The 72,089-nt window shown below is 39.1% G+C and overlaps 1 long non-coding RNA gene and 1 other non-coding gene across 3 annotated transcripts; one reads left to right on the forward strand and one right to left on the reverse strand.

The window, feature by feature from the left end:
* Positions 1 to 15,287: 15,287 nt before the first annotated feature.
* Positions 15,288 to 43,498, reverse strand: LOC148702266 (uncharacterized). Of its 2 annotated transcripts, none has more exons than XR_016396631.1 (2): positions 40,539 to 43,498; positions 15,288 to 17,720 (listed from the first exon to the last, which is right to left on the reverse strand). It is a non-coding gene; the product is annotated as an uncharacterized LOC148702266 (long non-coding RNA). The 2 variants fall into 2 exon arrangements; XR_016396630.1 differs by lacking the exon at positions 15,288 to 17,720 and adding an exon at positions 24,795 to 26,543.
* A 21,578-nt stretch (positions 43,499 to 65,076) lies between these two features.
* LOC120105210 (small nucleolar RNA R71) lies at positions 65,077 to 65,182 on the forward strand. The gene has a single exon (XR_005507575.2). It is a non-coding gene; the product is annotated as a small nucleolar RNA R71 (small nucleolar RNA).
* Positions 65,183 to 72,089: the final 6,907 nt, after the last annotated feature.

Consider the following 72,089-nt stretch of genomic DNA (forward strand, 5'->3'; position numbering starts at 1 on the left):
TCCATGCGCAAGCAATTGCAAAACTTGAGGTTAGTCTGAGCCAAATAGCTAACTGTTGCCCAGTAGATACAACCCAAGAGGGGGGGTGAATTGGGTCTTTTAAAACTTTTATGCTACTTCTAAAACTTTTTGATTTACTATGCTAAGTTGTATAGATGCACAGTGAAAGTTAAACTTAGCAAGGGTTTGATGTATAGACTTCGACTTGATTAAATATGCTTGCAACTAAAGGATGTGCGGATAAGAATTAAGCAAGCAATTTATCTAAGTAAGTAAGTGTGTTAGTTAGACAATAACTAGAGGCATTACAAACACAAAGGATATATAGTGGTTCGGTGCACCCCAGCACCTACATCCACTCCCCAAGACCTCTTGGGAATTTCACTATAATCCTACCGATTACAGCCGGTTGTTTTACAAGCTCACAACCCAACTTGTTGTTTTACGAGCGCACAACGAACTCGGTCGGTTTTCCCAGGCTCACCGACTAGAACCAACCCCGATTGTTTTCCCGGGCTCACAATCAAACCCTTACACGCGTTGGTTTTTAACTTGGCTCACCAACCAACCTTAACACCGTTGGTTTTTCTTTGGCTCACCAACAAACCTTAACACCGTTGGTTTTTCTTTGGCTCACCAACAAACCTTAACCCCTTGATTCAATCCCTTGATTGAATCAAGTTACAAGATATTAAAACAAAGTATAAAACAAAACAAAGCTTCTTAAACAAGCAAATATGACAATATAAACAAATAGAGTAAAGAGAAGCCCTCAAACGAGTTTTGAAGATGGAGGAGCTCGGCTTCTTCTTTACTTGATCCTCCTCTGATTTGGCATGAAGTAGAGGATCCCCGAGGCAGCACACGGATGGAGAGGAAGCTTTCGGATTCACTTGGATGCTCTTCTTCTCTCTATTTCGTTTTGGATGGCCCTTTTGTGCTTATGGGAGATTTCCTTTGTAATCTCTTTGAGATCTCTTTCCTAGATGATCTCTCCCACTTCCATGAGTTCTCCCCTAGCTCTCTTCTTGTTTTTATAGCTTTAGATGGCGTGGAAACAAGAATATAGCCGTTAGAGACAAGAAAAAGAGCCGTTGGACACAGTCTGCATTTCCTGACAATGTTACCGTTGGGATCGAAGTCGACTCGCGCGATCAGGAGTCGGCTCGCCTGTTGCAGGAGTCGGCTCGTGTTTTACCGGAGACGACTCGACCACTGTTCCAAATTTGAATTAATGTGCTTGCCTCGACTGGGAGTCGACTCGTCTTAACCTGGAGTCGACTCGCCAACTTCTGGAGCTGACTTGGCAATTTCGGAGTCGGCTCATCCACTGAAGTCCGTGGATCCAATTTTGAATTTTGTCCTCTCGAGTCGACTCGACTGTCCTGGGAGTCGACTCGAATCTCAGAGCCCGAACTCCCGATCCTTTGTCTTTTGGCTCGTCCAGTCTTGGAGTCGACTCGAACTTCCTTGGAGTCGACTCGGCTCTCAGTTTGCGAAACACAGCCTTCTGCCATCTTGGTGTAGCGCTGCCTTGGAGTCGACTCGAGCTGTCTGGGAGTCGACTCGAATCTCAGAGGCAGTAACTTGGTTTTCTGTCTGTTGATGGTCGCGGAGTCTCGGAGTCGACTCGTGCAATGCGGGAGTCGACTCGAATCTCAGACCCGAAAACTGCTCTCTGACTTTTCTGCCTGTGACTCCTAGGAGTCGACTCATACTTCTCCGGAGTCGACTCGAATTCCACTGGAGTCGACTCGAAGACTGTTCTTTTGAATTTTTCTTTTGATTTTACTCCTCCAATTTGAATCCTTTGAACTTTAAACTTGGGCCAATAAATTGTAGCTTTCTTCCAACTTGAGAGCTTTGGAGGCCTTCTTGTGTTCTTCCAACTTGCTATGTTCCTTGCAAAATAAATATCTTTCTCCTTGCAACATAAACATTAGTATCTATACTTCAAGGTTTTGTGATCATCAAAATCAATCTATGAATCAATCTTTGGGTCATCAATCTCCCCCTTTTTGATGATGACAAAACTTGGAGTATATGCAATATAAAAGATATTGTATTTCTAGAAGTAATACATAGCTAAGTTGCATGAAGTGGAAAAACATATATATTTAAAAACATACTTCATGATAATGCTTTAGATTTAATCAGCTTAACACAATCAACATATTTAAATTTTAAGCTGATTTGTATTCAATTCTTCAAAGTAATAAAGCATTCTGAGTATATAGCATATACTTAGATATTTCTCCCCCTTTTTGACAACAGCAAAAAGATAGTGAAACATTAAGTACAAAGATCAGATCAGAACACATCGAGTGTGAATTCAAGAGATTTTCTAATTTGATACCACAGATAGTTTTCTAATCAAGTGTAGGTGGAATCTTCCTTAGGTTAATTCAAGAAGTACCACAAATGATATTCAAGGAAAAACATGAGTGGAAATCTAACCTCTCTTTAATAATAAGTATGAAAGCTTGTTCATTGAAGAACTTTTGCCCAATCTATTAAGTATTTTATCAACATGAGAGCAATTTAATTAATTTTCAGAGTAAAAGATCAAAACTTATATACTTGAAAAACATATCATCATGTTGGATCATGACTTCAAAGTTCTTTTTATGATAATAAGAGCATTGGGGCACAAATACCAAAATATGAATTCATGCAATTTATGATATATCTTAGAGCTCTTTTAAGGACTTTCTTTTATTCCTTTAGAAAATAAGCACGATTTGATACATATATAAAAATATGAATTGGCACAATATTGAAGTTCTAAAGAGCAAGCCAATTAGGACTCATTAGTGAATTCCAAAATAGATTTTCTACGAGATACTCAAGAAAATTTAACACGTTATTCTCCCCTTTTTTCATTAAATTAGAGGCTCTTAAGATCAACTATTTGAATTGCAATTTGGTTCATGATTTGTGCAGAAGATATATTAACCAAATAACATGCCTCAAGGTGTATCATAAAGATTTTCAGATTTAAATTTCAGATGATACATATTGGAGAGTATTAGGATCACTTTTCATTTAGTATTCTTTCCCTCTCCTATAGATTTATGTAATTAAGTTCCGTGAGACCTCTCCTTCTGAAATTTTCTTTCTCCCCCTCTATTGATCATTCCATTTAAGAGTTTAGAATTTGAAGATAATGTTCAATTAAAATTGTCAATCTCAAAAATATATTTTCTATAAGTTTCAGCTCATTTTCATAAGACTCAAGGTTTGAGATAAGACAGCCTTTATAGAACTCATCTCAAGGTAATTAAAGCATGTCTTGCAATACAAGGAGGTTCATCAAAATCAATCCATAAAATTCAAGGTATGCATCAAATTAAAGTTTCTTTAGGATAAGATACTGAATATCTAAAGCTCCCCCTCAAAAGATGCATTCTTCTTTAATCATTCTTTTCTTTGGTTGAATTTCAGAATTTAATAATAAATGTGAATAAAACTGAAATTCTATGTTATCGAGAATGTAGAGTGATCTAGAATTATTCAAAATTTATAGTATTCACTCTATATATATATATTCTGATGATAGTTTCTAAGAATGTAGGAGAGAAAAACATATAGATGATCATTGAGGTATGTGTATTTATAGAACTCAATTTCTTAATCACAGTTCTTCAGCAATGTATACATGAAGCTCAATAATTTTTTAAATATTAAAATAAAGTCATATATTTTAAAAATATTTACTTGCAATCAAGATCATCGTAAGACACATCATTTGAATCAAAATTAGTATACTTTGAAGGTAAGAAATGATATGTTTCGGATGCGTATCGGAGCAATCAAAATAAATTCTGTTTTTCTTACATTAACATTTTATTTAGTAATCATATGGAGTTTAAACTTTTATACAAAATCGGATTCTGAATTACATAGGATTTTCAATAGACGCTTTCTAAGTCATAATATGAGATATGTATCTTTCACAATGTAGCTCATCTTAAATTGTTACGATTGAAAAATACATATTTCAATAACATATAAGAGGATATTCAGAATATTTGTATTTATGTTTAGCACATTATATACCAAGGTTTGAAGGATAGAACAAACTCAATTCATTTTGCCTAAATAGAAATATCCTTCTCTTCTCCTTTTTACAAATTTATTCACCTTTCAGATTTTAACGATGATTGTGAATGACAAATCTGAAATTTCTTTTTAACAATACAAAAAAAATTTATATAGTATTCCAAATATTCAATCAAATTATCCAAGCATGAAGCATTGTAAAACATTGAGAACCCATAAATCAAGACATCATACCATATGCACACTATATTAAGTGTTAAGTCATACATTAAAATAATAAGAACAAGCATGTCAAGGATCAAAATCAATTCTTTTCAAATAAACTCCTCCTATTTAAATATTATCTTGCATTGATTTCATCCTTAAATTATGTTTTTAAGTGATAAAAAAAAAACTTGATTCTTCTTATATACTTTCATTTACTTTGTCTTTCATTTTTACTTTCTTATGCTCTATACTCTATTTGCTCCCTATCCGGTGGAGTTGGGAAGGGGCACGAGGTACTACCACTAGCCTCCCTCTTGTGCCGTCCCTAATATGCCCTACACCGAATAGTTGGGTCAAATAGTGCCGGGTACTACCACTAGCCTCCCCATTGGCACCATCCCTATGATGAGCAATATAGAAAGGTTAAAATGTTTACTTCAAACTCTCCCTGTTTGAGTGTAATTAATTATAGATTTTATCCCTTCCAAATGTGCCGAATATATTATGCTTGTTTTGCTTTTCCTTAAGATTGAAGTACTTGCCTTTGCTCAGATTTTTCATCTCTTGAACAATGTCCATTTTCGTTTCTTTATCTCTCTCTCTTTTTGTTATTCTCAAGTAATCTACATGAAAGAGCAGAATAAAGAAATAATGAAATGTATCGTATAGAGGTATATCATGCAAACACTATTTTCATTATGCCCAAGAATTCGTAGCTTCTCACAAGTCATTCTAAATCAGAGTTTTAATCATATACTTGTGTATTTCATGGTTATGATACAGCCATAGAAATTGAGCAAACCATGAAACAATTTCTAAAAGTATAAGTCAGTCAATACACATATAGACATGATATCAAAAATTAATAATTAAAGAATTTAATCATGCCATAATAGGATTTAAGTTATTGACTTTGCTCAATTAATTTGTGAGAAAGGTATCTAAAATTACCTATTCATTATATGTTCTTCAAGCCAAACTAGATTTCTTATGTGTGAACTTTTGACTGAAGAAGATCCTCTCTCTTGTTTGCATGTGAATGTTTAGTGTATCTTACATGAAGGTCATTAGTTTCTTTAAGATACAAAGCATTCATCCAACATATATATATTTTTTAATTAGATGACTCAATATGAGATATGACAATAGTTGCATGTTGAGTCACTTTATTCAAGAGATTGCCTAAATATAAGCAAGCACATATCACTTGAACTAAAGAGATAGATTCATTAACCAAGATAGTTCAAGGACAAGCATGTGAGGCAATAGACAGATTTATCAAGGTCAAATCAATTTAGTTTGGATTCTATTTGCTTAAGATAATTATCAATAAGATGTGTTAACTAAGTTTTAATCAACTTATCTTAAACGTTTGTTTCTATCAAAATTCAGATTATGACGTATTTGTTATCAATAAAATATGATTAATTAAAGTTAGATTGAAGTCTTGCACAAGGTCACATAATGAGCATACAATCTGGTCTACTAGCTGTATGATAAAATAATTATTCTATCATGCTTCAATACAGCTTTAAACAATAGATCTACTTTGCTCATCCTTTACAATTTCTACAAGATGGGGTCATAGATATACCTTCTTCACGCTAATCTTCTATAAGAGTTTTCTTGTGGACTAACGTTGGTCAATGAAGATCCCCTTTCCTGTTTGTCTTAATTTGGAGTTTGAGAGAAGATGTTAATTCATTCATCATATTTCAAACTCACTTTGCAATATAACTCTTCATTAGTAGAACCAAAAATGATGTCATCAATGTGTGCTATGAGCAAGCAAGATATCATAGATTCTTCTTTTTGATGCATAGATTTATCATTATCTGTCGAAAAGGTTGCTTAAGCTTTTATAACACGCTTTTGATGCTTGTTTCAAATCATATATTGCTTTATCATATTTGTAATGAGTGTTTTCAAATATGGTGGTTATTTAACATATATCTTCTTTAATAAAGTAAGCACATAGGAGTCCATTCTACACACTCATTTGATAGAATATAAAGCTCATAAAGCAAGCAAATGATAATGGTGATCTTTACTTCTAATCATGCAAGAATTTCATCAAGATCTATTTCATCTTTTCTTGATTTAGTCTTTTAGTAGTCATCAATTTTTCTTCATTAAGTGCATTTCTGAAAAGCTCAATTTGGTTCTAATTATTAACATGTTTTCAGATTGTTATATGTAAAAGATTAACCATATACATATATAATTTGATTTTAGTATCTTGACAGTAAATCATTAGTCTCATAGAGAATAAGACGACTTGATATTTTTGCAACTAAAATCTTTTCATTGAATATTCTATATGCATTGCTTGATGAATGATATCCAAGGATAGACATATCTCTATCAGATTTGGCATTATTTTTCATAAGAACATATCAAGCATAACATGTACGACTGAAAAATATGAAAGATATGCAATGGTTCATTTTCCATTTTTCAGAAGATCAAAAGGAGTTTTCATCTAAAATAGATCTAATAGAAATCATATGTATGACAAGCAGTGATGGTATAAGTAGATGACTATCATACACAATTGTCTTTTTCATTTCTTCAAGAATTCTATTACCCCTATTTTACTTAAGATGTCCTTGGTGCTGAAATAGTTAATTTCTGCATAAACTTTATCAGGATTTTGGTTTTCAACACTGTGCCATGATACTCTTTATCTTCACAGTTAGGAAACCTTTATCATTTGAAACACTTTTACAAGATTCAGCAAATACAGAAAATATTTTCAAGTTTATTTTCCAAGAACAAATCCAATGTAAGCTTTTGAAAACTTAGAGATGGAAACAACATCTTTAGATTTAGAAATGATTTTTGGTTGTTTCCTTAGTTAGCATGCATAGCAAAACTTTGACCTTTAAGAAGATAATTTAAGTAAGCCAATGGCAAGGTCTTTTGAGATTAAGTATATACTAGCATGAGTTGATTTTGTATGCTAAAGATGGTTTCTTTAATCTTGGTATTCATAGTGCATATATTTAAAAACATACCAAGTACACATTATCATATCTATGATCAATAAACAATAATGCCATGGATAAAAACTCTCAATCAAGCATATAGAGAATTCATAGAATTATTCTTAATAAATTAATCATTTTGCAACTTATCCAATAGTGAGTAAAGTATACTATGAAGTGATTTGATCATATTTCCAAAAGTATTTTCTATATCACAAAATTGATCACTACTAGCAATTCATATCAAATACTAAGCAAAAATAATGATGAGATGCAAGGATTACTGATTTTTGTTAATAACTTTTCATAAGTATATTTTAAGTTTCTTTTGTTCCATGGGTATCTTGGTACACCTATGTGTACATCCTCATTTTCTCATTTTGGGTACCCAAGCTTGCTTGAGTCCTTGAGAGTTAGGACATATGGTTCCTTTTGGAACCCATATCTGTTTAATAGTAATAACTTTACCATTTGATTTAATTATACTAGAACGATAGGTAAAGTTGTTATTCCCATCCTTTTCATTTTTGAAATAACTTATCTTATTTAATGGTTTGCTTGATGAATTGATAACCTTTTTCTCTAGAGATTTATTGTTAAGTAAAGGAATCAAGCCAAGTTTTGATTTATCACAAGCAACATATTGGCTTTCAAACATCATTTTTAATCGTTCTGAACTTACGGTGAATTTGTTAATAAAAGATTTTAATTGATTAATTTCTTTACTTAAGTTTTGATTTTCTTTAATTAAGCTATGATTTTTCTGAATCAATTCTTCTGAAAATGACCTTAAACTTTTATTTTCAGAATTTAGTTTGTCTTGTATTTCAGTAATAGAATTTCTTTCTTTTGAAATTTCCAAATTTAGCTTTTTAAGATTTTTATTTTTTACAGTTAATTTTCTACATTCACTATACAAATCATGAAAAGCATTTAATAATTCATCATAAGAGAATTCTTCTTGAAAATCATTTGAGGTAAGAGTAGATTCAGATTTTACCTTGTCTTCTTGTGCCATAAAGCACAAGTTGGTTACCTCTTGTAGTTCCTTGGAGCTAATATCATCATTGTTGCTCCTAACTTCTATTTTCTTGCTAGACTCTTTCTTGGTCAAGGCTCTCTTCCTTTTTACCTCTTTCTTCCTTTCTTCTTGCTTCCTCTTCTTCTTTGTCTTTAGGAAGCTGATTTGCCTCGGAGTCGACTCGGACCTTATTGGAGTCGACTCGGTGAACTTGAGAGTCGACTCTGAGATACTTGGAGTCGACTCGACTGAGGGAGATTCAACACCCTTTTCTGCAGTCTCATTGTTAGTATATAATTGAAGCACATGTGAGCTAGTCTGAGATTTATCATAAACATTTTCTAAAGTATCCCAGATCTCCTTAGCAGATAAGCATGCAGAAATTTCATTAAAATTTGTTTCTTTAATAGCACAGTATAATATGTTCATAGCATTAGCATTCAACTGTGCTAAGTCCTTTTCATTAAAAGTTTGAGAGAGTGTGTGAAGGTCATTTATTATGATTTTCCATAAGTAATAGTTTTGTGATTGAATAAAAACGCGCATGCGTATTTTCCAATGTGTATAGTTTAAGCCATTAAATAGTGGAGGTGTATCAATTGATTGTCCTTCTCCTAGAAAACTATCTATTTGAGTTGTCATGATCTTTGGCTCTAGTCGGTTAAGACTACAAATAATATTTGAGCACCTGCTCTGATACCACTTGTTGCCCAGTAGATACAACCCAAGAGGGGGGGTGAATTGGGTCTTTTAAAACTTTTATGCTACTTCTAAAACTTTTTGATTTACTATGCTAAGTTGTATAGATGCACAGTGAAAGTTAAACTTAGCAAGGGTTTGATGTATAGACTTCGACTTGATTAAATATGCTTGCAACTAAAGGATGTGCGGATAAGAATTAAGCAAGCAATTTATCTAAGTAAGTAAGTGTGTTAGTTAGACAATAACTAGAGGCATTACAAACACAAAGGACATATAGTGGTTCGGTGCACCCCAGCACCTACATCCACTCCCCAAGACCTCTTGGGAATTTCACTATAATCCTACCGATTACAGCCGGTTGTTTTACAAGCTCACAACCCAACTTGTTGTTTTACGAGCGCACAACGAACTCGGTCGGTTTTCCCAGGCTCACCGACTAGAACCAACCCCGATTGTTTTCCCGGGCTCACAATCAAACCCTTACACGCGTTGGTTTTTAACTTGGCTCACCAACCAACCTTAACACCGTTGGTTTTTCTTTGGCTCACCAACAAACCTTAACACCGTTGGTTTTTCTTTGGCTCACCAACAAACCTTAACCCCTTGATTCAATCCCTTGATTGAATCAAGTTACAAGATATTAAAACAAAGTATAAAACAAAACAAAGCTTCTTAAACAAGCAAATATGACAATATAAACAAATAGAGTAAAGAGAAGCCCTCAAACGAGTTTTAAAGATGGAGGAGCTCGGCTTCTTCTTTACTTGATCCTCCTCTGATTTGGCATGAAGTAGAGGATCCCCGAGGCAGCACACGGATGGAGAGGAAGCTTTCGGATTCACTTGGATGCTCTTCTTCTCTCTATTTCGTTTTGGATGGCCCTTTTGTGCTTATGGGAGATTTCCTTTGTAATCTCTTTGAGATCTCTTTCCTAGATGATCTCTCCCACTTCCATGAGTTCTCCCCTAGCTCTCTTCTTGTTTTTATAGCTTTAGATGGCGTGGAAACAAGAATATAGCCGTTAGAGACAAGAAAAAGAGCCGTTGGACACAGTCTGCATTTCCTGACAATGTTACCGTTGGGATCGGAGTCGACTCGCGCGATCAGGAGTCGGCTCGCCTGTTGCAGGAGTCGGCTCGTGTTTTACCGGAGACGACTCGGCCACTGTTCCAAATTTGAATTAATGTGCTTGCCTCGACTGGGAGTCGACTCGTCTTAACCTGGAGTCGACTCGCCAACTTCTGGAGCTGACTTGGCAATTTCGGAGTCGGCTCATCCACTGAAGTCCGTGGATCCAATTTTGAATTTTGTCCTCTCGAGTCGACTCGACTGTCCTGGAAGTCGACTCGAATCTCAGAGCCCGAACTCCCGATCCTTTGTCTTTTGGCTCGTCCAGTCTTGGAGTCGACTCGAACTTCCTTGGAGTCGACTCGGCTCTCAGTTTGCGAAACACAGCCTTCTGCCATCTTGGTGTAGCGCTGCCTTGGAGTCGACTCGAGCTGTCTGGGAGTCGACTCGAATCTCAGAGGCAGTAACTTGGTTTTCTGTCTGTTGATGGTCGCGGAGTCTCGGAGTCGACTCGTGCAATGCGGGAGTCGACTCGAATCTCAGACCCGAAAACTGCTCTCTGACTTTTCTGCCTGTGACTCCTAGGAGTCGACTCATACTTCTCCGGAGTCGACTCATACTTCTCCGGAGTCGACTCGAATTCCACTGGAGTCGACTCGAAGACTGTTCTTTTGAATTTTTCTTTTGATTTTACTCCTCCAATTTGAATCCTTTGAACTTTAAACTTGGGCCAATAAATTGTAGCTTTCTTCCAACTTGAGAGCTTTGGAGGCCTTCTTGTGTTCTTCCAACTTGCTATGTTCCTTGCAAAATAAATATCTTTCTCCTTGCAACATAAACATTAGTATCTATACTTCAAGGTTTTGTGATCATCAAAATCAATCTATGAATCAATCTTTGGGTCTTCACTAACTCTCTAGGGGATAGGAAGAAAGATGAACTACCTAGTCAACTAGTGCCTAACCCTAGTAGACAACAAAATCAAGGTCAGATAGGTCAGTATCAAATCAATTCTAATGAAAATTCGACCTATGAAGTTCAGGCAATTACCACTTTAAGGTCTGGCAAGCAAGTGGATAATAAAGTCCAACTTCCTGAACATGAAAAAGAAAATAAAAATGAATCCGATAAAAATCCTATTCAGAAGAGGGGTCAAGAACAGGATAAATCAGACAAAAGGAAAGAACCCATAGAAACATACAAACCTAAGGTTCCCTTTCCCAGTAGACTTCAGGACTCCAAGAAACAATCTAACTTTGATGAAATCATGAAAGTCTTTAAAAATGTCCAAATAAATTTACCCTTCCTAGATGCCATCAGACAAATCCCCTCCTATACAAAATTCTTAAAAGACCTCACCACGGTCAAAAGAAAAACCAGTATTCCCAGGCAAGCTGTTATGGCTGCACAAGCCTCATCTCTCATTCAACAACAGATTGCCCCGAAATTCAAAGACCCTGGTTGCCCCACCATTGAAATAAAAATAGGAGAGACGATCATTCAGAGAGCCCTATTAGATTTAGGAGCCAGTGTAAACCTACTTCCCTACTATGTGTACCAAAAGTTAGGTTTGGAAAAATTAAAGCCCACAAATATTACCCTTTCCTTAGCAGATAGGACAGTGAAGTACCCCAAGGGGATTGTAGAGGATGTAATAGTGAAAGTAAACGAGTTTTACTATCCTGTGGACTTCGTTATCCTTGAGACTGAACCTGCAATACATCCAGACAGTCACACACCTATAATTTTAGGTAGACCTTTCTTAGCCACAGCAAATGCTGTGATCAACTGTCGAAATGGGATGCTGAAGTTATCTTTTGGCAACATGAAAGTCGAGCTTAATGTCTTCAACATAAGTAAACAACCACCAGACGACAAAGAAATCAATGAAGTTGACATGATTGAAAGTCTGGTTCAGGAGACTTTCTTACAAACTTATAATAAGGACCCTTTAGAAGCTTACCTTGCCCATTCCGAGGAAGGGGTCGAGCATGCGCTCCCTAATTCTGTTCCCCTCATGAGCATAGATCGTCATCAGCCAACTATTCTTCCTCGGACTCTTCCAAAACCATTCCTAGATAATGGTTGAAAAAAAAATTGAATCCACATTTTGTCTGGCTGAAGACATAAAACTTAGCGCTCTTGGGAGGCAACCCAACATGTAAATATTTTTGATTCTTTGTGCTCAAAAAAAAAAAAAAATGCAGGTTTGTCCCTATTGTCACTTTACCCACCCATATCAGGTAACTTCTCCTCTATCCTATTACTGCTTTAAATTTTCTTTAACATTGAGGACAATGTTAGATTTAGGTATGGGGGTGAGAATATTTTTGATTCTTTGTGCCAAAAAAAAAAAAAAAAATAATAATTTTAAAAAAAAGAGAGTTCAAATTTTTAACTCAAACTCTAATCTTTTTGGCTGTACAAACTAGGAATTGCTTTGACAATAGCTTTGAGTTAAGGAATATGATAGCAGTTCTAGCTTGAGTTTTCATCCCACCTATCTTCTGCTAACATGTTACAAGATGATTTAGCACCAACACGTAAGCACATGAATAGTGGGGTATGTATACTTGCAACTAATATGAATACTCTTAATCTTCGGGATAATTTAAAGTTATATGTGTGATGAACATCCTAAAAAAAAAAAAAAAAGAACAAAGATAAAATAAAAATAATGAGTTTATTTTAAGTCTTCTCACTGAGTAACCGGGCCTCTTGCCTGGCAAGCAGCGAGTGTTCGCGTAAAAAGGTGAGGATGATTGAGATTAAACTCTGAGTGACTAATTTGGCCTTGAAGCCTAGTTAACTTGAGCTATTAAGCCTGTTAGGGTGTCTCTACACCTAGTGCCCTGAGCCATCTGGATCGGGAGTCACTGGTCTAACACTCGCTACATGGGTCAGCTAGAAAGCTTAATAAGGCTAGATATTGCACAAGTCATTCTTCTTAGCATTTAGTCTGAAAAAAAAAATAAATGAATAAATAAATCTGGGGTGTTCATTACCATTTAACTCTAGAAAGTCTTGAAAATTGGAGTGATCATATTGGAAGTAAGTAAAAGCCACTCATTTATATGATACTATCTTGCACCTCACTACATTCTTGACTTGTTAGCAGATAGATGGGGTGTAATGAAACTTGAGTTAAAGTCTGTTTAAATATGATAACAACAAATCTCTATTGTCCTTGCAATTCTAGTTTCATACAGTAATACTTGTTCAAATTTCGAGTTAAAAATTGGAAATCCCTGACTAATGAAGTTTGTGGGTAACTTCACTGCAAACCCTCACGAGACAACACTCGTCCACTAGGGTAACCTAGGGGTTTAAAGGCTTGTTGCACGTGCTAAGTGCAATCGTGACTCCCTACGAAAATGGGTACATATCTTAGTTTGTGTATTTAGCTTCAATTTAAAAAAAAAAAAAAGAAAAAAAGAGAGAGTCATAAGTTAGACTAAATCTTTTTGTGCCCTCGTTTTATCGTTTGCTTGTTAATTGCTAGAGACTAGTAATAAGCTAGTTGGGGGGTGTGATGAGAGCACAAAAGTGCGACCTACATGTCACCAAAATTAGTGTTTTTGCTAACCGATAATAATAAATTCACTTAAATAATATTATATTTGGGTTTGACACAGGTTAGTATAAATTAAAGTTTAAATGCGCATTTGGTAGGGTTTAGAGGGATGCATCATAGCCCCAAACCGCGCGGGCCCAATCCTGTCATGATCTTAACAATCACATTTGCACCCAAACATCCGAACCCGCGTGCGATCTCCCAGTGATCCTCGCGTTCCCTCCTTTCCGGATTAGCATCCGCACTCTTCCGAAATAGAGATTCCCACTCTCACTTCATCACAAAGAAAAAGAACTTTTTAATCTCCAATCCCATGAAGAATAGCTAAAAATAATATTCATTCCTGAAATTACTATTCATGCTGAAATCACTGTTCATATGAACAGTGTTCCGAGATGTACTGTTCATATGAACAGTGTTACGTGAAAACACTGTTCATATGAACAGTGCTACGGGATTTTTTTTACTTCACTGTTCTTCTTCCTCCCAGCAGCGTCTACAGCTCATTCCATTCCCGCATCCAAGTATCCGGCAGCGCTCTTCAGCCTCCCACGTCCATCCCGTGATGCATCCCACGCTTCCGTGGTCCAAAGAAGGAATTCCGAGTCAGCTCCCAGCATCCCGTGATGCTTTCCAGTGATCCCGCAGCTTCCTCCTTTCCGGATCAATGTTTCCAGCTCCTCCCAGCATCGCGCCCAACAGCCCGCGTTCTTCACGCGGTGAACATTCCAGCCGGATTAGCTTTCCCGAGTCCCTGCTTCGTCCGCATCACAACGCCCGCGTCTCTAGCATCCCGCGATCAGCGTCAAGCTCCGTCGATCACGCTCCCGTCTCCTCCGCGTTTCAGATCATCCACCGCGTCCGTGATCCACCTCTTCCGCTCCTCCCAATGGTTCACAGCACCACACCTCCTCCGCGGCGCCCTCCAAGTCACCCCAGCTCATTCCGCGGCCAGCCCCTCTCCACCGTGTCCGTGATCAACGCTCACAGCAGCCTCCTCCGCCTCAGCCCGCGGTAGCCTTCATTATCAGCCATCACTGCATCCAATCTTCCATTCCCAGCACTCAGCAGCCTGTGATGCATCCCAAGATCCATGCCTTCCTCCAAGCGATCCCGCAGCTAACCAATTGCGAGCATCCGGCGCCTCCTCTTCCAGCAACGGTTCCGGGATCCAAGCATCAGCCATTCTCTCAGCAATCCCGTGGCCAGCCGTGAATCACCCTGCGCCCGAGCTCCATGAATCGTGCCTTCAAGTCCTCCCTTCCGGAATCCCAAGCATCCTCAGCCTATAAATAGGGTGGCCATCGGAAGAAGAAAGGGAGTTCCGAGGAGGAGGCGGGGAGCTCTCGGCGAGTGGCCGGTGGGTCCAAATCGGGTGGCTGGCGAGCCCAAAGAAAGGAGAAAGAAGAAACAGAGCATTGCTCTGTTTCTCTTGGGAAGAAGAAAGAAATAAAAAAGGGAGAAGCTTATTTGTTTTATATTTTTTTTTTATGTTATTTGTAAAAGGGAAGAAACATTAGGTTTCTAATCTCCACTTTTATTTGTAATGAATTTTCTTTTTATCAAATCTATCATTTCTTTTTCATGCAATCCTTGTTCTAGTTTTAAGTTAATTTCTATTTTTTTAATGCAATCTTTTAATTCTTCTTTGATGCAATATATTAAATTTTCTTTTATGCAATTTATGTTCTAGGGTTTTGATCTTCTTAGCACTTGCTTTCATCCATTTTAATTTATGCCAAAATTTTCCTTTGAATAGTTAAACATTTCATGAATTTATAAATGCTCTTTGATTTCTAAGTACTTGTCTTTTTATTATTTTCAAATAAAAAAAATTCTCTGGTAAATTAGAGAATTTATCATCATCCCCGACATCATGTTTTTATTTAGTTATTCAAAAATCGATTTTGAATCCGAGTGAACGTTCTAATTTTTAAGCAACTCCAATCGCCTCCCTGTGGATCGACCTCTTACAACCACTATTCTTCGAGTAGGAAAGGTAAGAGTAGAATTTAAATTTAAATTTTGTTCGTCGGTTCTAACAACGATCTGTCTAGCATATTTTTAGGTAGACAGAAATCGGACGAACACGAACATCATACTTAAAATCACAGAAATTAAATATGATTCAAAAGAAGATATCCATTAAAAATAATAAATTCATACAACTTCAAGAACATAAAATAAAATATAAAACCCATGTCCCTTTGTTAGGGCTGCATCCAACCCTAGAGAGGAGATCAGCCTTTCATCGAGTGGTGGACGGCAGCAGTAGCACAGCAACGGGCTTCCATCACGATCGGCATCCTTTTTCCTCCTTCCTTCTTCCTCTCTCAACACTTTATTGTTATTTTTTTATATGTGGGAAGTTATTCCCAAAATAACCAAACTACTCTCTCCCTCGTGCACTGGGATTTCAGCCTCCGAGAAGCGATACCGCCAAGGAAGAAAGCTCTCCTCCTTTTATAGCTTCACCAGCACCCCCCCCCTCCTTGCTTCCTTCAACTGGATAGGATCTTCCGAATGGGAAGATAAGATCAAGGAACGGCTTCCTATTCCGTGGATGAAGGTGAAACGGGGACATGACTGATCCGGACGTGAAAGTCGGTGATTCGTTGAAGAAGTCGGTTGCTCCCTTGGATGCAGAGGATGGCGAACACGTGGAAGCTAGAGAGCTGATCCGTTGTCGATGGAGGAGGCTTTGGAGAGGATCTCGGACGGTTGCTGGCTTCCAGATGCTGTGAAGATGAGTTGGGATCCTGTTCCAAAACAGGGGAGGATGGAGTTCCTTACCGTGAAGCTCGGAATGGTTGTTGTAGAGCTGGGAAGAAGTTGAATACGGTTCGGAAGAGAGATACGGAGAACAGAGGATCTTTGGATGCAGAAGAATGTGTGATCCGGAGGGAGTTTGAACTGATGTGGAAGCCGATCTCGGACGGGAGGAATCCGGAAGAGATCAAATCTGGAAGATGGTTTGATGCCACTCGGAAGAAGTTGGAACTCTTAGATTTGCTGGGAGTTTTGCTCTTCACGGCCGAAAACAGGGAAATCGTTTTGGATGAGGATGAACGCGGAAGAAACGTGTGAATGAGAGGATGATGCTGGACGTTTGGAGGAAAATCTGGGAGTTCGGTTGGGAGGAACTGGGATCAAGCCGTGGAAGGAAACGAATCCATGAGCTGGGAGATAAGATCGGATCCTGAGTTTGGTAGATATGAAGTTGGCTTTGAATGACTTGGGAGATAAAATGCGAGCGTGGACTGAGAGGATCTGGATGCACACGGGAGGTTGGTTTCAGTTCGTGGGATACGGGAGCTATCATGGCTGGCAGCGGGATATGGATGAAACGAATCCGGAACAGGGGATACGGAAGAAACTGAGGGAGACTACGGACGGCTGGGAGTTTGGTGATGGAGCTAATCCGCGAGGGAAATCTGGGAAGATGATCCACGGGATTCGGCAGCTCGGGCGTTGGATAAAAATCAGGGAGTGAAGTTCGGATGGTTATGATGATGAACTCCTTGATTTATTTTGCTGAGGGAAGATCTCGGAAGCCCGTGGATTATGCGGAGGATTTGGTTCTGTTTCTTAACAGAGCCCTGTTTGCTGGAACTAGGTGCTTGGGACTCATCCGGAAGGGAAGAAGCTGGGAATCCGGTTGGAGGTTGGGATGCACGGGCTTCGGATGAGAGAAATCCGGAAGAATGAAGCTTGGGTCGAAATCGAAACAGGGAAAGAGGATGAGAGGATAAGCTTGATGGTTTGGTTTAGTTACGGAATACGGAAGCTGGGGAGATGGTTGGAGCATGGGACTTTAACTGAGGAGTGAATGGAGCTTTAGGATTTGTGCAAATATATTGGTATGCTTTGAGATCGGAGAAACAAATAATTTGAAGGGATTTTATTAAAATAGGAGAGTTGGATTATGTGGAAAAAGTTGGAACGAGTGGGAAGAAATTTAGGTAAACGTGTGAAGAGTTAGAAATTAATGGGAAGCACTGGGTTTTGGAGAAGAGTTCTTGGGGTCGACTCTGGAGGATGTAAAATTGTGAAATAATGCAGTGTAGTTTAGGCTTTACCTAACTATGCGTGACTTGACCTGCATACATTAAGCTCAATCAGTAAATAAGTAAAACTCGAATTACCTTTAATAATTTATTAAAATGCAATGATGAAGGTGACACATTTTTTAGTTGAATTTACAAAATATATGAATCAAAATAATGATAAGTGGTATGAATAAGATATTAATTTATGCATTATTTAGTACTTATCAAAGCTCACAACCTAACTTGTTGTTTTCACGAGATCACAACGAACTCGATTGGTTTTCACAGGCTCACCGACTAGAACCACTCGATTGTTTTTCCGGGTTCACAATCAAACTCAGTTGGTTTTCCCCGGTTCACCAACCACAACCTTACACCGTTGGTTTTTCCTTTGGCTTACCAACAAACCTTAACCCCTTGATTCAATCCCTTGATTGAATCAAGTTACAAGATATTAGAACAAGAGTTTAAAACAAATACAAGCTTCTTAAACAAACAGATATGATAATGTAAATAAATAGAGTAAAGAGAAGAAGCCCTCAACCAAGTTTTGCAAATGAAGGAACTCGGCTTCTTCTTTACTTGACCCTCTTCTGATTTTGCACGAGGTAGAGGATCACTGAGGCAGCACACAGTTGGAGAGGAAGCCTTAGGATTCACTAAGATGCTCTTCTTCTCTCTCTTTTGCTTTGAATGGCCCTTTTGTGCTTTTGGAAGGTTTCTCTTGAAATCTCTTTGAAAAATCTTTCCTATGTGTTCTCTCCCACTTTCTTAACTTCTTCCCTAGCTCTTCCCTTAATTTTATAGCTTTGGATGGCGTGGGAACAAAGATCTAGCCATTAGAGACAAAAATAGAGCCGTTGGAGTTGAGAAAAAACTAATCGTTATGCCTTCCAGCGTGCTCGAGTTGACTCGGCTGAAGCAGGAGTCGACTCGTGAATAGGAGTCTGCTGGCACTGTAGCTGGGAGTCGACTTGGGCATTGTAGTGCGGAAGTAGGAGTCGACTCGAGCACTGTAGTGCTGAAAATCAACTCTCTGTCTTTTTGTCTATTCTCAGTCGGAGTCGACTCGCAGAGTCTCGGAGTCGACTCGAGCACTGTTCCTTGAAACTCCAGAGTGCCAGAGTCGACTCTGAACTTCCAGGAGTCGACTCGAGGATTATTCTTTTGAATCTTCGAGGACTATTCTTTTGAATCTTTCTTTGAATTTGCTCCTCCAACTTGAATCCTTTGAACTTGAAACTTGGACCAATGAAGTATAACTTTCTTTCAACTTTTTGAGAGCTTTTGAGGCCTTCTGTATTTTTCCTACTTGCTATGTTCCTTGCAAAACAAATTATCTTTCTTCTTACAACACAAACATTAGTAATTACACTTCAAGGTTTTGTGATCATCAAAATCAATCTTTAAATCAATCTTTGGGTTATCATCTTGGCGTGGTCTACTTCATCCCCTTCCTTGGTTCCAACGTGAAGGAAAAAGAAAAGGCTGCGGTTTTTTGTTCTCCTTCCAGTGAACCATCCTTCTTCTTCCTCCTCCCTTAGGCATTCAAGAGTTGATTGATAGGGAGGATATCAGCCATCAATAGCCATCTCTGCAAGGGAGCTAGCACCCTAGGGAGATCTAAAAGCTTCGATCGGTGCTTTGCCTTGTGTGGATATCCGTAGAGGCCGGACGCGTGTGCGACTTCCATCGAACCTTCAACAAATCCACGTAAATCAGATTTGCGGAGACCATCTACCCGCACAAGGTGAAGATTTGATCTTCTTATTGATTTTTAAATGGTTTAAAAGAATTTAATCCTAATCTATCTACAAATGATTTTAAAATACGTTCATGCGATGAACAGGATCTGCGCATGCCCTTCCGCTGCAGATCTGAAAAATTTTAAAATTTTTCTGCGGCATGCATGAGATCCTAACATGGTCATGCCAAGCTTCTCATGCTCCTCAAGATCCTTGATCATGGTCAAACCATGTTCATGGACGGACTGCCCATCGCGCATCTTGACTTTGAAGAGCCGCTTGGACACTTCAAACCTCGTTGCGCGACTCTATTCACCATACAACTCTTGTAGGTGATCAAGTATATCCTTAGCAGTCTTCATGCTCTCATGCTGGCATTGCAATTTGTTGGACATGGATGCCAAAATGTAGCACCTAACCTTATTGTCGTCATCTAACCATTTTGCATGCGTCTCACGCTGCTCATTGGTTGCACGGGTTGGTAACACCGGAAGTTCATGGTCAAGGACGTAAGCTATCTTTTTGCAACTCAAGACAATCTTCAAGTTGCGGAGCCAATCTTTATAGTTTGGTCCGGTCAACCTATTGTTATCTACAATTCGAACTATCGGGTTGGAAGCCATTGATATATGCAGAGAGTAAAGATTCTAATTAGAAATTTGTATTTGACATTAATTTGTTTTAGAAACTTTTAAAACAAAATTGGATCAAATCCTCCCACTATTTTTCGGATCTCTCACACTCCCTTGGTAAAGATACGAAAACCTGCGACTTAGAATTTCGCGTGGGGTGCTGCGGTTCCACCAATCTACATATCACCTCACCTAACAGTTATTGGAGACATATAGACGATGAGTGTACAACTCTTGTACAATGCTTCGTAAGCATATTGAGCTAACCTGGTCTCCAAGTCATAAGGACCTCACCTAACAGTTATTGGACCCGTTCTTTAGTTAAGTCAGACCCACCGTATATTCCGCAAAAATAAAGCTATGATTGGGTCCTCACCTAACAGTTATTGGAGCCCAACCTCACCTTTACCCCACAACATCTCATGTTAATGAGAGGTCCAATCCCTCGATGCAACTAGCCTACTGTATCCAGCCGAGATTAATCAACGCCGGAAAGATCTTAGCAACTCTACTACGGTGGAAGACTAATCGACTTAATATTGGGTAATCAAATTTTAGTGATTCCAACTTTGAGCTTTTCATAAGAGGTAATCGATCAATTGGTCAGGTAAGCAGGTGGAAGGCTCTCCTTACTCAGAGAGTAAGGTCCTAATTAAGTAACCACCTTTGAGCTTGCCTAGACACCAATTAGATCAATTAATCAAATATGGCTAGCTCAATATATTGTTTACTCTCGATTGATTTAGGAAGGTTTTAGGTCTCTTGGGATTTACATCTAATGTAACCATCTACCCCATACCATATATCATTCGATTTATATTTTATATAAATGTCACATTGGTTTAGGTTTACATCCTATGTAATTATGAAACCCTTTCATACATTATGTGATTACATCTTATGTAAATGACATAATTGTTTCAGTTTACATCTTATGTAAATATCCTATTGTTTAAGGGTTTTATTTACATCTCATACAAATAAATTTTGTTTAACTAATACATATATCTCATGCATACATTGTTTTAAACATAACCTTAAACAAGTATGAACATTATGATTACCACATGCATCTCATGTATATTTTTCAGATCAGAAACTTTTAATCAATTATGCTTTCTCTAAATTTTAGATCATGCATTACTTGATTTCAAACATTATAATCTAATTGCAATTCTAGAATAATTTGCAAGATCAAAGCAAATAAAAATCTGCATGCTGAAAATTTCAGCACGCAGAAAATCCAGCAAGCATAATTTTTTAAAAATCAGATTAAAAACGTGGTAATCAATCCTTTAAGTCCTAATCATGCTTCCTAGAACCATGGCTTTGATACCACTGATTAGTTATGCCCCGTTCGATGCGACGTTCGCAGCGGAATTCGAACGGAATGTCGTTCATCGTATGAACGCGCCTCAGATCGTAGAATTCAAAAATTTTTCTGGATCTAAATCCAGAAGATCTTTGAACTCATTAGGGAGGAAAGATTAGGATCTGAGGATGGTTGATTAAGATTCATCAAACTGAAACAAAAATTAGAAGTTATTAATTTGAAGATCTCATCTTCAAAAATTCTGCAGGTGTAGAACACCGCAGCCTAATGATCTTTCTAGGTTCCTGGTTAAGACGCACATGTATTCCGCCTCTACAGGTATCCACACGAGGATCTAATTATCTGAGATAGGGTCTTACCAAAGTGCTAGCTCCTTGCAAAGACCTCTCATGACTATCAAATAGATTGGAAGAAATATGTAACATACTTCCTTGAAGAAGAACCCTTTCTTCTTTGATCTTACTTGCAACGGAGGAAGAGGAAGGAGGAATCTTTGCACGTGGATCTTCCTTGCCTTGATGTCGTGGAAGAAGAGGATGCAAAGGACCCCCTTGCTGCCATGGAGAAGGAGGAAGAATGGGCTTGGGCGTGGAGGAAAGAACTCCTTCTTTCCTTGGGCTAATTGATCTCTTCCTAGGTTCTTCTTCTTTCTTTCTTTCCAACACTTGGAAGAAGATGAACTTGATCTCCCTTGCTGCCGTGGGAAGAAGAGGGAAAGCCTCTTGCTACCATGGGAAGGGAGAAGAAAAGAGAAAGGAAGGCGTGGAGAGGAAGAGGAGAGAATTAATTCATAAAGTCTCTCTTGCTACCCTTTTATAGATTGGATTTAGGGCTTCTCCTAATCTTATTAGGAGTATGGGACTATAACCCATCCTTGAATTAATGCTAAGTGTCCAATCCTTGTGCTCATAGATGCATGACATGTGTCCACTTAATCAATTGATTAATTTTTTAATCACATTAGGATTTCTAATCTCGTTAGGAGAATTAATTGATTTGGGAGCATGCATTCTACGACGCCATGTGGACTTTAAAGTCCGCATAGTGTGAACACGACTTAAGTCATATTCATCCTACGATGACATGTGGTCTTTGAAATCCGCACAATCCTTGGTTTAATCAAATTGACCCAATCATGAACCTAAATCAATTTGGGTCGAACCCAATTTGATTTGGCTCATTAAATCAGCCCAATTGCAATCAATTCCACTTAATTCTTCTTCCATTAACTCACTAACACTTAGTGGGTTAATTCAATCACCAATCATATTATTGATTGATTTCTATTATGATTCCAAATCACAATTGTGATAGTCTGACTAATTAAATTCTCTATGTGTGTGACCCCGTAGGTTCTATTCTAACTGGTAGTGAGACATACTGAGATCTCCATCTCAATATCACTGAAACTCCTTTCAGTGGACTGAAATGATTTCAGTTCTACTCCTAGGGTTCACTGATCACCAAGTGAATGCCTTGGAGTCTCACAATCCACTAGTGACACCTAGCAGTATGTGGTGGCAATGCAGTAGAATGGAATATCTGAACCTCTTGGTGCAGTTAGCGTATGATACAGTCCCTCTATCATGGATCCCAATGTGACGGAGGTTATGGATATCTCGTCAAATCTCATCATCCGTCATATGTCAGATTTATACGACTTCCAGTTCGAGATATGAAAAACTCTTTTTCAAAATACCTGGCCAGAAATTTATTGAACTCAGTCTCATAAATCATATAGGATCACTCCTAATCTATCAAGGTCAATAGATCTTATCTAGATGCAACCCTATTCAAAAATGAACCTACTATAGCCAATCCGCACTACAAGGACTCGAATGGCTAGGGCCCAAGTTCACATGCTCGTCAAACTAGAGCAACCTCACAGTGAATAGCTGAGGCATCGCAGGTCAAAAGACCAGTCATACAACTGCAGCATAAGTAGTCACTGACGAGTGGATAGACATCCATATGACTACTATCTTTGGTCACGTTCAGTACCTTGTTCTCTAACAAGTACTCGCATAATCACTCCAGTGTCTCTACACCGTGAACTCAAGACTCGTCCATCTGACTAAGTGATCTGTGCACTAATCTCAGCGGATCGATCACCGTCCCTCGTGATGGATCCATTGATCAGAAGCATTTAGAAATTAATCCCTAATGACACATGCCACTAATTCTCAACTTTCTGAGAATATGTGTCATCATCTATTAATTTGTTGGACGATTCATGGACACATACAAACATGAATGAAAAAATAAATTGCCCAATCTTATTTATTAATAAGTGTCAAATTACAAATTTATGCCCCAGATTACAAATATGCATCGACCACGTTGGCTTCTAGGGCATACTTCTAACACCCTCCTCCTCCCCGCGTCATCGCCTCCCTCTTCGTCCTCTACCTCTAGGCAACACCTTCGCTCCCACAGCAACGCCGCCCGCGGCTCTGGAGACCACAAGAACACCAAGCCCCTCATCTTGTACCACCTCCCCCGCTGGGATTCGTCCGGTTTCGCATGGCACCGCCCGTAGCTCCTCCCCATTTTGCACCAAGCCCATGCCACAATGCCTGCGTTGCCCTCACACTCGTCGGCTCCTTCCCCAAAAGCACCGTAACCATCCCAGTCGGCATTTAGCATCTGAGACAGAGTAGGTGGCACCGGAGTCGGAGAGGATGGACGGGTTGAGAATGGGACCGGTGGGAAGGAGAAGGTGATGCAAACCTCAACGAACCTGTCGTGAGACCCAACAACAATAGTTTGGAAAATCAATTCCCAGATCGTCCAAAAAGGTTAAAAGGAAAGGAATATAGACCCCGTTGCTATAAAGAGCAAGAAACCTATATTATCAAAGGATTAGAAATATTGATCCCGTGACTATAGAGAGTCAGAAACCAATATTATCAAGGGTTGGAGGTTCAAGTGGTTGTACTTGAAACTACTGTAAGTTGTATGATAGTCAACTTTAAAGACCACGCAATAGCATGTATCTAGTATGATAGTGATTACGGTTATCGATCCACAGGAATTAGGGTATAGTTGTTTTCTTAAAAAGAAAAATATTTAAAAGGATGAATTTGTGAAGACTATTAAACTAAGCAATTTAATAAAAGAAAATGCAATTAAAGGGATATCAGTTTAAGGAAATCTAGGGCAAGAAATTCACCACTAATATCAGAACAAGGGTTATTTATATGTTATTTCGTTCTTGGATTAACATGCAAATTGGCTACAAGCCTAATAAGCATTTAAATAAAAATTCACAAAAGTAATTTGGGCATAATCCATCTTCAGTAGGCATGAAATGTCTACCCTAATCTAAGGTGGCAGCACATCACATCTTCCCTGAGCATAGACTATCTTATATTTACTTAGTGATCATGAAGAACAGTTGTACGAACATCATACTTAAAATCACAGAAATTAAATATGATTCAAAAGAATATATCCATTAAAAACAATAAGTTCATACAACCCCAAAAATATAAAATAAAATATAAAACCCGTGTCCCTTTGTTAGGGCTGCATCCAGCCCTGGAGAAGAGCTCAGGCTTCCATACAGTGGTGGACGGCGGCAGCAGCAAAGCAGCAGCGGATCCTTCCTTCTTTATTTCTTCCTTTGGGAAATATTCCCAAAATACCCAAAAGGTTTCTCTCTCCTGGCTCTATGGGATTCGGCCTGTGAACCCAAGCTTCTTCTTCTCCTGGTGAACTATGTGGGATTCCGCCTCTGAGAAGTGATGATGGGAGCAGCCCCCGGTGGGGGAAGAGGGAATGCCCCCCAGTGGGGAAGGAGGAATAATCTTCTCGGTTCACGCTGGGCCTTTTATAGGCTGCAACTCCCCCTCGCTCCTCCCCTGTTCCGAGTGCAGGATTAGGATGAAAGATGCGGTGGGTATCTTGCGGATAAGGATGTGGGAGCTGATCTTGGATGAGGATGTTGATGAGGAACGCGTGGGGTGCATCGCGGAAGCATGGGAATTCAGCTAGGAAGAAATCTTTGGACGCGGAAGAAGATGTGATCCTGACGTTAGGGAAAATCTCACGGAATGGTTGGGAGCAAGCTGCAACTATGGGAATATGCGGAGAAGATCTCGGCTGGATGGCTGATTCTCTGTTCCGAAACAGAGGATAAAGCTGCAAACTAGGAAGAAATCCGGAAGAGTTGGGGTGCTGCAAAGAACTTGAGGATTCGGTTGGGAGGATAAGTTGGGAGGAATCATGGAAGCAGGGGAGATGAACTCTGTTTTGAGGCTGGGATGCAGGGGCTGATCCGGAATGGACACCTGGGCCTTATCCTGTGGATGACGGGAGTTCATTGCGGACGGGATGAAGGCTGGGTTCGATTTGGAGTAGGCAATCTGGGAGAACCAAAGCCGGAAGAAAAGGATGGCCTATCCGAACGCAAACGGGAAGAAGTTGGGACTCGTGGACACCTTGCAGACCACTGGAATTGGAGCTAATCTGGGCTGAAGAAGATCTCAACGGGATGAGTTGGAAAAGATATGGATTGGCTCATGGAAAGAAGGAAATGGCTGGGAGATCGTCCTTGAATCGCGGACGGGAGAGAAGACACGCGGATGGAATGCCTGGCTTGGACGCGGAACAGGGGAGGTGATTCGGAATGCTGGGAGATCGTGATCTAATCCGGAACGTGGAGGAGAAGAGCTGGACTTTGCTCTGTTCCGTGGATAATGGAAGGTTAGATTCGGGAGCTGGGAGTTTAGTTGAGATGAAGAGATATGCATCGCGGGATGGCTTGCGGATGAGGTTGATCCGGAATAGGGGAGCTTGGTCTGTGGACGCGACGTGGAAGGAATCCGTCGTGGGTTGGGATGAAGCAACGGACTCGTGAGCTGGGATAAGAGCATGCTTCATTTGGCTGGGAACCGAAACCGAAAGAGGCTAATGCTAGAATTCTTTAGGATCCGTGCGGCTAAAGATGATATATTTTGAAATATGTGAGAGAAATGATCGAAGGGATTGTATTATTTTTAATGTTAAAATAGGAGAATTGGAATGAGTGGGAAGAAATTTAGGTGATCTTGGAAAGCACTGGATTTTGGAGAAGAGTTCTTGGAGTCGATTCCGGAGAATGTGAAATTGTGAAATGATGTAGCGTCCGTTTAGGCTTTACCTAGTTGAGCTCGACTCGACCTGCATACATTAAGTTTAATCAATAAATAATCAAATCAAACTTGAATTACCTTTGATAATTGTTGACCCCCTAATAGATTTTGATGAATACAAAACACTAGAGTAAAATTCCATTATATCTTAACAATTTAATTGAGGAATTCATGTGTCTTATTAAGAATATTGTTAAGAAATGTCTAGGCAAGTTCCCATAATTTTTATGAATTTATTGAAGAATATTTTGAGTTAAAGAAAACAGATCAGGGACAGCCGAGACGTCTCCGGATAGTTTCAGAGACGTCTCTGGCACAAACAGGAAGAACCGGCACACTTGGAGACGTCCCCGACACCTGCCGAGTCGTCCCCGCGTTAGCGGAGTCGACTCTCTCAGTAGCGGAGTCGACTCTCTCAGTGGCGGCAGAAAGGCAGTTTTCAAGAGATATGCGCGAGACGTCCCCACAGTAAGCCGAGTCGTCCCCGCAAGTAAAAAGGAGACTTCCCGAGTCGTCCCCAAGATAGCGGAGACGGCTCTCTCAGGGTTTTCCAGAGAATGGTTTTTTGGGTGATAAGGAAGCGGAGTCGACCCTGAGACAGCGGAGTCGTCCCCATGCATAAAGTGCAGATAACCCGAGACGTCCCCTGAAGGAGCGGAGTCGACTCTCTCAGGAAATACCAGAGGACATGTTCTTCGGAGATAAAGAAGCGGAGTCGTCCCCAGATCAGCGGAGTCGTCCCCATTCAAAAAGTGCAAACAAGCCGAGACGTCCCCTGAAAGTGCCGAGTCGACCCCAGACAACGGAAAAAGTATAATCTTGTAGCCGAGACGTCTCCCGTTGAAGCGGAGACGTCCCCGGAGCGACTGGGACGCGACTGACAGCTTTTCAGGTTTGGTTTGAATTTCAAATCCTTCTTTCTTTGTCTCTAACGGCTATATTTGCTTTTTGGGCTATAAAAGGGACCTCTCAAGTGCTTCTCAACAACTCTTCACCAACCCAAAGCTAGATCATTCAAGAGAGAAGTAAGAAAGAAAAGTTCAAGGGAGTGAGTGCATTCAAGTGAAGAAATCAAGTGTTTTCAAGCTTCCCAAGTGATTTCAAGCTCAATCACTCTCGTGCGCTTGGGATTCAAAGCTCACACTCAATCCTACGCGCTCCACATCGGAAGAATCAATATCTCCCACGCTTCCAACGGCAAAAGGATTCTTCCGGGTTCTATTGTTCATAATTGCAATATTTGCTTTTTAGAGCTTTTCCTTTTTTTTGTAAACTCTTTCGTTGTGGTGCTTGTTCCAGTCAAGGGACTTGGAACAAGGGAAAGGCGTCCCAAGCCTAAGTGAAATTGGGGCTTTTAGGGTTTGTTGTGAGCCCGGTGTAAAACAACGAGTTGGGTAGTGAACTCGCAAAACTACCGTACTGTAATCGTGGATTATAGTGGAAATTCCCAAAGGTGATTTGGGGAGTGGATGTAGGAGCAGTGGAAGCTCCGAACCACTATAAAACCTTGTGTTTGCGATTGACCTTTCTCATTCCTCCTTCTTTACTTTAGTGCATATATTCGTGTGTTTTATTTTTAATTAGTCAAAAGTTTTTAAAACACCCAATTCACCCCCCTCTTGGGTGACCATCTCTGGGCAACAAGTGGTATCAGAGCCGGTGCTCTGTGTATTTCTTGAAAGACTTAACCGTCTTAGCCAAAGATCTAGATGGCAACACCCTTTAACAATGTTCCTGCCGAGGGGCAAGCAACCAATAGACCTCCACTCTTCAATGGGACAAATTATACCTATTGGAAGACTAGAATGAGAATCTTCATTCAAGCACAAGACTATGCCTTGTGGAGAGTTATAGTCAAGGGACCACAAGAACCATCACATGTGGTTAATGGCATTCGAGTTCCCAAACCTGAGGAGGATTGGGATGAGAATGATGATAGGATGGCTCAACTCAATTCTAGAGCCATGAACTCACTATTTTGTTCTTTAGATGTAAATGAGTTCAATAGAGTCTCTACATGTAGTTCCGCTAAGGAAGTATGGGATAGGCTTGAAGTTACCCACGAGGGTACAAATCAAGTCAAAGAGTCCAAAGTGAACATTCTAGTTCACAAATATGAATTGTTTAAGATGGAACCTAATGAAACCATCACATGCATGTTTACACGTTTTACCGAAATTATTAATGGCCTAAAAAGCTTGGGCAAATCTTACACTAACCCCGAACTTGTGAGTAAAATTCTCAGGTCACTGCCAAAAGCATGGGAAGCAAAGGTCACGGCGATTGTAGAAGCCAAAGACCTCAACACTTTGGGGCTAGAACAACTCTTGGGCTCATTGATGACGCATGAGCTCACGATGAAGCAGCATGAAGAAGAGTTGCCAAAGAAAAAGACAATCGCACTCAAGGCTACCTCAAGTGTATGTGAAGAAGAGAGCAGTGAGAGTGAAGAAGAAAGTCAAGATGAGGACTTGGGTTTGATAGTAAGGAAGTTTAAAAAATTCATGAGAAGAAAGAAACCCTTCCCAAGAAAGAAATTTGGAGGGAGAAATGATTGGGAAAAAGAAAAGGAAAAAGAAAGAGACCCAATCGTATGCTATGATTGCAAGAGACCGGGACACATTCGTTCCGAATGCCCTCAACAAAAGAAGTATTTTGGAAAGAAGAAGAAGAAGGCATTGAAGGCAACGTGGGATGATAGTGACACATCATCCTCCGAGGAAGAGAAGGAAGAGACCGCCAATCTATGCTTCATGGCGTTCGAAGACGACGAGGTATGTCAAAACCCAACCATAAATTTTACTTTAGAAGAATTATATGAGGCTTTTCAAGAACTTATGGGTGATTGTAGTATGTTAGGAGCAAAGAATAAAGAATTAAAAGCCTCCAATCAAAAACTAAAGGAAAATATTGAAAACTTATTAATTGAAAAGGAGAGCATTAAAAATATTAACACTACTAACCTAGAAATCAAAAATTCAAAACTGAGCATTGAAAATGAAAAGGCAAAAACACTAATTAAGGAATTAAATCTAAAAGTAAAATCCCTACTCGATAATAATACCTCACTTGCACAAAATGTTGAATCTCTTAAAAAGGATAAGGAAGAACTAGTCAAAGAAAATTTGAATCTTAAGAATGAGGTACATAAATACAAACCAATTGTTGAAAAATTTACACAAAGCTCTGAAAAATTAAATCTTATTCTTTCAAATCAAAGAGCTGTTTTTAATAAAGCCGGATTAGGATATAAAACTAATGAGCAACAAAAGTATCTAAAGAATTTCTTTGTAAAAGCAAAAGACGTAAAAACTGAAAAACCAACATGCTTTCTTTGTGGAAAGAATGGACATAAAGCCTACTCTTGTATTCAAAGAAAAATCCAAACTAACAAGAATACATTTGTAAAAGCTAAAAGCATAACTAAAGTATGGGTGCCTAAGGGAACCAACTACACTAACCACGAAGGACCCAAGAAAACTTGGGTACCTAAGAGCTTCACATGATCATTTTGCAGGTATGCCTTGCAGCCGGAAATAAAAAGAGAATGTGGTATCTTGATAGTGGTTGCTCAAGGCATATGACCGGTGACAAGAGTCTCTTCGTCACCTTGGAATCAAAAGAAGGAGGAGTAGTCACATTTGGAGACAATGCTAAAGGCCGAATTATTGGTGTTGGTAAAATCTCCATATCACCCTCCTCATTTATTGACAATGTATTGTTAGTTAATGGACTAAAACATAATTTGTTAAGTATAAGTCAATTTTGTGACAAGGGCTTTAAAGTATCATTTGAATCATCACTATGCATAATTAGTAGTCCATTTGACAATGAGATCATACTCACAGGACATAAGCATGGAAATGTTTACATGGTAGATCTTGATGATCTCACCATGAAGGATGGCCAATGTCTTGTAGCCATGAATCCCAAAGTCAATGAGACTAGTTGGTTATGGCATCGTAGGTTAGGGCATACTAGCATGGATTTAATCTCAAAATTAATTACAAAGGATCTAGTCAAAGGACTACCAAAAATAGACTTTGAAAAGAATAAAATTTGTGCTGCATGTCAATTAGGGAAACAAACAAGAAGTTCTTTCAAGTCTAAGAACATAGTTTCAACATCAAAATCCTTAGAACTAATTCACATGGATTTGTTTGGACCCACTAGAACTGCTAGTCTAGGGGGTAAGAAATTTGGTCTTGTAATTGTTGATGATTTTTCACGTTTTACATGGGTTTCATTTCTTGCACACAAAGATGAGTCCTTTCCCGCTTTTATCAAGTTTCATAATAGGGTTTCAAATGAACTCAATCTTAAACTAAAAGCAATTAGGAGTGATCATGGTACCGAGTTTGAAAATCAGTATTTTGAAAAATTTTGTGAAGAAAATGGTATCAATCACAACTTCTCGGCACCTAGGACACCCCAACAAAATGGGGTGGTAGAAAGGAAGAATCGCACACTAGCAGATATGGCTCGTACCATGTTGTGCGAATCGGATCTACCAAAGTATTTTTGGGCTGAAGCAATAAATACTTCATGTTATATCTTAAATCGTGCTTTAGTTAGATCCATCTTAAAGAAAACACCTTATGAGTTGATAAAAAGTAAGAAACCTAATATACATTATTTTCATGTTTTCGGTTGTCGATGCTTTATTTTGAACAATGGAAAGGACAATCTAAGTAAATTTAGTGCTAAATCAGATGAGGGGATCTTCTTAGGTTACTCCTCATCTAGTAGAGCATACAGGGTCTTCAACAAGAGAACTCTCGTTGTTGAAGAATCCATTCATGTTGTTTTTGATGAAACTAATGGAGATTCTTCTAGAAAAGAAGAAGATGGTGATGTAGGTATACTTGAAGACCAAATGAAGGAACTCTCCACTCAAGACAAACAACATGAGGATGAGATCAAAGAAGATACAAATCAGCGAGATGAAGAAGATCAACCTCCATCAAGAAATCAAGATCTTCCTAAAGAATGGAGGTATGCACATGGTCATCCAAAGGATCTAATCCTTGGTGATCCTTCACAAGGTATAAGAACTAGATCCTCTTTAAGAAACACTAGTAATTATCTTGCCTTCGTTTCGCAAATAGAGCCTAAATCACTAGAAGAAGCTGAAAAAGATGATAATTGGATGAATGCTATGCAAGAGGAATTAAACCAATTCGAAAGAAATGAAGTTTGGACTCTAATGAAAAGACCCCCTAATGTTTCAATTATAGGCACCAAGTGGGTGTATAGAAATAAACTAGATGAAGATAGAATAGTAATAAGAAACAAAGCTAGGTTAGTGGCCAAAGGATATAATCAGGAGGAAGGAATAGATTTTGATGAAACTTTTGCTCCTGTTGCTAGGTTAGAGGCTATTAGACTGCTTTTAGCATATGCATGCTTCATGGATTTTAAACTCTATCAAATGGATGTAAAAAGTGCATTCTTAAATGGCTATATAATGGAGGAAGTTTATGTAGGACAACCTCCAGGTTTTGAAAATCACTTACATCCAGATTATGTGTATAAATTGCATAAAGCATTGTATGGACTTAAGCAAGCTCCTAGGGCATGGTATGAAAGATTAAGTAATTTCCTAATTGAGAACAAATTTAAGAGAGGAAATGTAGACAAAACCCTCTTTATTAAAAGAAAAGGAAATGACTTATTGCTTGTACAAATTTATGTGGATGATATAATTTTTGGTGCTACTAATGATAGTCTTTGTCAAGAGTTTGCCAAGCTTATGCAGGGAGAATTTGAAATGAGCATGATGGGTGAGCTCAACTTCTTCCTTGGGCTGCAAATAAAACAATCAGAGGAAGGCATCTTCATCAGTCAGACCAAGTATATCAAAGAAATGTTGGAGAAATTCAAGATGAAGGATGCAAAAGAAATCAGCACACCCATGGGCTCAAGTTGCAAGCTTGACAAAGATGAAAAAGGTAAAAGTATAGACTGCAAATTATACAGAGGTATGATAGGCTCTTTACTTTACCTTACTGCTAGTAGACCAGATATATTATTTAGTGTTTGTATGTGTGCTAGATACCAAGCATGTCCAAGGAATCACACTTGCAAGCTGTTAAGAGAATTTTTAGATATCTAGTAGAGACATCTAATGTAGGCTTATGGTATTCTAAACAATCTGACATAAATTTAATTGCTTATTCCGATGCTGATTTTGCCAGGTGCAAACTCGACAGAAAAAGCACAAGTGGCACATGTCAATTCTTGGGTGCTAATTTGGTTTCTTGGTTTAGCAAGAAACAAAATTCAGTTGCCTTGTCCGCAACTGAGGCTGAGTACATTGCAGCTGGAAGCTGTTGTGCCCAAGTTCTTTGGATTAAGCAACAACTTGAAGACTTCGGTATCAAAATGGATAATATACCAATTAAGTGTGATAATACAAGTGCAATCAATTTAACAAAAAATCCTGTTCAACACTCTAAGTCAAAGCATATAGAGATTAGGCATCATTTTATTAGGGATCATGTGCTGAAAAATGATGTGATGATTGAATATGTATGCACTGAAAATCAATTGGCTGATATCTTTACAAAGCCCCTTTGTAAAGATAGATTCAACGTCTTAAGGAATGCTTTGAGCTTGTATGATCCTAGCAAATGAATTGAACTTGTATTGCATTGTTTGCTGCGCAAACTAGTAATCAACCTCAAGGTAAACATAAGTGAAAACATGAATTCATGTAAGCTAAATGACGAACTGTTTGACTTTCCGGAGGATGGTTACCCTCCCTTGGACTCTTCATGGAGATATTTTCAGAGCCTATTTCATAGGTATTCGAAATTTGGTCAAACATTCCTCATTTCAATATTAATAATTCAAAAATCATTATCAAATTATTATAGGATGTATCATTAAGGGGGAGGATAACAAACAAATTCACTCTAAGTTTATCAAAAGAGATCATGTTGATTAGGATGATTAAACAGAAATTGGGAGAAGATAGAATACAATCTGAAATTTTTCAGTGCCGGAGACGTCTCTGGCAAATCGCAGAGACGTCCCCCCCAGGGGAGACGTCTCGCCTTAGTCGCGGAGACGTCTCGGGGACCGAATGAGGGCTTTTTAAAGAGGTCGAAATCGCTCGAGCCGACCCGAGCTTCCTCCTTCATCCCCAACCAAAACGAAAAACCCTAGCCTCCATTTGCTCTCCACCTCAAACCCTAGCCTCCGTTTGCTCTACATCACAAACCCTAGCATCCATGGCACCAAAGAAGGCTAGGACGACCCGTGGAAGGCGACCTAGGGTAGCGGCCGACGGTGAGGATCGGCGGGAAGAACCCTCCGCGCCGTCTCCTCCGGTTGCTCCGCCAACCACGACTATTTCCTGTGCAAATCGCACAGTCACGACCGGAAGGTACATGGATTTCTCATTTTTAGATCATGAGGGGTTCTCTATTGGAAAGAGACTCCGAGCCCAAGGGTGGGAGCACCTTTGTACCCTAAATACCTTGACCTACCCCGGCCTAGTTAGAAAACTTTTTAGCAATATGGCCTTAGGGGACCAAGGGTACACTGCATATGTCCGGGGGACATTAGTAGAAGTCAATGAAGATGTTCTATCCACTGTCTTACAAATTCCTAGGGACGGTGAGGCTCCAACCTCACATCCCCAAAGGGAGTCAGCCCTAAATTTACTTTTAGGAAGAGAGGACTGCGGCCCTCTGTCAATTCCCAGGACCTAAATGCAGAGATGAGACTTCTCTTAAGTATTGTCAACCGGGTCCTATTTCCTAAAACCGGTCGCTTTGATTTTGTTTCGGAGCGAGACTTAGTTATAATGCACCACATCCTACTAGGGATCCCTCTAAACCTCCCTAGACTCATGCTAAATTACATTGCCCTATGTCATAGGTATTCTAGGTTTAGTATACCCTATGGCATGATCTTTACCTTAATCTTTAAACACTTCAAGGTTCCCATTCCAACAAATGAACCTGCAAAGCCCTTGAGAAACACCGACTATTACAATGAGGGCACAATGAGAAGAATGGAATTTCATAAGATAGATGGATCGTGGGTCAAGGTACCAAAGAGAAAAACCCAAATCCTAGAGCCTGAGATCCCACATCATGAGTCTGACCATCACTCTCCTCCACCTAGCCACATGGATATCCCTGATATTCCCTCCAGCTCAGCTGGACCTTCCACATCCATGCCACCACCTCCTCCAGTTAGTGGGCCCTCCTTTCTGTCAGAGGATCAGATGCGCACCTTAGCATCTGCCATTTGCCAGCAGATGAGGGAGGAGATGAGATCCATGATCTCCACAGAGTTGGCCCCCATCAGAGCTTCACATGAAGGGCTTCTACAAGAGATGAAGGATATTAGAAGTCAAATTGAAGCTACAACACAAGAAATAATTGGTGTGGGTGCCACCCAAACCATCAGATCATTAGAGCTCAAGGACAGCTTGAAGAGCATTTCCAAGAGTCTTAAAGAGCTAACAAAACCAGATGGCAATGTGAGCACCTTAGTTGCCCAACTCAGAGGAAGAATTGAAATGGCAACTATAGAGTTTGAGGCACTTGTGGCAGGTTTCCACAAGTCACAGGGAGATCAATTTAAGACCCTCATGGATTCCATCAACACATTCATAGATGCAGCTTGTAAGGTTTATGAACAAAATACAGCTGGTAGGGCCCATGAGCAACGTCGCCGATGATGGATATCTTGTAGGATCTTCTTTTTGTAAATCCTAGGCTATTTTTGAAACACTTTTGTATTAGAAATCAATACTTGTAATGATTTCTTCTTTTTGACTATGTACTGACTTCAAAGGTTCACAATGATACATGAATACAATCCCTTTTGAAAACTGTGTACATTGCCAACTCTATGTATGTGTTTCTATGAATGTGAATGTGCCTCTTGATGTGTCATAAGAATCTCATAACATACATTAAGTATTCAGATTTGGCACAACGTATCAAAGCATATGAAACAGGGGGAGCACAACCTGAACATCAAAGGGGGAGTAAAATGAACACTGAATATATTGAATATAGAGATAATTTGTCCCCTTCATTGTTGATGACAAAAAGGGGGAGTAGATATTGAATGTAGAGATAGTGAAAGGGGGGAGCAGTTATATATATGGATATTGAATATGGAATGCAAAATTTATAATCATACTCCAAAGTTGATTTAGAAAAGATAAAATTGAAAAATATTGACCTTAAGATAATTGCCCTTCTGGAAAAGAAAGGGGGAGTCAAAAAGAATCTAGCTTTCAATTATCCTCAGCATCAATACTTCATTTTAACTTGATTCAAATTCAGTTGATATGCTAAAATCATTTAAGAACTATAAAGATCAATCTTATGCACAAGGAAAGAACTGAAAATTGAATACTTTGAGTGATGCACATTGTATCTAGTTCTAATCAAAACATTATACTTGTACATCTGATCAAATACTGTGTATATGTTTAAATCTCAAATTTTGCATATACTCAGTGTTTTGTCATCATCAAAAAGGGGGAGATTGTTGACCCCCTAATAGATTTTGATGAATACAAAACACTAGAGTAAAATTCCATTATATCTTAACAATTTAATTGAGGAATTCATGTGTCTTATTAAGAATATTGTTAAGAAATGTCTAGGCAAGTTCCCATAATTTTTATGAATTTATTGAAGAATATTTTGAGTTAAAGAAAATAGATCAGGGACAGCCGAGACGTCTCCGGATAGTTTCAGAGACGTCTCTGGCACAAACAGGAAGAACCGGCACACTTGGAGACGTCCCCGACACCTGCCGAGTCGTCCCCGCGTTAGCGGAGTCGACTCTCTCAGTAGCGGAGTCGACTCTCTCAGTGGCGGCAGAAAGGCAGTTTTCAAGAGATATGCGCGAGACGTCCCCACAGTAAGCCGAGTCGTCCCCGCAAGTAAAAAGGAGACTTCCCGAGTCGTCCCCAAGATAGCGGAGACGGCTCTCTCAGGGTTTTTCAGAGAATGGTTTTTTGGGTGATAAGGAAGCGGAGTCGTCCCTGAGACAGCGGAGTCGTCCCCATGCATAAAGTGCAGACAACCCGAAACGTCCCCTGAAGGAGCGGAGTCGACTCTCTCAGGAAATACCAGAGGACATGTTCTTCGGAGATAAAGAAGCGGAGTCGTCCCCAGATCAGCGGAGTCGTCCCCATTCAAAAAGTGCAAACAAGCCGAGACGTCCCCTGAAAGTGCCGAGTCGACCCCAGACAACGGAAAAAGTATAATCTTGTAGCCGAGACGTCTCCCGTTGAAGCGGAGACGTCCCCGGAGCGACTGGGACGCGACTGACAGCTTTTCAGGTTTGGTTTGAATTTCAAATCCTTCTTTCTTTGTCTCTAACGGCTATATTTGCTTTTTGGGCTATAAAGGGGACCTCTCAAGTGCTTCTCAACAACTCTTCACCAACCCAAAGCTAGATCATTCAAGAGAGAAGTAAGAAAGAAAAGTTTAAGGGAGTGAGTGCATTCAAGTGAAGAAATCAAGTGTTTTCAAGCTTCCCAAGTGATTTCAAGCTCAATCACTCTCGTGCGCTTGGGATTCAAAGCTCACACTCAATCCTACGCGCTCCACATCGGAAGAATCAATATCTCCCACGCTTCCAACGGCAAAAGGATTCTTCCGGGTTCTATTGTTCATAATTGCAATATTTGCTTTTTAGAGCTTTTCCTTTCTTTTGTAAACTCTTTCGTTGTGGTGCTTGTTCCAGTCAAGGGACTTGGAACAAGGGAAAGGCGTCCCAAGCCTAAGTGAAATTGGGGGTTTTAGGGTTTGTTGTGAGCCCGGTGTAAAACAACGAGTTGGGTAGTGAACTCGCAAAACTACCGTACTGTAATCGTGGATTATAGTGGAAATTCCCAAAGGTGATTTGGGGAGTGGATGTAGGAGCAGTGGAAGCTCCGAACCACTATAAAACCTTGTGTTTGCGATTGACCTTTCTCATTCCTCCTTCTTTACTTTAGTGCATATATTCGTGTGTTTTATTTTTAATTAGTCAAAAGTTTTTAAAACACCCAATTCACCCCCCTCTTGGGTGACCATCTCTGGGTAACAAGTTTGTTGTCAGGATCAAGCGCTACCATTACACCAAAACTGACCGGTATTAGTGAAGGCGCAACTCTATTTCCTTAAACCCCACCAAAGGCAGCGCCACGAGTCGACTCCGACCAAGGCCTCGCCCAACCCCGGACTCCGACCTGGCCTCGCCATGGGTTCAGGGACCCCTCAGGTATAACCCACCTACTAACCAGGCCATCGCCGTTGGCAGGCGGCAGGACATGCTGACAGTGACCCTCCCTGTGCTGCTCAGGGACCCCGCAGGTATGGCCCGCACAGCGGCCGAGTATGTCCAACATTCCCCCCCCCCAACGTGATGCCTGGGTTTCGAACTCGAGACCTCTGGCTCTGATACTAGTTGTCAGGATCAAGCGCTACCATTACACCAAAACCGACCGGTATTAGTGAAGGCGCAACTCTATTTCCTTAAACCCCACCAAAGGCAGCGCCACGAGTCGACTCCGACCAAGGCCTCGCCCAACCCGGACTCCGACCTGGCCTTGCCATGGGTTCAGGGACCCCTCAGGTATAACCCACCTACTAACCAGGCCATCGCCGTTGGCAGGCGGCAGGACATGCTGACAGTGACCCTCCCTGTGCTGCTCAGGGACCCCGCAGGTATGGCCCGCACAGCGGCCGAGTATGTCCAACAATAATTTATTAAAATGCAATGATGAAGGTAATACATTTTTTTAGTTAAATTTATAAAATATGTGAATTAAAATAATGATAAGTGCTATGAATAAGATATTAATTTATGCATTATTTGGCACTTATCACACTTCCCAACCTACATTTTGCTAGTCCTCGAGCAAAATAAAAAAAACTAACTCACTTTTACAGGAATCGCGATTGCATTTACCGTATGCAATAAGGCTTTAAACCCCTAGGTGGCCCTAGTGGACGAGTTTTGTCTCGTGAGGGTTTCCGGCGCAGATACCCACAAACTGCTGTCTAAAGAATTTATTTTATTATTTTATAAAATCTAATTTCAAATGCATAAGTGCCAAGAATTTCAAAAGTACACAAAGTTTTAATTACTAAGTCAGCCCAAATCCTAGGTCAATATGCAACTTAAGTTGAAGTCATTAAGTTTCTGTTAGAGAGTTGTAAGACTTATTTATACTTGGGTGCTCCGTGATATCTGGGCCATACACAAGCTAAGATTTTAGATCCTCCAAAATACTGCTAAAGCTAGTAATTTCCAAGAATTGGTCAGATAAGACCTAATCACTGATTCAAAATCATCTTATCTTGTAGGATTTCGAGAGTTGTGGATGTTTACTTTAATACCTCATGGGCTTTATCTGTAATATTTCAGTTTACTCGAATTTTTTACAACGACGGCTTTCACACTATCGTCTTTTTCAAGGTCAATATTATTTTCTCTTTCTCTATTTTTTTTTAAGATTTATAAATAAATTATGTACTTTTACTCTTGTAATGATTCCTCCGTGTAGCGAGCATTCAGTCAACAACTCCCACACCAGATGGCATAAGGTGTTGGGCATCAAGACTCCCCTACGGACCTATGCTCGGGTTCATCATTGCAAGCCCGCTGACCTTTGACAATAGGTAGCCCTTTTCGATATACCTGACTGAATTCACTTCTCTTTTTTTCTTTTTTTTCTTCTCTTTTTTTTTAATAAATATGGGATAATAGTGAATTAGATAGGTATGATTCATCAGGACCCAAGGTTACTACCAGACTTAACAAGATAATATTGAACCTAACCCTTAGAAGTGTAGGCCATGTGTGTTGTGAAATTCCAAAGTAAAAATTATCTTACAACTCACTAAAAGGACTTTTAATGAAAAGAACTCAAATTGACTTACTCCTGACTAGTTATTGGGCTTTTTTAGATTTTATATACTTTGTATGTTTATCATTTCAGCACTAAAGCATAGAAATTAGTTTTTTTTTGTTTTTTTTGAGATAAACTTATTTAAAAATATGAAAATGTAAAAAATATATTCAAAAATTTGAATCCTATACCCCCCAACCTAGATCAGCCATTGTCCTCAATGTTTTTTTTAATTATTATTTTTTTTATTATTTTTTTAATAATATTATTTTTTTTTTATTTTTGTTTGGACGAAAATATGATGCAAATGGAGGATAGAAGCATTTTACCGTAATTGCATCAGTAATATGAGGGATCCTGTTAATGCAAAAATAACCTACGAAAATTGGGTTGCCTCCCAACAAGCGCTAAGTTTAACGTCTTCAGCCAGACAGAGCGCATCATTATCAAATCATACCGGGTATAGTTGATTCTAATGTTCTGATCTTAGCTCGAATATTCCTAACGGTCCGTTTTATTTCAAGGTAATAGTTCAGGAGATTTGGAAGACAACCTAGCATGCACCAATACTTTTCGGATCAGTCACGTATAGTCAAGCATGCACTAAAAGAAAAACACATCAAATCCTTGTATTTGCCCTAAAATCACTAGACAGCTCCTAACTGGTTTGAAGAGGGCACCTAAGCCTCCAATCCGGTCTAATGAATTGAGTTGACCAGGTATGCTCCCAAGTAAGTGGGGGGGTCACGATGCATTGCAAAGGTCCCACTTAAAAACCACTTGCCTCGAACAGATGAACTGTCTCCTTTGGGACAAAGCTTGCCTAGACATCAACTGAGCCACAGAGCGAAATTGGTGCAACTTTCGGTGATCTTCGTCCTATTGAGCTCGAATGTTCCTAGGGGCCAATGTCTAATTGATTTTAATTAAAGTGATGGTTATGTGAGAATTGATTCACCTAATTTGGGCAAGAATCTGGTGATGAAATCCAGTTCTTATCTTGTTGGGGTGATTGCCCTTACTATGTGCGGATTAATTGGTGTATGTGTATCAAGCATGCATTCACACTTTTGCTGAAATTAAAATCAAACAATCACCACAAAAGAAAATTAATTTAAATAAGAAAGGTTTAGAGGTTACCAAAGGGAATTTCCCCAGCAATTTTCAAAGCAAACCTTTACCGTATTCCTTTTCCAATAGTTCCTTTTTTTGATCGCCCCAGATTTTCTCTTCGATTCCTGATCAAATAATACCAAAATAAAAATCAAGAATTAGTAAGAAAGAAGAAAGAGGATAATTAAAGTAACAAAAATAGAAAATATTTTTATTTTATTTTCGATATATATATATATATATTTATTTATTATTATTATTTTTATTATTATTATTATTATTTGAATTTTTTTTTTTTATGAAGAGAAAAATAACTATGCTAACAATCCCCGGCAACGGCGCCAAAAATTGATAGTCAACTTTAAAGACCACGCAATAGCACGTATCTAGTAGGATAGTGATTACGGGTATCGATCCACAGGGATTGGGGTATAGTTGTTTTCTTAAAAATAAAAATATTTAAAAGGATGAATTTGTGAAGTCTATTAAACTAAGCAATTTAATAAAAGAAAATGCAATTAAAGGGATATCAGTTTAAGGGAATCTAGGGCAAGGAATTCACCACTAACATCGGAACAAGGGTTATTTATATTTTATTTCGTTCTTGGATTAACATGCAAATTGGCTACAAGCCTAATAAGCATTTAAATAAAAATTCACAAAAGTAATTTGGGTATTATCCATCTTCAGTAGGCATGAAATGTCTACCCTAATCTAAGGTGGCAGCACATCGCATCTTTCCTAAGCATGGACTATCTTATATTTACTTAGTGATCATGAAGAACAGTTGTACGAACATCATACTTAAAATCACAGAAATTAAATATGATTCAAAAGAAGATATCCATTAAAAATAATAAGTTCATACAACCCCAAGAATATAAAATAAAATATAAAACCCGTGTCCCTTTGTTAGGGCTGCATCCAGCCCTGGAGAAGAGCTCAGGCTTCCATGCAGTGGTGGACGGCGGCAGCAGCAAAGCAGCAGCGGATCCTTCCTTCTTTATTTCTTCCTTTGGGAAATATTCCCAAAATACCCAAAAGGTTTCTCTCTCCTGGCTCTATGGGATTCGGCCTGTGAACCCAAGCTTCTTCTTCTCCTGGTGAACTATGTGGGATTCCGCCTCTGAGAAGTGATGATGGGAGCAGCCCCCGGTGGGGGAAGAGGGAATGCCCCCCAGTGGGGAAGAAGGAATAATCTTCTCGGTTCACGCTGGGCCTTTTATAGGCTGCAACTCCCCCTCGCTCCTCCCCTGTTCCGAGTGCAGGATTAGGATGAAAGATGCGGTGGGTATATTGTGGATAAGGATGTGGGAGCTGATCTTGGATGAGGATGTTGATGAGGAACGCGTGGGGTGCATCGCGGAAGCATGGGAATTCAGCGAGGAAGAAATCTTTGGACGCGGAAGAAGATGTGGTCCTGACGTTAGGGAAAATCTCACGGAATGGTTGGGAGCAAGCTGCAACTATGGGAATATGCGGAGAAGATCTCGGCTGGATGGCTGATTCTCTGTTCCGAAACAGAGGATAAAGCTACAAACTAGGAAGAAATCCGGAAGAGTTGGGGTGCTGCGAAGAAGTTGGGGATCCGGTTGGGAGATGGGTTGTGTGAGGTTGCTTGGATAAAGATGGATCTTTGTTTGCTTGGCAAGCATCATGGGAGGAGTTGTTCCGGAAGCTTTGGAGATGAAGACACTTGAATCAGGGGATGTTTGGATGAAGCCCACGGCTGAGAAGAGATGAGGCTTTGGGATGCGGCTGTAGGCTTTTGAGAAGATCTCGGATGGTTGTTCTTTGGATGCGGAAGGAGTTGGATTCCTGGGCTTTATCCATGGACGATGGGACTCCGTTCCAAACGGGATGAGATCTGGGCGTTTCGGAAGGCTTATCCCGCCTGAGAAAAGAACTTGAGGATTCGGTTGGGAGGATAAGTTGGGAGGAATCATGGAAGCAGGGGAGATGAACTCTGTTTTGAGGTTGGGATGCAGGGGCTGATCCGGAATGAACACCTGGGCCTTATCCTGTGGATGACGGGAGTTCATTGCGGACGGGATGAAGGCTGGGTTCGATCTGGAGTAGGCAATCTGGGAGAATCAAAGCCGGAAGAAAAGGATGGCCTATCCGAACGCAAACGGGAAGAAGTTGGGACTCGTGGACACCTTGCAGACCACTGGAATTGGAGCTAATCTGGGCTGAAGAAGATCTCAACGGGATGAGTTGGAAAAGATATGGATTGGCTCATGGAAAGAAGGAAATGGCTGGGAGATCGTCCTTGAATCGCGGACGGGAGAGAAGACACGCGGATGGAATGCCTGGCTTGGACGCGGAACAGGGGAGGTGATTCGGAATGCTGGGAGATCGTGATCTAATCCGGAATGTGGAGGAGAAGAGCTGGACTTTGCTCTGTTCCGTGGATAATGGAAGGTTAGATTCGGGAGCTGGGAGTTTAGTTGAGATGAAGAGATATGCATCGCGGGATGGCTTGCGGATGAGGTTGATCCGGAATAGGGGAGCTTGGTCCGTGGACGCGACGTGGAAGGAATCCGTCGTGGGTTGGGATGAAGCAACGGACTTGTGAGCTGGGATAAGAGCATGCTTCATTTGGCTGGGAACCGAAACCGGAAGAGGCTAATGCTAGAATTCTTTAGGATCCGTGCGGCTAAAGATGATATATTTTGAAATATGTGAGATAAATGATCGAAGGGATTGTATTATTTTTAATATTAAAATAGGAGAATTGGAATGAGTGGGAAGAAATTTAGGTGATCTTGGAAAGCACTGGATTTTGGAGAAGAGTTCTTGGAGTCGACTCCGGAGAATGTGAAATTGTGAAATGATGTAGCGTCTGTTTAGGCTTTACCTAATTGAGCTCGACTCGACCTGCATACATTATGCTTAATCAATAAATAATCAAATCAAACTTGAATTACCTTTGATAATTTATTAAAATGCAATGATGAAGGTAATACATTTTTTTAGTTAAATTTATAAAATATGTGAATTAAAATAATGATAAGTGCTATGAATAAGATATTAATTTATGCATTATTTGGCACTTATCATTCTACACAAGAACAATAGTGAGAAAATTCTCACAAAAAGATTATATTTCGGAATTGCCTGATTACAAGTGAAAACACCAAGTATTTATAGGCAAAACAAGCCTTGGGTGCATTGAACCTACTAGACAAGCATAAATGAAAGTTGGTAAAGATGAAAGGAATTAATACTACTTAAAGCCTTGGCAGCAATTAATTAATCTTGGGAAGTTGTAGCAAAACTCCCAACCATTTTGACTAGGTTCATCCTTCATTTGTAAGCCTAAAAAATGTCCTTCAGCCTTCCAAAAGCCTATGATAAATGCACCATAAAGAGGAGTCCGAATTTGAAAGGATTAGACTTTTTTTTTCCATGTTTAAATAATTAATTGGGCTGGATATTGTTGAAATGGACTTGTCACATATTAACCATCTTCAAGTCCAAATCTTCATGTGGGCTAGAACCTTCTCCTTGGGCTTGAGTTAATAAAGTTTGGACAGCTTCTTGAAGTTTCTTGGCCCAATTGGAATTTCCACATCATCTTGAGCATCTTCTTTATCCTTGTCAAAGTCCTTGAGCTGGATCATATCATTCCCCCCTTCTTGAAAAGGATTCGTCCTCGAACCAAGATCTGCATAAAAGGGAGAAAGATCAGAAACATTAAAGGTAGAACTAATATCAAACTCACCTTTAAGATCAATCTTGTAAGCATTGTCATTGATCTTTTTCAGTACTTCATAAGGACCATTCCCACGTGGATTGAGCTTTGATTTTCGTTGGCTAGGGAATCTCTCTTTGCTAAAATGTACCCAAACCAAGTCTCCTAGTTGAAAAATGACTTCCTTTCTTTCTTTATTGGCATGGGCAGCAGCTTGCTCATTTCGTTTAAGGATATGTTGGCGTGCTTCTTCATGGATTTTCTTCACCTTTTGAGCTTTCTTCTTTCCATCTAAACTGGTAATCTTGTTAACAGGTAAAGGAAGTAAATCCAATGGAGTTAATGGGTTAAAACCATAAACAACTTCAAATGGTGAATAAGAAGTAGAAGAATGCACAGTTCTATTATAAGCAAATTCAATAAAAGGAATGCAATCTTCCCAAGTCTTCAAATTCTTTTTAATTATAGCACGCAACAAAGTACCTAAAGTCCGATTCACAACCTCTGTTTGACCATCTGTTTCAGGATGACAAGTAGTAGAAAATAACAAAGTTTTTCCCAACTTTCCCCACAAAACTCGCCAGAAATGACTAAGGAACTTAACATCCCTATCACTAACAATTGTCTTAGGAAGACCATGAAGACGAACAACTTCCCTAAAAAACAATTCAACAATATGAATTGCATCATCAGTTTTATGACAAGGGATAAAATGTGCCATTTTAGAAAATCGGTCCACAACAACAAAAATTGAATCTTTTCCCTTTCTAGTTCTAGGTAAACCTAAAATAAATCTATAGAAACATCAGTCCAAGGGTGACTGGGAATAGGTAAAGCTTTATATAATCCATGAGGTTTCACTCTTGATTTGGCCTTTTTGCAAGTGACACATCTGTTGCAAATTCTGTCAACATCTCTTTTCATGTGAGGCCAAAAGAAATGTTCTTTCAAAATTTTCAGAGTTTTAAAAATACCAAAATGTCCCATTAATCCTCCCTCATGAGACTCCCTGACAAGAAGCTTACATAAAGAACACTTCGGAATGCAAAGCTTATTTTCCCGAATAAGTACCCATCTTGCTTGTAAAATTTTTCAAAAGGTTTTGTTTCACAAGCTTCAAAAACTGTTGAAAACTCAGAATCTTGTAGGTACAACTCCTTGATATGTTCAAACTCCAAAAACTTTGCTGAAAGAGTAGAAAGAAGAATATACCTTCTTGATAAAGCATCAGCAACAATATTATTTTTACCTTGCTTGTATTGGACAACATATGGAAACATCTCAATAAACTCAACCCAACGAGCATGCCTTCGATTAAGCTTACCTTGGCTCTTCAAATGCTTCAAAGATTCATGATCGGTGTGCATAATAAACTCCTTTGACCATAGGTAGTGTTGCCACGTCTCTAATGCTCTCACCAATGCATAGAGTTCTTTGTCATAGGTGGAGTAGTTCAAGGTAGCTCCGCTCAACTTCTCACTAAAGTAAGCCAAGGGTCTCTTGTCTTGTATTAGGACAGCACCTATACCAATCCCAGAAGCATCACATTCGATTTCAAAAGTTTTAGAGAAATCTGGTAAAAGTAATAAAGGGGCAGAACTTAGCTTTTCTTTCAAGGTGTTGAATGCTTTCTCTTGTGCTTCACCCCATTTGAATTCAACACTTTTCTTGATGATTTCTGCCAATGGAGCAGCTATAGTGCTAAAGTTTGGAACAAACCTTCGGTAGAATCCCACCAAGCCATGGAAGCTCCTAACTTCGGTGATCGTAGTTGGTGTAGGCCAGTCTTTGATCGCCTTTACCTTCCCTTCATCAACTTCTATACCTCTAGCACTTACAACAAAGCTAAGAAACACAACTTTGTCCAAACAAAATGTACACTTCTTAAGGTTAGCATACAATTGCTCTTTTCTTAGCTCAAGTAAAACATCCTTTAACTGCCCTAAGTGTTCATGCAAGTTCTTGCTGTAAATCAATATGTCATCAAAGTAGACAACCACAAATTTTTCAATAAACTTACGCAAGACATGATTCATTAAGCGCATAAAAGTGCTGGGTGCATTAGTTAATCCAAAGGGCATAACTAACCACTCATAAAGTCTATGTTTTGTTTTAAAAGCAGTTTTCCACTCATCTCCCTCTTTCATTCGAATTTGATGATATCCAGATTTCAAATCAATTTTAGAAAAGATAGTGGAACCATAGAGTTCATCAAGCATGTCATCAAGACGGGGAATAGGATAACGATACTTTACCATTATTTTGTTGATAGTACGGCAGTCAATGCACATCCTCCAAGTTCCATCTTTCTTGGGTACTAGCAAAACTGGAACAACACATGGGCTCATGCTCTCTCTAACATGACCTTTGTTCATTAACTCTTCAACTTGTCTTTGCAATTCTTTTGCTTCTTCGGGGCTGCATCTATAAGCTGGTCTATTTGGAATTTGGGCACCCGAAACTAGGTCAATTTGATGTTCAATGCCTCTAATTGGTGGCAATCCTGGTGGCATCTCCTCTGGAAAAACATCTTAAAATTTCTGTAAAAGAGATAGCAGTACTAGGAAAAGAATCGTCAAGGTTAGTTGTTGAAAGGTAAACTTCCTTGTACAAGATCAACGTCATTGGCTTCTGTGAAACCATAGCTCTCTTAATCTCTCTTTCTTTTGTATAGAAATTCACTTTTTTTTCCTCTTTCTTTTTCTCACTTTTCTTATCAGATTCTTTACTCACAATTTCTTTTGAACTCTCATTTTCATGCTTACTTTGTTTAGCACTGGTTGCTGCAGATTTCTTGATTTGATTTTGCTCTTCAAGAACTTGATGAGGGGGTAAAGGAACCAAAGTGATGTTTCTGCCATTCTTAGTAAAGCTGTACTTATTTTTGTAACCATCATGGAGGGTATGCCTATCGAATTGCCAAGGTCTTCCAAGCAATATGTGACTTGCTTGCATTGGAACCACATCACATAGGACTTCATCAGAATATCTTCCAATGGAAAAAGATAGAAATACCTGTTTTGTGACTTTTAATTCTCCACTATCATTAAGCCATTGAAGCCGATGTGGATGAGGGTGCTTTTGAGTCTTCAACCCTAGCTTGTCCAGCATCAGCTTGCTTGCCACATTCACACAACTTCTACCATCAATTATCAAACCACAAACTCTTTCTTTGACATGGCAGCGAGTGTAAAAGATATTCTCACGTCGTTGGTCATCATTGTCTGTTTGAGCTTGAACATGGAGGGCTCTAAGAACAACTAAGGCTTGACCAACAACAGCCTATTCTGTATCACTAGCATCTTCAAGTTGTGGCATAGACTCTTTATCATTTTCTTCTTCAGAAACAATATCCCCATTATCTAGCAAGATAATGGTTCTCTTGTTTGGGCATTGAGAAGAAATATGACCAAAGCCTTGACATCAGAAGCATTTAATATCATGATTTCTTTGAGTTTGGTTAGAAGAAGTACCTTTTTTAGATTGTTTGGTCATAGTTTTCTCTTCTTTAGGCCTAGAAGTAGGCTTTTCTTCTTGTTTTGGAGTAGGACGCCATTTGGACTTTGATGACCCAAAGATTGAGTTCAAGATTGATTTTGATGATCACAAAACCTTGAAGTATAATTACTAATGTTTGTGTTGCAAGAAGAAAGATAATTTGTTTTGCAAGGAACATAGCAAGTTGGAAAAATACAAGAAGACCTCAAAAGCTCTCAAAAAGTTGAAAGAAAGTTATACTTCATTGGCCTAAGTTTTAAGTTCAAAGGGTTCAAGTTGGAGGAGCAAATTCAAAGAAAGATTCAAAAGAATAGTCCTCGAGTCGACTCCTTGAAGTTCAGAGTCGACTCTGGTACTCTGGAGTTTCAAGGAACAGTGCTCGAGTCGACTCCGAGACTCTGTGAGTCGACTCCGACTGAGAACAGACAAAAAGATAGAGAGTTGATTTTCAGCGCTACAGTGCTCGAGTCGACTCCAACTTCAGCGCTACAGTGCTTGAGTCGACTCCTAGCTACAGTGCCGGCAGACTCCTATTCACGAGTCGACTCTTGTTTCAGCCGAGTCGACTCCTACTTCAGCCGAGTCGACTCCTACTTTAGCCGTGTCGACTCGAACACGCTGGGAGGCATAACGGCTAGTTTTTTCTCAACTCCAACGGCTCTATTTTTGTCTCTAACGGCTAGATTTTTGTCCCCACTCTCTCTAAAGCTATAAAATCAAGGGGAGAGCAAGGGGAGAAGATAAGAAAGTGGGAGAGAACACATAGGGAAGAGATTTTAAAGAAATTTCAAGAGAAACCTCCCAAAAGCACAAAAGGGCCATTCAAAGCAAAAGAAAGAGAAGAAGAGCATCCGAGTGAATCCCAAAGCTTCCTCTCCAACTGTGTGTTCCCTCAGTGATCCTCTACCTCGTGCGAAATCAGAAGAGGGTCAAGTAAAGAAGAAGCCAAGTTCCTTCATCTACAAAAATTGTTTGAGGGCTTCTTCTCTTTACACTATTTGTTTATATTGTTATATCTGCTTGTTTAAGAAGCTTATATTTATTTTAAACTCTTGTTCTAATATCTTGTAACTTGATTCAATCAAGAAATTGAATCAAGGGGTTAAGGTTTGTTGGTGAGCCAAGTATAAAACCAACGTTGTAAGGTTGTAGTTGGTGAGCCTTTGGGAAAACCAATTGGGTTGATTGTGAACCCAGAAAACAATCGTTGTAAGGTTGTGGTTGGTGAGCCTTTGGAAAAACCAACTGGATTTGATTGTGAACCCGGAAAAACAATCGGTTGGTTCTAGTCGGTGAGCCTGTGAAAACCGACCGAGTTTGTTGTGATCTCGTGAAAACAACAAGTTAGGTTGTGAGCTTGTAAAACAACCGGCTGTAATCTGGAGGATTATAGTGAAATTTTCAAGAGGTCTTGGGGAGTGGATGTAGGTGCTGGGGTGCACCGAACCACTATACATCTTTGTGTTTGTGATGCCTTATCTCTTGTATTTCATGCCTTACAATCATACTTGATTGTGTAATATCTCTAGCTTTGTTTTCTATAGAGTTATAAGTGATTGTTTAGAATTTGCTTAGCTTCCACTCCATTCTTACCATACACATAGATTAAAATTGATCATACAACTATAAGTTAATTTTAGATCAATTGCACCCTAAAGCCATAGTATAATTGCTTTAGCTTAATTTTCCAATGCTTTACTTGTAATTGCCTAGAGCTTAAGTAAATAACATCTTATCATTCCGCTGCATTCAATTCAAAGTAAAAATTAGGGAACATAATTTTTAGAAAATCCAGTTCAGCCCCCCTCTTGGGTTGTCACCTTGGGCAACAAGTGGTATCAGAGCAGGTGCTCTAAGATTAATTGTTGATCTCACGATCAAGAGCCAAAGATCATGACAACTCAAATAGATAGTTTTCTAGGAGAGGGACAATTAATTGATAGACCTCCACTATTTAATGGCATAAACTACACACATTGGAAAGTACGCATGCACATTTTTATTCAATCACAAAACTATGATTTATGGAATATCATAATAAATGACCTTCACACACTCTCTCAAACTATTAATGAAAAAGACTTAGCACAATTGAATGCTAATGCTATGAACATACTATATTGTGCTATCCATGAAACTATATTTAATAAGTTTTCTGCATGCTTATCTGCTAAAGAAATCTGGGATACTTTAGAAATTATTTATGATAAATCTCAGATTAGCTCACATGTGCTTCAATTACATACTAACAGTGAGACTGCAGAATGTTCCACATCAGCCGAGTCGACTCCCAGTTTGTCCGAGTCGACTCCTAGAAGAAAACAATCTGAAAGGCAGAGACTCAATTTTGGAAACCCTGTGAACGAGTCGACTCCAAGTATTTCAGAGTCAACCCCCAAGTTAGCCGAGTTGACTCCAACAAAGCCCGAGTCGACTCCGAGGCAGATCAGTTCAAAAGACAGAGAATCATTTTTTAGACCTCTGAGAACGATGATTAAGATCTTTAATTGTTAATTTTTGATATCATGTCTATATATATATATTGATTGACTTATACTTTTAGAAATTGTTTCATGGTTTGCCCAAACTAAAATATATCTTTGCCTATGTCATAACCATGAAATACACAAGTTTATGCTTAAAATTTTGATTTAAAATAACTTGTGAGAAATTATGAATCCATGAGCTTAATGAAAATGTTGTTTGCATGATATACATCTATATGATACATAAGATTATTTCTTTATTCTGTTCTTTCATGTAAATTACTTGAGAATAACAAAAAGAGAGAGAGATAAAGAAAAGAAAATGGATATTATTCAAGAGAAGGCAAGTACTCCAATCTTAAGCAAAAGCAAAAACAAGCATAATATATTCGGCACATTTGTGATACTTGTGTGAGCATTCTTTTGGAAGGGATAAAATTCGTAATTAATTACACTTAAATAGAGAGAGTTTCAAGTGAACATTTTAACCTTTCTATATTGCTCATCATAGGGATGGTGCCAATGGGGAGGCTAGTGGTAGTACCCGGCACTATTTGACCCAACTATTCGGTGTAGGGCATATTAGGGACGGCATAAGAGGGAGGCTAGTGGTAGTACCTCGTGCCCCTTCCAACTCCACCAGATAGGGAGCAAATAGAGTATAGAGCACAAGAAAGTAAAAATGAATGACAAAGTAAATGAAAGTATAAGAAGAATCAAGTCAAGCTTTAATCACTTGGAAACACACCTTAAGAATGAAATCAGTGCAAGATTATATTTAAATAAGGGGAGTTTATTTGAAAAGAATTGATTTTGGTCCTTGACATGCTTATTCTTAATATTTCAATGTATGACTTAACACATAATCTATTTTGCATATGGCATGATGTCTTGAATTATGGGTTCTCAATATTTTGTAATGCTCCATGCTTGGATAAGTTGATTGGAATATGTCTTAACTTTGCTCACAAGTTTTTGCTTCACCCTTGCCTCAAACTAACTTGTGTTCCAATGCTTGAATGTTTGAAATACTACATAAAGTTTTTAAGTAATATTAAGAAGAAATTTCAGTTTTATCATTCACGATTATCTTTGGAAGTTAAATAGATTTACAAAAAGAAGAAGAGAAGGATACTTCTATTTAGGCAAAATGAATTGATCTTGATCTATCTTTCTGCTTGCCTAACTTTGATACATAATGTCCTAATACTTATTAAAATATCCTCCATTGTGTATCGAAACTCAATATTAAATATAAAGATTCTGAAAGTGCTCTAATGTTATTGAAAAAAGTGTTTTCAATCTTAGTGATTTAAGATGAGCTTCAATGTGAAAGATACATATCTCAAATCATGATTTAAAAGCCTCTATTGAAAATCTTTATAAAATTCAGAATCTGATTTTGTATAAAAGCTTAAACTCAATATGATTCCTAGATAAAAACTACAGTTTAAGAAAAATAGAATAATTCTGATGCCTTGATTGTTTGCCCCGATACGCATCTGAAACATATCATTTCTTATCCTTACAGTGTACCAATATTGGTCCAAATGATGTGTCTTTCGATGATCTTGATTGCAAACAAAAATTTCTAAATATATAATTTTATTTTGATATTAAAAAGGAATTTATTGTGTTTCATGTATACATTGCTGAAAAACTATGATTAAGTAATTGAGTTCTATAAATCTATATACCTCAATGATCATCTATATGTTTTTCTCTCCTACATTCTTCAAGACTTCCATCAGAATATATATAGAGTGAATGATCTTAAAGCTAGAAATATTTCAGCTCACTCAAATGATTCTAAAAGAAAGAAAATGTAAATGCTTTTGAAAGAAACTGAGCTTAAAATGAATCATTTTCTGTTTAATATTTCTATACATTTTCTCTAAGATTAAGAGAAAGCATAACTTGTTCTTGAAGGATTAGAAAGAGTAATTGCCACAAATTTTGAATAATACTAGATTACTCTACATTCTCGATATCATAGAATTTCAGTCTTATTCACGTTTATCATTAAAATCTGAAATTCAACAATAGAAAAGAATGATTAAAGAAGAATGCATCTTTTGAGGGGGAGCTTTAGATATTTAGTATCTTTTTATGGATTGATTTTAATGAACCTCCTTATATTGCAAGACTTGCTTTAATTATATAATGAGTTTATACCTTGAGATGAGTTCTATAAAGGTTGTCTTATCTCAAACATTGAGTCTTATGAAAATAAGCTGAAACTTAATCGCATAAATCTATAACTAAAGGAGAGAGAAAGCATACTAAATGAAAAGTGATCCTAATGCTCTCCAAAATGTATCATCTGAAATTTAAATATACAAATCTTTATGATACACCTTGAGGTTTGTTATTTGGTTAATATATCTTATGCATAAATCATGAACCAAATTGCAATTCAAACAGTTGATCTTAAGAGCCTCTAACTTAATGAAAAAGAGGGAGAATTATGTGTTGAATTTTCTTGAGTATCTCTTAGAAAACCTATTTTTGAAATTTACTGATGAGGTCTCATTGGCTTGTTCTTTAGAACTTCAATTTTTGTGCCAATTCATTATTATATGTACCAAAATTTTTTTTAAGGATTAAAATTTTTATAAGAACCTTCAAAGCTTTGAATTTTATGTATGCTTTAAGATATATCATAAATTGCATGAATTCATGTTTTTGGCATTTATGCCACAATATTTTTACACCATAAAAGAACTTTGCAATCATACTTAATATACTGCACTTATACTCTGAAAATTAATTAAATTGCTCTCATGTTGATAAAATACTTAATATATTGGGCAAAAGATCTTAAATGAACAAGCTTTCATACTTATTATTGAAGAGAGGTTAGATTTCCATTCGTGCTTTCTTTGAATATCATTCGTGGTACTTCTTGAATTAACTTAAGAAAGATTCCATCTACACTTGAGTTGAAAACTATCCTTGGAATCACATTCGATGTGTTCTGCTCTGAAATTATCTTAATTGGCTCTGATCTATGCTCATTAATCTTATTCTAATATTATTTCCTTGAGTTATATGATTCATATCCTTGCAATAATTTGACATGCAAATCAGAGTACAATAAGAAAAAAAAATATTTGAGTAGTCTTATCTTTGTGCTTAATGTTTCACTATCTTTTTGATGTTGTCAAAAAGGGGGAGAAATATCTAAATATATGTTCACAATGCTTTATGTTTTGAATTGAATACAAACCAGCTTAAATTTAGATATGTTGATTATGTTAAGCTGATTAAATCTAAAGCATTATCATGAAGTATGTTTTAAATATATATGTTTTCTACTTCATGCAACTTAGCTATGCACTACTTCTAGAACACAATATATTTTATATTGCATATACTCCAAGTTTTGTCATCATCAAAAAGGGGGAGACTGATGACCCAAAGATTGATTTAAAGATTGATTTTGATGATCACAAAACCTTGAAGTATAAATACTAATGTTTGTGTTGCAAGGAGAAAGATATTTATTTTGCAAGGAACATAGCAAGTTGGAAGAACACAAGAAGAACTCCAAAGTTCTCAAGAAAAGTTGGAAGAAAGTTACACTTCATTGGCCCAAGTTTCAAATTCAAAGGACTCAAGTTGGAAGAGCAAATTCAAAGGAAAATTCAAAAGAATAGTCCTCGAGTCGACTCCTACATAGTACGAGTCGACTCCAGGGAGTAACAAGGCAGAAACATAGAGAAGATATTTTGGACCCTGAGAGCCGAGTCGACTTCCGAAGAACTCGAGTCGACTCCGATGGTTGGCAGGTCGACTCCTAAGAAAGTAAGAGTCGACTCCCAGAGAAATACAAGGCAAAAAGTCAGAGAGCCAATTTCAGACACTGAGAGCCGAGTCGACTCCCGCGAAGTCCGAGTCGACTCCGAAGCAGCGCAACCCCAAAGACAGAAGACGGTATTTTCGTCTCTGAGAGGCGAGTCGACTCCAAGACAGTTCGAGTCGACTCCAAGGCAGCGCGACCCCAAAATACAGAGGATCAGTTTTCGGGCTCTGAGAGCCGAGTCGACTCCAAGAGAATCCGAGTCGACTCGAGGAAGAAAATCAGAAAATATGTCCTCTGGATTCCTGAGAATGAGCCGACCCCCAAGTGCCCGAGTCGTCTCCAGCTATTGGCGAGTCGACTCCAGTTTGGTCCGAGTCGACTCTAGGACAAGGCATGCACATTAATTCAAATTTGGAACAGTGGCCGAGTCGTCTCCAGAAAAGCACGAGCCGACTCCTGCAACAGGCGAGTCGACTCCAGATCGCGCGAGTCGACTCCGATCCCAACGAAAACTTTGTCAGGAGTTGCAGACTGTGCACAACGGCTCTATTTTTGTCTCTAACGGCTAGATTTCTATTTCCACGACATCTAAAGCTATAAAATCAAGAGGAGAGCTAGGATAGAGAGGATGGAAGTGGGAGAAAACATTTAGGAAAGAGATCTCAAAGAAAAATCTTCCAAAAGCACAAAAGGGCCATTCAAAGCAAATAGAGAGAAGAAGAGCATCCGAGTGAATCCCAAAGCTTTCTCTTCAACTGTGTGCTGCCTCGGTGATCCTCTACTTCGTGCAAAATCAGAAGAGGGTCAAGTGAAGAAGAAGCCGAGTTCCTCCATCTATGAATTAGTTTGAGGGCTTCTTCTCTTTACTTTACTTATTTATATTTGCTATATCTGCTTAAGTGAGAAGCTTGTATTTGTTTTTAAACCTTTGTTTTAATATCTTGTAACTTGATTCAATCAAGGGATTGAATCAAGGGGTTAAGGTTTGTTGGTGAGCCAAAGGAAAAACCAACGGTGTAAGGTTGTGGTTGGTGAGCCTTTGGAAAAACCAACTGGGTTGATTGTGAACTCGGAAAACAATCGTTGTAAGGTTGTGGTTGGTGAGCCTGTGGGAAAACCAACTGGGTTTGATTGTGAACCCGGAAAAACAATCGGTTGGTTCTAGTCGATGAGCTTGTGAAAACCGACCGAGTTCGTTGTTATCTCGCAAAACAACAAGTTGGGTTGTGAGCTTGTAAAACAACCGGCTGTAATCTGTAGGATTATAGTGAAATTCCCAAGAGGTCTTGGGGAGTGGATGTAGGTGCTGGGGTGCACCGAACCACTATATGTTTGTTGTGTTTGTAATGCTTCTTGTCATTGTCTAACTTACTCACTTACTTACTTAGATAAATTGCTTGCTTAACTCTTATCCGCGCATCCTTTAGTTGCAAGCATAATCAATCAAGTCACAATCTATACATCAAACTGTTGCTAAGTTTAAATTTCACTGTGCATCTATACAACTTAGCATAATTAACTCTAAAAGATTAGAAGTAGTTGAAAAGTTTTTAAAAGACCCAATTCACCCCCCCCCCCTCTTGGGTTGTATCTACTGGGCAACAGTATGGTTTTGTCATTGAGAATGATGAAGCTCACATCGTTCCGAACGATGATCCTCTGACCTATTCGGAAGCTGTCATGAGTAGTGACTCTGACAAATGGCTAGAAGCCATGAAATCCGAAATAGATTCTATGTATACCAACCAAGTATGGACTTTGGTTGATGCACCAGAGGGTGTAAACCCTATAGGTTGCAAATGGATCTATAAGAAAAAGATTAGAGCAGATGGCCAAGTAGAAACCTACAAGGCAAGATTGGTGACAAAATATTTCAGGCAAAAGCAAGGAATTGACTATGATGAAACTTTTCACCAGTAGCTATGCGCAAATCTATTCGGATTTTGCTTGCAATAGCTGTATGCTATGATTATGAAATCTGGCAGATGGATGTCAAAACCGCCTTTCTTAATGGTCATCTTGAGGAAGAGGTTTACATGACACAGCCAAAAGGATTTGTCTCAAGTAAAAGAGCAAATCAAGTATGCAAGCTTAAGAGATCCATTTATGGATTAAAGCAAGCATCGAGAAGTTGGAACATCCGTTTTGATACAATAGTCAAAGAGTTTGGTTTTATCAAAAATGTGGATGAACCATGTGTGTACAAGAAGACTAGTGGGAGTGCCATTGTCTTCTTAATATTGTATGTAGATGACATACTGATCATTAGAAATGATATTCCAATGTTACAATCGGTCAAAACTTGGCTATCAAAAAGCTTTTCCATGAAAGACTTGGGAGAAGCATCCTATATACTTGGTATAAAGATCTATAGGGATAGATCTAAAGGATGCTAGGCTTGTCCCAGTCTAGGCACATAGATCATATGCTGAAAAGATTCAGCATGAAAGGAAGTAAAAGAGGTTACTTGCCTATGAGTCATGGCATACGTTTTTTTAAGAAGATGTCTCCTAAGACATCTGAAGAGAGAAATACAATGAATTCTATTTCCTATGCTTTGGCAATAGGATCAATAATGTATGCTATGCTATGTACCAGGCCTGATGTTGCTAATACCTTAGGCATAACAAACAGATTCCAGGCTGATCCAGGAGAGGATCATTGGATAGCTGTGAAAAATATTCTTAAGTACTTAGAGAAGGACTAAAGATATTTTTCTAGTTTATGATAGTTCTGAGTTGAAACTAGAAGGATGCTAGGCTTGTCCCAGTCTAGGTACATAGATCATGTGCTAAAAAGATTCAGCATGGAAGGAAGTAAAAGAGGTTACTTGCCTATAAGTCATGGCATACGTCTCTCTAAGAAGATATCTCCTAAGACACCTGAAGAAAGGAATAGAATGAATTCTATTCCCTATGCTTCGGCAATAGGATCAATTATGTATGCTATGCTATGTACCAAGCCTGATGTTGCTTATGCCTTAGGCATAACAAGCAGATTCCAGGCTCATCCAGGAGAGGATCATTGGATAGCTGTGAAAAATATTCTTAAGTACTTAAGAAGGACTAAAGATATTTTTCTAGTTTATGAAGGATCTGAGTTGAAACTAGAAGGATTTTCTGATTCTAGTTTTTAGTCAGATCCAGATGATAGCAAGTCCACTTCAGGGTATGTCTTTACCCTAAATGGTGGTGTAGTGAGCTGGAAGAGTTCCAAGCAGCAAACTGTAGCTGACTCAACTACTGAGGCAGAATACATTGCTGTAAGTGAAGCCGCCAAGGAAGCTGTCGGATGAAGAAGTTCATCTCTGAGTTGGAAGTAGTTCCTAAGATTGCTGAACCAGTCCCAATTTATTGTGATAACAATGGAACTGTTGCTCAAGCGAAAGAACCAAGGTCTCATCACAAATCCAAGCACATTCTAAGACGCTTCCACCTTGTTCGAGAGATCATCGAGAGACAAGACATAGTGATTGAACGAGTAGACACAAAGAACAACCTAGCAGAACCATTCACCAAAGCTCTACCGCAACAGCATTTCGATCGCCACCTCGATTGTATGGGGATGAAATATAAGGACGATTGGCTTTAGTGCAAGTGGGAGATTGAAAGAATAGATGCCCTACAGGCCAATCGCAATATGTATTGCGAAGGGTTTTCTTTTGATTTTTTAAATCATGTACATGACATTTAAATATGAATAAAGGCATTGTATTTTATCATATGCTAACCCCTTAGATTAGGGCAGTGGTTTTGAGGCTATGATGAGATCATACTAGTGAGACCTAAAATTCTAAAATCCTAATCTTAAATATTCTCAGTCATTAGTATACTGAGTCGGGGATCAATGTTTACCGAAAAGACTGGTACATCTTATGTATGCTCGATGCAGAGGGTGATTGATCTCACAATCACTTGTGTGGAGACACTAATACAAAGATGTGGGTGCTCATTAGAGAAATGAGTTTACTGAATTGACCTACAAAGAGAAATCTTATGAAGTCTTACTTACATATCAAAAGATGATTCTCTTAGTGGGAGTTGTGCAACTGATCCTTTGACCTGAAATCACCATAGTATCTTGTGCACATAAATCCATATTTTGGTTTCCACTCATTTATGACAATAAATTGTATACGAGGTCTTCTGGATATGGTGGATTGTATACGAAGGTTATGAGTAGGTCAGCAAGGAATTAATCACTTCTAGTAAGAAAAGATCGCATCCTATTTATTCTAATCATATGATAATTTAGGGAGCCTTTGATCAAAGTACAATAAAAATTAGAAAGAATTTCTAATGTTTCATTATTTGAATTATCATTAGAAGATTGAGAAATATATGAATATGAAATTGAGTTTGACATACATTCATACTCATATACATATTTGGGATGCAGTTTGATTAAAGGATTGAATTGCACGGTAACTTGCCACTGAAGGGTATTTTTGGTATTTCTACCAAATTCCATATTTTTCGGATAGACATGACACGTTGCTAGACGTCAATCTTGTCTTATAGATTTGATCGAATTAAAGAGTTTAATTCGATCACCAATTAGAAAGGATTCTAATTGTTAAGTTCGGGTTCGCGCAGTTTGGACTTAAATCGATTAGAAGAATTCTAATCAAGTTGGGTCAACTCGCACTCACACCTATTGCTGGCTAAGTATGGAACCCAATGGGTCACACACAAGAAAACTTATCAGGTGTTGCAAACCCTAACTCCTGATTCAAATTAAATTTGAATCTGATTCTTAAATTAGGTTGATCTAATATGATTAGATCATGACCTAATATGGGTTAGCCAAGAGTTAGAACCCATTTGGCTTTAATTAGACCTGATTTGATTAGGTTTAATGTTTTCTTTAAGTTGGTTAAACCCAATTGGATTGGATTTGATAGGGCCTTCACTTCTGGACCATTGATCACTCCCTGAATGAAGGATCTGGTCCACTGGTTGGCGCCTTCATCTGGACCATTGGATGGCTTCCTGGATGAAAGATCTGGTCTACTGGTTGGCGCCTTATTCTGGACCATTGGATGGCTCCCTAGATGAATAATCTGGACCATTTGTCAGCGCTTGAATCTGAACCACTGGATGGCTTCCTGGATGATGATGCCTTGATCTGGACCATTAGATGGTGCCTAGATCTGGACCATTGGCTTTGGTTCCCTGCATTTGGGCCCTTGGATCATCAGGATTTAAGAGGGAGATGTGAGAAAGAAGCGTATCATTAGATACGGCTTTTTCTAAAGCTTGATACGCCTCCCTCTCTCTCTCTTGTTGGCACCCTCTTATCACACCCTTTGATGCATGAAGGGATGGCTAGGATGCATCCCTTCACATCTATAAATAGGAAGCCATTCCACCGTATTATTCATTCCAACTCCACCGCATTCTCTCTACCTTATCCCTTCTTTCTTACAACCCTTTGTCTCTTTCTAGCATTGCTTCTAGAGTGTCCTAAGCCAAGGAAAGGAGGTCTTCTTTAGAAAAAAAAAAGATTAGAAGTGATTTAGAAAGGTGAAAGAAAAATAAGAGAGGAGAGAAAGCAAGCCAATTTAAATCTTTTGGAAGGATTCAGCATTAAGGATCAAAAATCTTTGGAGCTAAAGTCTTGATCAAGTTTTCGTGTGGATCACCGTTGGAGAGCGGACACTTGGACGCCTTGTGGATATTCTTCAAACTTGGATTTAGCATTACAGGTATTCTTCTATTTCAGTATTTATATTTATATTGTTTGATTGTTCCTAGTAAGGTAATCTAGGCTTATAAGGGTTTCATGTTAAGGAACTTTATTAAGAAATTTTTAAAATCCTTAGCTTCCGCTGCCCATCATGACATGATCGGAACCCTTCAAGCATGACACTTAGGCTTTGAAAATAAACCACGCAAAGCACGTATCCTGTAGGATAGTGATTACGGGTGTCGGTCCACAGGGATTGAAGAATAAGTTATTTTTTCTAATTAAATAATGATTTCAAAGGACATAGGCTAGACTAAATGATAGAAACTAAGAATTAATGTGGATATAGTAGTACGAATTATCAATGGAGAGAGGTGTTTAGGGCTAGATTCCACCGATAAAGTTGTATCCGTGACGCTTTTAATGGTTGAGTTGTATTTAAGACTTAATTGCTTCCGATTACAAGCCAAAGCAATCATTAAAAATTATGATTAATTCGCAGCATGAATCATCTAAGTCTAGCACAAACCATCTATTCTAACAATAAGCATGGCCTGTCTAACCTAGCATGATACATCTGATCATTAAATCATTAAAAAATAAAATTGATGTCACATGAATATCTCCTCCAAACCATAGGTGTAGGTTTCGATGAAATAGAGCAATCTATGTAAAGTATTTTCTGCAAGATAAACAATTCACATAAATTGAATAAATCATAAGATCAATTGATAAATTCTTCATCATGCAACAATCTTACGATACAAACTCAAATCAATAAGAACAAAATGGATACTCCTCTATGGCTTTGTCAACCCCTAAACCGAGGTTTAGCTGCTCATGATGCTCGGCGACTTTGATCGGCTCGCTGAGAGGATCCACGCCACCTGCCTCATAATTTTCCAAAGCATCCTCTCTTTTTTTTCTATTTCTTTTCCTTCTCTTTTTTTTTTCTTCTGGTTCGGCCCTTCACTGAAACAGGGCCTCCCCTGTTTTCTGTTGAACCGAGCCCCCCCCTCCTCCTTTCCAAGCCGATGGCCACCCTCTTTATACCCATTCTCCCCCCTGATGGATCCACTGAGAGCGCGCTGGAGATGCGGAGGTGAGATCACGGGATGCCCGGACGCAGAGGAGGCTGGGATCACGGAGAGGAGCTGGGGATTCATGGTCGCACGGCTCGGCTGCGGGCTGCGTCACGGGCGGAGGAAGAGGCGGAGATGCTGGGATTTTGACTGCTAGGAGTGGATCGTTGATCTCGGAGGAGAAGACGCGGGCAGTGATGGCGAAGGGGCTGGATCTCTGCTGCTGGGAAGAGTCGACCGCACGGGCACGGTGGGCACGCGGCTGATTGCGGCCGATTGGAATCACGGAGGACTGGTCGCCGACGGATTTGGTCGCGGGATCGTCAGGAGGACGCCGCGGACGGTGGGCTGCGCGTGAGATGTTCATCGGGGGAGGAAGAAGATGAACAGTGGCTGAGTCTTTTTTTTATTTTTATTTATTTATTTTTTTATTATGTATTATTTATTATTTTATTTTTTTCTCTAACACTGTTCACATGAACAGTGATTTCACGAACACTGTTCATATGAACAGTGTTTTCGGCATTTTGGTTTTTTTTTTTTAACACTGTTCATATGAACAATGTTTTAACTGGACACTACTCATATGAACAATGAATCGTGAATATTTAGTTATTATTATTATTATAAATTTTATATGAAGGCAGGTAACGAATTGGTTGGAAATTGGCTTTGGATTTGCGGTGGGTCATGATCGTTGAGTTGCTTGAACTTGTTCTCGAGCCCAATGTCTTCCAAATTTAATTATTGCTAAATTGCTTCAGACCGGACTCGACAAGACCAAAAACAAGACCGGGACTTAATAAAAAAAGTTAATCAAACCTTTTTTCCATACAAAAATAATTATCTAATCAGGATCAAAACCTATTTAATTATAGCCTTAGCTTGATTACAACTCCATCAGGTTACTAAACCGGGTCAACCCAATTCCCTGTTTTCATGAAAGATCGCAACTAAGAGAGAGACGAGTTCAGAATCTATTTTAACAAAAGAATTATTTACTTATTACCATATTTTAAATTTATTTCAATGTTTATTCAATTTCATGGTAAAATATGTATTTATTAGTTTAAGAACATTGATAAGTGCTATGGAAAGATAGCTAAATTATGAATTATTAAGCACTTATCACACCCCCATATCTATGTTTTGCTAGTCCTCGAGCAAAATAAAATTAGAAAAGAAAAACTCTAACTCACTTTCACAGGCATCGCGATTGCATTTACCATATGCAACAAGGCTTTAAACCCCTAGGTTACCCTAGTGGACGAGTTATAGTCTCGTAAGAGTTTTCAGTGAAGATACCCACAAACTTCAATGAATCATTTATTATTATTGTTATCTTTTTTTATTTTTTTTTAGATCGATTGATCTATGAAGTGAAAATTGAATTCCAAATGCATACTAGTAAAGAATTTCAAAAACTCTTTTTTTTATTAAAATCTAATTTAAGATACATAAATGATAAAACACACACGATTTTATTTACTAAGTCAGCCCAAATTCTAGGTTAGTATGCAATCTAAGTTAAAGTCATTAAGTTTCCGTTTAGGAAGTTGTAAGACTCATTTATACTGGAGTGCTCGGTGAAATCTGGACCGTTCACAAGCTAAGGGTTTGGATCTCCAAAATATTGCTAATACCAGTAGTTTCCAAGGATTGGTCGAAAGAACCTGCTCACTGATTCAAAATCATCTTATCTACAGGATTTCGAGAGTTGTGGATGTTTACTTTAGTACCTCATAGGCTTTATCTGTAATATTCCAGTTTACTCGAATTTTTACAACGACGGCTTTCACACTATTGTCTTTTTCAAGGTCAATACAGAGTTTTTTTTTAATAAAGACATATAAATTGTGCACTTTTACTCTTGTGGTGATTTCTCCGTGTAACGAGCAATCAGTCGACAACCCTCACACCAGTTGGCACGAGGTGTCAGGCATCAAGACTCCCCTACGGACTTATGCTCGGAGTTCTCATCACAAGCCCACTTGACCTTTGACAATAGGTAGCCCTTTTCGATGTTCCTGACTAAATCCATTTTTATTGATGATTTTTTTTTTTGATTAGATAAGTATGATTCATCAGGGTCCAAGGTTGCTACTATACTATCAACATAATGTCGAGCCTAGATCTTAGAAGTGTCGGCCAGTGTGTAGTGAAATTCCGAAGTATTAATTAGCTTACAACTCCCTAAGAGAGACTTAATGAAAAGACCTTAAATTTGTATTACTTCCGACTAGTCATTGGGCTTTTTAGATTTTATATACCTTGTGTGTTTATCATTCTTGCATAAATGTATAGAAATTAGGTTTTTAAAAACAAAAACTTTTTTTTTAATTTCATTATTATTATTATTATTTTATAAAAAATGACAATGAACACATTTTTTCTAATTTTTTTTTTTTTTGTTTTGGATGAAAATCAAGATGAATATTCCCAAACCTAAACCTAACATTGTCCTCAATGTTAAAAAAAACTAAGAGAATTGGGTTGCCTCCCAACAAGCGCTAAGTTTATTGTCTTCAACCAGACACAGTGAGGTAGTTTTTGCATCTCCTTCTATGAGGTCATCTATTTTATCTACCATAAAACACTCAACTTCCCTTGCGGGTTGGTCAGCCGTATTGAATACATTTAATTTTACTTTCATGTTCCCAAATGATATGTTCATTACCCCCATTCTACAATTTATGCACGCATTGGCTGTTGCTAAAAAGGGGCGCCCAAGGATCATGGGGATTTGTTTCTTAGGATTAGGCTCATGTTCCATATCAAGGACGATGAAATCTACTGAAAAATAGAATTTGTCTACCTTGACAAGAACATCTTCAATTATCCCACGTGGTGTTTTTACAGATCGATCAGCCAATTGAAGGGATACCGAGGTTGGTTTTAACTCACCTAACCCAAGTTTCTCATAAACTGAATAAGGTAAAAGGTTGACACTTGCCCCTAGATCTAAGAGTGCTCGATCAATGAAATTATTTCCTAAGACACAGAAGATGGTGGGAGCACCAGGATCTTTGAATTTCGGAGGGGTGTTGTGTTGGAGAATAGAACTCACTTGCTCAGTTAGGAAGACCTTTTTAGGCACATGTGTCCTAGATTTTCGCTTTTGTATACAAAGGTCTTTGAGAAATTTGGTATAGGAGGGAACTTGTCTAATAGCATCAAGAAGCGGAAGGTTGATTTTCACTTGTTTGAAAACCTCCATCATTTCCTCTAGTGAAGTTCCTTTTTTGCCAAAGGGAGAGGGTGAATTAAGAGCTTCAGGAAATGAGGCCTTTAGGATATGAGTTTTGGCAGAAGGTGGACTAGCTGAAGAAGAAGAAGAAGGTTTTAGAGTTTCATCTGCCACATGTCTATTCTCTTCTCCACCTTCCTTATTGTTATCTTCCCCAATCTTATTGTCTACCACACGTCCACTCCTTAAGGTAGTCAAAGCATTGGCTTGTTCATGATGAATTGCATTTAGTTGATTTTCTTGAGCCATGTATTGTCTCCTAGGATTACTTAGTGGTTGGCTTGGAAGCTTTCCTTCCTCTCGCTTGTTCAGTGCATTAGCTAGTTGCCCCATCTGGGATTCTAGCTTGGCGATGGATTGCGTATGAGAGTGCACCAATTGTGTAATAGTTTCCAAACCTTGAAGGGCGTTCAACACTTTCTCCTCAAAGGCTGTGTTTCTTTGGGGTGGAGGAGAAGTGTGTTGAAATTGAGTCGAGGGACGGTAGGGATGAATATTTTGTTGGGTTTGAAAATTCTGAGGATTTTGAAAATTTTGGGAATAGAGTTGGGCTGTGTTCGAAGCTTGCTGCTTCCAAGAAAAGTTTGGATGATTTCGCCATCCCGGGTTATATGTATTGAAAAATGGGTCATTACCCGGTCTAGGCTGTGTTTGAGCAACATTGATGTGTTCTTGCACGAGTTTGGAGAATTGGGGTGCTGAAGGGCACTCATGAATAGGGTGGGATGGGCTAGAACAGATAGTACACACTTGTGCGTGGGAAGAGTTCATGTAATACCCACCTATCATCAGTTGATCAATCTTATGGGACAATGCATCTACCTTGCTAGACAGGTCCATAGAATGACTTATTTCACAAATGGTCCCTTTTCTTTGAGAACTCAGGGGTGCTTGACGAGAACAAGAAGCATGGTGGAGGGAGTTTTCATTTAGATTTTCAAATAATTGCCATGCTTCATGCTCATTTTGAAGCATGAATGTCCCCCCGCATGCAGCATCAATCATCTGACGGTTTCGTTCAGTCAATCCGCATAGAAACATTGCACTAGCTGCCATTTAGGTATTTGATGATGTGGGCATTTATGGATTAGGCCCCAAAATCTCTTCCAAGTTTCATGAAATTCTTCTCCCTCAGTTTGGGAGAAGCTTGTGATGGCACGTCTAAACTGGTTCGTTCTTCCAATGGAAAAGTATTTTTTTAAGAATTCTTGTTGCATTTGATCCCAAGAACGAATCGAGTTAGCTTCTAAAGAATTCAGCCATTGTTTGGCTCCATCTTTAAGGGAGAAAGGGAATAATCTAAGTTTCAGAGCATCATCAGTGAAGTTCTGAATCTTGACAGTGGTGCAAATCTCAAGGAATTCATCTAGGTGTTTATATGGTTCTTCGTTGGTGAGCCCATAAAAAGATGGGAGCATTTGGATTACACTAGACTTTATTTCGTATTGTACAGCTGCTACCTCAGGTAATCGAATGCAAGATGGGGAAGTGTAAATGGTGGGAGTAAAGTACTCCCTCAGAAGTTTGGGTTGTTCTTCAGTCATCTCAAGAGGTGGGGATGGTTCTAATGTTCTGATCTCAGCCCGAATATTCCTAAGGGTCCGTTCTATTTCAGGGTCAAAAAGTAATAGATCACGTACTCTAGAACGACTCCCTTGCATACACTAGTACTTGATCAGTCAAACATGCAATAAAAGATAAACACATCAATCCTTGTATTTGTCCTAAAATCACTAGATAGCTCCTAACTGGTTTGAAGAGGGCACCTAAGCCTCCAATCCGGTCTAATGAACCGAGTTGACGAGGTAAGCTCCCAGGTAAGTGGAGGGGTCACGATGCGTTTGCAAAGGTCCCACTTAAAACCCACTTGCCTCGAACAAATGAACTGTCTCCCTTATAAGGACAAAGCTTGCTTAGACATCAACTAAGCCACAGAGCGAAATTGGTGCAACTTTCGGTGATCTTCATCCTATTGAGCTCGAATGTCCCTAGGAGCCAACGTCTAATTGATTTTAATTAAAGTGACACTATGTGAGATTGAGTTCACCTAAGTTGGGCAAGAATCCGGTGATGAAATCCGGCTCTTATCTTGTTGGGGTGATTGCCCTTACTATGTGCGGATTAATTTGTGTATGTGTATCAAGCATGCATTCACACTTTTGCTGAAATTCAAATCAAACAATCACCACAAAATTTCAAGCTAATAATTAATTTAAATAAGAAAGGTTTAGAGGTTACCAAAGGGAATTTTCCCATCAATTTAATTTTTTTTAGGCAAACCTCTATAGCATTCCTTTTCCAGCAATTCTCTTTTGGATCATCCCAAAAATTTTTTTTCTCGATTCCTGATCAAATAATATAAAAAGAAAAATTAAAATTTAGTAGGAGAGAAAAAGGAGATTAAAAAAATAACAACAATAAAAAATATTTTTATTTTAGATATATATATATATATTTATTTTTTTAAAAAAGTTTTTTTTAATGAAAGGAAAAATAACTATGCTAGCAATCCCCGGCAACGGCGCCAAAAATTGATCGGTTCTTTCAATTTTAAAAATAAACCACGCAATAGCACGTATCCTGTAGGATAGTGATTATGGGTATCGGTCCACAGGGATTGAAGAATAAGTTATTTTTTCTAATTAAATAATGACTTCAAAGGACATAGGCTAGAGTAAATGATAGAAACTAAGAATTAATGTAGATATAGTAGTACGAATTATCAATGGAGAGAGGTGTTTAGGGCTAGATTCCACCGATAAAGTTGTATCCGTGACGCTTTTAATGGTTGAGTTGTATTTAAGACTTAATTGCTTCCGACTACAAGCCAAAGCAATCATTAAAAATTATGATTAATTCGCAGCATGAATCATCTAAGTCTAGCACAAACCATCTATTCTAACAATAAGCATGGCCTGTCTAACCTAGCATGATGCATCTGATCATTAAATCATTAAAAAATAAAATTGATGTTACATGAATATCTCCTCCAAACCATAGGTGTAGGATTCGATGAAATAGAACAATCTATGTAAAGTATTTTCTGCAAGATAAACAATTGACATAAATTGAATAAATCATAAGATCAATTGATAAATTCTTCATCATGCAACAATCTTACGATACAAACTCAAATCAATAAGAACAAAATGGATACTCCTCTATGGCTTCGTCAACCCCTAAACCGAGGTTTAGCTGCTCATGATGCTCGGCGACTTTGATCGGCTCGCTGAGAGGATCCACGCCACCTGCCTCATAATTTTCCAAAGTATCCTCTCTTTTTTTTCTATTTCTTTTCCTTCTCTTTTTTTTTTTCTTCTGGTTCGGCCCTTCACTGAAACAGGGCCTCCCCTGTTTTCTGTTGAACCGAGCCCCCCCTCCTCCTTTCCAAGCCGATGGCCACCCTCTTTATACCCATTCTCCCCCTTGATGGATCCACTGAGAGCGCGCTGGAGATGCGGAGGTGAGATCACGGGATGCCCGGACGCGGAGGAGGCTGGGATCACGGAGAGGAGCTGGGGATTCACGGTCGCACGGCTCGGCTGCGGGCTGCGTCACGGGCGGAGGAAGAGGCGGAGATGCTGGGATTTCGACTGCTAGGAGTGGATCGTTGATCTCAGAGGAGAAGACGCGGGCAGTGATGGCGAAGGGGCTGGATCTCCGCTGCTGGGAAGAGTCGACCGCACGGGCACGGTGGGCACGTGGCTGATTGCGGCCGACTGGAATCACGGAGGACTGGTCGCCGGCGGATTTGGTCACGGGATCGTCGGGAGGACGCCGCGGACGGTGGGCTGCGCGTGAGATGTTCATCGGGGGAGGAAGAAGATGAACAGTGGCTGAGTCTTTTTTTATTATTTTTATTTATTTATTTTTTATTATGTATTATTTATTATTTTATTTTTTTCTCTAACACTGTTCACATGAACAGTGATTTCACGAACACTGTTCATATGAACAGTGTTTTCGGCATTTTGGTTTTTTTTTTTTTTAAACACTGTTCATATGAACAGTGTTTTAACTGGACACTACTCATATGAACAATGAATCGTGAATATTTAGTTATTATTATTATTATAAATTTTATATGAAGGCAGGTAACGAATTGGTTGGAAATTGGCTTTGGATTTGCGGTGGGTCATGATCGTTGAGTTGCTTGAACTTGTTCTCGAGCCCAATGTCTTCCAAATTTAATTATTGCTAAATTGCTTCAGACCGGACTCGACAAGACCAAAAACAAGACCGGGACTTGATAAAAAAAGTTAATCAAACATTTTTCCCATACAAAAATAATTATCTAATCAGGACCAAAACCTATTTAATTATAGCCTTAGCTTGATTACAACTCCATCAGGTTACTAAACCGGGTCAACCCAATCCCCTGTTTTCATGAAAGATCGCAACCAAGAGAGAGACGAGTTCAGAATCTGTTTTAAAAAAAGAATTATTTACTTATTACCATATTTTAAATTTATTTCAATATTTATTCAATTTCATGGTAAAATATGTATTTATTAGTTTAAGAACATTGATAAGTGCTATGGAAAGATAGCTAAATTATGAATTATTAAGCACTTATCAGAACATAGTTAACTTCTCTAAGAACACAGTTAACTTGCTGTCTGGGAACACAGTTAAGTAGTCGGGGAACACAGTTAAGGAGTCTGGGAACACAGTTAATAGTTGTCTAAGGGAACACAGCTAACTTGTCTGGGAACACAGTTAAGGAGTCTGAAAACACAGTTACGTTGTCTGGAAATATAGTTAACTTGTCTGGGAACACAGTTAACTTATCTGTGAACCCAGTTAAGTAGGTATCTGGGAACACAATTAACTTGTCGGGGAACACAGTTAAGTTGTCTGGAAACACAACTAATAGCTGTCTGGGAACATAGTTACGCTGTCTGGGAACACAGTTAACTTGCTGTCTGGGAACATAGTTAAGTAGTTGGGGAACACAATTAAGGAGTCTGGGAATACAATTAATAGTTGTCTAAGGGAACACAGTTATGCTGTCTGGGAACACAGTTAATTTGTCTGTAAACACAGTTAAAGAGTCTAGAAACACAGTTATGCTGTCTGGGAACACAGTTAACTTGTCTGAAAATACAGTTAACTTGTCTGTGAATCCAGTTAAGTAGGTGTATGGGAACACAGTTAACTTATCGGAGAACACAGTTAAGTTGTCTGGGAACATAATTAATAGTTGTCTGGGAACACAATTAACTTTTCCGAGAACACAGTTAACTTGCTGTTTGGAAACACAGTTAAGTAGTCGGGGAACACAGTTAAGGAGTCTAGGAACACAGTTAACAGCTGTCTAAGGAAACACAGTTACGCTGTCTGGAAACACAGTTAACTTGTCTGGGAACATAGTTACGCTGTCTGGGAACACAGTTACGCTGTCTTAACTTGTCTGTGAACCCAGTTAAGTAGGTATTTGGAAACACAGTTAACTTGTCGGGGAACACAATTAAGTTGTCTGGAAACACAATTAATAGCTGTCTGGAAACACAGTTATCTTGTTGGAGAATATAGTTAAGTTGTCTGGGAACACAGTTAAAAACTGCCCGGGAACACAATTACGCTATCGGAGAACACAGTTAACTTCTCTGGGAACATAGTTAACTTGCTGTCTGGGAAACATAGTTAATTAGTCAGGGAACACAGTTAAGTAGTCTAAATTTGAACATAGTTATGCTGTCGGGGATCACAGTTAACTTATCCGGGAACACAGTTAAGAGACTGTCCCGAAACCAGAGAAATCAAAGGGTCGACCTCACAAATTGTCGAGTCGACCTCGGCACCGATTGAGTAGACCCCAATGATATGTGGAGTCGACCCCATAAAGATCTCAGAGTATTCCAGAGAGCTCCTGCGTACGCAGCCAAGCTAGGAGTCGACTCCATTTCATAGGAGTCAACTCAGGGAGTTATTCGAGTCGACCCGTAACTCGAATAACGAAATAAAACCCCGAGTCAATCAACTCCCTCTTCCCTTCTATTTTCGTGGAGTCGACCTAATTTCTTCCTTTCCCGTGCTCCTTGCTTCTCTTCGTTCCCTCTGATTCCTTGCTTCCCTCCTCTCTCTCTCTATCATCCATTCTTCGCCATGCCGAAGAAGCAAGTCGTGCGGTCTTCAAAGAAGAGAAGTAATATTCCCGAAGCTACCGAGCGAAGGTCCAAGGCAAGAAATGATGTTCCTCCTCCTCCTCCGCATGCTCCACCTTCTCCTCCTAGGCAAGTACCCTTGGTAACTCGTCCTGTTTATCTCGGTAGGAAAATAGATTTCGATTTCTTAGAAGCCGAGGGTTTTACCATAGGTCTGAAGCTCAAAGCTATGGGTTGGAAAACCCTATGTTCCCTTAATACTTCGACATACCCAAACCTTGTTTGCTAATTCTATGCCAATCTCAAAACCGGAATTGCTAGCTTTGAAAGTGTGGTAAACGGAATTCGAATTCTTCTAAACCTGGTAACCCTAGGGAGTGTTGTGAACATGCCAACCTCTTGTTCAACCAAAGATTTTATAGAAAATAGAGTGTTGGGCCTTCAATTTCTTCTAGGTACAGAAAATGTAAGTCCAATTGAGGAAATTTCAGCCAACCGACTTAGTGTGGAAAATCGACTATTACATCATATTGTTAGCCGAATCCTCTTTTCCAAAACAGGTAGGTTTGATTTTGTGTCCGAAAAGAGATATTCTTGTTATGTTCCACATTCTAAATGGTAGTCCCCAAAGTTTACCTCACCTGATGATTAGATGAAAAAGAGTAGATGTCCTACAAGCCAATCGCATTATGTATTGCGAAGGATTTTCTTTTGATTTTCCAAATCATGTACATGACATTAAATATAAATAAAGGCATTGTGTTTCATCATATGCTTTTGATTATATTTGTGATGAACCCTGATGAGAGTACAAAAGTGCGACCTACATGTCACCTAAATTAGTATTATTGCTAACCGATAATGATAAATTCACTGGATTAATATTATATTTGGATTTGACACAAATTTTCATAAATTAGAGATAAAATGCACATTGAGTACAAATTTGACTAAAGAAGGATCCCTTCCCAGATCCGACCCAGTTGAAGATCGAGTCGGGTCCGAGTCGGGTTCGGGTCCAAGTCGGGTCCAATTTTTTTAGGCTTATTGAGAAAGAATTTTGGGCAAATTTAATTTGGCCATATCATAACTATGAGGTGCTGGGTAACCCATGACTTGAAAGACTTGCAATAGACCTCCAGTCAGAACAAATGATCCGTGACGAACTGAGTCCGTCCGTTTACAAACCAAATTTTACATCACACTATTTGTTTTTTTTCATCTATATGACTGAACTTGGTGTCTCCCAGCTCCCATATCAGGAGGGCCAAAGATCACGCCATCACCCCGTCTGGTCTCCTCCGTATAGAGAGCTCCCGTGCCAGCTCTTCCGAATCAACCTCCCAGCGTCCGCCCACACCGTCCGCATCTCCAGTGGTCCCGCGGCGGCCTCCAAGCGATTTCCAGCTTCCTCCCGTCAATCTCGCGGTGGCCTCCAACGTTCCCGTGATCTAGCCGCCAAAGAAAGCTCCTCCCTCCTTCCGCATCCCGGACGACCCCCTTCTCCGTGATCGAAGCATCCCACATCAGCGCCCGTGATGCAGGACCATCTCCTCCATTCCAGCCATCGGCATTCAACGCCCAAATCCCAGCGTCCACTACGTCCTCCCATCGATCCCGGATCGCCTTCCATTCCATGTGCAATCCCGAATGATCGCCTCCTCCTCCAGCAATCGTTCCGTGGCCAGCCCATCTCCCGTGATCCAAGCCTCCCAAGTCGGCTCCTTCCAGCCGTCCGCATCTCTTCCGGAGCCGATGCAGCCTCCTCCGCCTCTGCTTCCGCCGTGATGCAGCCGAGATCCCGCGTCCGTGAGGTGATCCCGCACACGGCCGCAGACCGCGCCCTCCTCCTCTCCCGGGATCTATCGCTGCCTTCCATTCCATGCCGTGGCGATCTATAAGAAGGGGAGAACGAGAGGAGGAGGAAAGCTCTCGGGTGGTGCTCGGTTGGGCCAAAGAACAGGGGAG

This window comes from Phoenix dactylifera, chromosome 10 (genome assembly GCF_051530095.1).
Source record: "Phoenix dactylifera cultivar Ajwa chromosome 10, Ajwa_hap1_PhDact_Kaust_v1.1, whole genome shotgun sequence".
NCBI lineage: Eukaryota > Viridiplantae > Streptophyta > Magnoliopsida > Arecales > Arecaceae > Phoenix > Phoenix dactylifera.